The 72,089-nt window shown below is 38.6% G+C and overlaps 1 protein-coding gene across 1 annotated transcript; it reads left to right on the top strand.

Moving 5' to 3' along the window:
- The first annotated feature begins 19,893 nt into the window (after positions 1-19,893).
- DTHD1 (death domain containing 1) lies at positions 19,894-69,745 on the top strand. Its single transcript, XM_090268195.1, has 10 exons — positions 19,894-20,164; positions 22,187-22,802; positions 26,406-26,736; positions 29,184-29,363; positions 30,945-31,189; positions 40,827-40,991; positions 42,698-42,987; positions 48,652-48,896; positions 65,097-65,154; positions 69,426-69,745. Exons 1-10 carry the CDS (start codon positions 19,894-19,896, stop codon positions 69,743-69,745), a joined length of 2,721 nt encoding a protein of 906 aa, XP_090124321.1.
- Positions 69,746-72,089: the final 2,344 nt, after the last annotated feature.

Here is a 72,089-nt window from a genome sequence, read left to right as displayed (position 1 = left end):
GAAGGCTTATGAGAGATCCAAAGGCTTCGAATTTCAATTTTCAGCTGAAAGGGGCTAGAAGTAATGACCCGTTATTGTATACTTCCATTAGTTTGTCATTTTTGTATCCCAGAAAATCATTTGAAAGTACACATAGGGGGGACATGTCATATTGGCAACAAAAATAGAGTAGCAGTAAAAACCCCAGGATACCCTACAGAGGAAACAGGTGTGAGTAAAACTGTTACTTTCAGTGTCTTACATATTGTATGTCAGAAATAAAAAAAAATAAAAAAAAAGACAATGCTTAAATTTTCACTCAGAATCACATCCACAGTGTTCTATGGGCCAACCAAGTTCAATTATATACCAACTTGAGAGATTTGAGGATTGAGCAGAAAAAAAAAATGTCATTATTAAAAATAAATTGGGCCCTGACTGGTGTGGCTCAGTGGGTTGGGCATCATGCAGCAAACCAGAGGGTTGCCTGTTTGATTCCTGGTCAGGGCACCTGCCTGGGTTGCGCCAGGTCCCTAGCTGGGAGCATGCAACAAGCAACCAATCATTGTTTAAAAAAAAGAAAAAGTAAGAAATAAATTGGTATATAATGTATATAACCTAGAGAACTTTTTTTAAACTTCAAGATGGCTGCTTTACATTTCTTCTCCTCGTGGCAACAGGATGTGCTTTGTAAACGAGATGATGAATGAAACAACAGCCTCCATGCTGCATCCCTGGGGATGGTTCCACCATGGAGTTCTGGCTGCTCCACTCATGGTGCATCTGCTGTTCCTCCTACAAACTGAGGACTTTGCAGCAGGTTGGAAGTTGCATTTGAGGATGTCTGAGTTTATTTATATTTAGCACCTACCACTCCACTTGCCTGACTGTGCTATTTGCTATTTCTTCCCTTGTATAATCCATAGCAGTCATCCTTTTAAAACCCTGCTGAATAAATGTCTAATTTGCTCTTTTGATGTAAATTTTTGTTTGTTTGTTTTTTTTGATCATTATCAAATACAATGTTTAGTCAGTCCAACTACATTTTTTAAGATATACAAGGACCAGTACCATTTCTTTTAAGTCACCTACATATTAAGACAAGGCTTAGCACACAATAAACCCACCATATCCATTGCTTGGTGGGCAGATGCCTCACTTCAGGGCCTCTGTCTCTGTAATATGTTGGTGTACAGGTTGGTCGTCCTCGCTTTGTCTAGCAGGGCTTGGTTGGTAAACACCTGTCTTCACTTGGGTGTGTTATTGTAGATGATCTGATCTTGCTGTCAGGCTAGTCATGGCTCACAGGTAATGTTGATTAAAGTTGTCTCTGCTGTGACTGGTGTGGATCAGTGGGTTGGCTGTCATCCTGCAAACCGAAAGGTTGCCAGCTCAATTACTGGTCAGGGCAACCAATCGATGTTTCTCTCACACATCGATATTTCTCTCCCACTCTTTCTCCCTCCCTTCTCCTCTCTCTAAAAATAAATAAATAAAATCTTTAAAAAAAATTAAAATAGATAAAACTGCCCCTAAAGGGGTTGCAATATCTATTACTGGCTCAATTCTCACAGCTGTGCTGCAGGGAGGGTATCACCACTATCATGTTGAAACAGTTAATGGTGCATGGAAGCTGAAGCTGTATCCCCGCAGCAAACTCTCTCAAGAGTTCACTTGCCACCCTGGCTGCTGTGGCTCAGTTGGTTGGAGCATGGTTCCGTGATCAAAAGGTTGCAGGTTTGATCTCCGGTCAGGGCACATACCTAGGTTGCAGGTCCAGTCCCCTGTGGTCTGGGCGTGGTGTTTCTCTCCTATATCATGTTTCTCTTTCCCCCTTCCTCTTTCTCTAAAAACAATGAAAAAATGTCCTCAGGTGAGGATTAAAAAAAAAAATTCATTTGCCTTATTATATTCTATTTCTTTGTTTATTTTGTGTAATACAAAAGGGCATTGCCACAGCTGCCGAATTAAGTAATGGCTCAAAATATCAGTCTTCAAGATCATGCAGATGCACTGCTATTTCCTCCTTTGGACAAGGATAAGGGTTTCAACTGTTAAAATCCTCAAAGCAGTTCTACATACTCATAAATAGCCATCCCACGGATCACGTGATATCTTCTTTTCAAAAGCATACTGAAAATAGTTTCTTGTTTTTTTAATTCCTAGATGTCCTCGGCTATCCGTCCTTGAAGTACTCTACTTTCTGGGTTCTTAAGAACATTGAGATTGTTTCCCCTATTAAGTTTAGAGCCTGTTGTTGAAAGAGAACAAATGAAGGACAAGAAAACATTTGAGAGCCTGGTACTTTAAAAAGGATTAGAATTTCTTAGATTAGTTTGAATATGTGAAAAATTCCTATTTAAAATCTTATAGCTTATCACACAAGGTAAAGTCTGAAGACTCCTTATACCTCTACTTATTAAATGAGTAATTATAAATTATTTTACTACTCTAAGTTATCATGAAAATTTTGAAGATTTAATAAATAAAATTGTGGTTTTTAAAACCGAGGAGTCAGTTCTTCCCGTGGATGGATACATTATTTCTCCTGCACATTTGAAATCAGAGAAGTTCTGTGGTGTTGACCATTCTGATCTGTTTCTCCTAGGACTATGTGTCCTTCTTAGGACATAAATAAGGCCCTGGGGGGTTAACTCCTTCAAAACACAAGTTAGCCACTTCCCATACAGAGGCCCTGACTGACTCTAATGTCCTCTGTAATTAAATGAATCCATAGGGCACCTTTACTGAAATGTAATGAAATCATTAATCCCTAAGCATCTAATTTATATTCCAGGAGCCATCTTAGACTTTATAAAACTATAAGCTGACCTATATCAAGGAAGGATTGTACCCATATATTTGTAGCAAAAATGAGTATGAGAGGAGTGGAGGTGAAGACAACTTGGACTCTATTATTTAAACTAGAATTTTCTTACTCCTACCCCCACCTGGACAAAATGGCTTAGAGCATTCACTAGCTATTAAAACTTCTTCTTGCAAAACAAAACTAGTCTTGTTAAGCAATAACAATATATATAAAAGAAGTGTAGACTTGATTTTAAGACCCCATGTTCAAATAGCTTCCTCAGTTCCTTTGTTGGTGGCAGCCAAGAGTTAAAAACGACCCTCATCTTCAGTTAGATAATACCACAGAGTATTTCTAACTTCAGCTTTAGCTTTTGTCTACTCACTAGACCTACTTAAGTTTTCTAACCAGTTAATGAGCTCCAAAAATAAATGTATATTATACAGAAAACTGAAGCACACTCATTGGTTACAGAGAAATGACACAGAGAGGGCATTTGTTCAGTGTGTGACCTAAATAACCCAAAGCAGATTTAATTCAATATGGGAACCAGGGATTACAGTGAAGCTGTTATCTGGGTCTACCAGTAACTATAACGGCATCTTCAAAAGGTGGCACATTCTTGGATCATCTGTGTCCTAACGAAAATCGAGTCCTTTGTAACAATAGAAATTAATTCATTCTCATTCTCATTGTTAACACAATGTGTTTTAAAAAATATTTTTAATGAGGTTCCCTTAACATTTTTATAGATAATTCTGAGCTAAGATATGGGCCAGTACAAGAAATCAGGCATTTCTGACAGTGCTGAAAATAACAAAAGAAAAAAATGTTCCCAACAATATCAATTCACTGGACAGCTTAATGCATAGGCTTAGAGGTACCTGGAAAGACATCACACAGGAGCTTTAATTCAACTCACAGATCTGCCAAGGCTCTAGTGCCCATGGGTTTATCCAAATAATATTTGGCTGATGACTTAAGGTAGCAGGAGAGAAAGAACAATATGGAAGATATGCTGAAAGGCAGAGCTGCGTGGGAAACAGGGCTAGAAAGAAGAAGCCAGTGATCATTGAATAATAAAAACGCTTGCCCAGGTCCAGCTGCAGCTGGTCCTTCACCCCACTGCTGCTCACTGAGATTCCAGAGTGGCCCTGAACCTGGTGACAAGAACACTGAAGAGGGAAATAAAGCAAAAAAGAAAGACTGATAACACCGGGGAACACAACTGTCATTGAGTTTAGATCTGACACTTGTTTTTGACTAAGTTCGGCATCTGAATCAAAAAATGACCCGGTTTTTCTCTATCACGTCAACTTTTTAAGGTACAGGATACCTTCCCTTTGTCTTAAAAATCATACAAAATGTACATACAAAGGAAAATAAAGAAAAAATTACCTGAATACAATATTCCATCACTTATCCCAAGTATTAAGTTCCAGACCCACCCCACAAAGTAGGAACCTTACATTTATTCTACACTCTTAAACCTGTGTAACTTTAACAACATACATATACAGTACCGCCATATCCCATGATATAACAAAAAAATCCGCAATAAATAATTAAATATAATATTTTTAAAAAATCCTGTGATACAGTGAACCACGATATAGCGAGGGATTACTGTATACTGTTTATTTAGAGTTATTTTATTTATATAAAGGCTATATATTGTTACTGTAAGTCAAATTGTGTACAAGTAGGAATGTTCTGCTACCAAACATACATATTAAGGTATTTCATATTTTCAAATGACAGGTTAGGAAATGCCAAAATGAGATACTTGAAAGAGTCTCCTTCAGTTGTCAAAGCTTAAACAAATTGCTTCCTGAGGCCCAGTTTTATGTGCAGAGGTGGGAATAGAATGTTCTTTCTGTCAACAAGAGGCTCATGGAGAATGTTTGGATCACCAGGTTTGAGGTCAGATCTTGGAGGCCAATTCAACTCCACCCAGTGCTTCTCATGAGCTCTGCTGTCCCACATACACAGAAAACAGGGATACTTGGTATATCCACGTTGCTGACCAAGAAGGAAGCAGACCATTTGAAGGTCAACACAGATGATCCAATTCTGCTTGTGATATTGCAACAGATCAATGACTCTTTTTATGTCTTCATATTCTTCACAAAAACAAACTGAATGGCCAACTGGAACTGCACCAAATAAATTGCCATTTTGGAGGAGGACACACTTCAAGCTCCACTTTGAGCTATCAATGAACAGTCGCCATTCAGTTCCGTTATAGATTGGAATTGCCAATTCCCCCATTAAGTCATGTATGTTTTGGCAATATACAAAACCAATGTCACTTCAAAAGTACTGCAGAAATGCACTTTCTCTTGATCAAAAGTAGGATGCCTTTGCTCCTTTTTCAAGCAAGTTTTTCTCATGCAGTCTTGATGCTAGGAGTTCTAGAGCCTTTTTGGATAGTCCCAAATCTCATGCCAAATCATTCAACTCATGCTTATCAAATCCCTTACTAACTGAGTCATCTTCAATTTCACAATCTACATTGTTGCTGTCACTTAGTTCTTCACCATACTCCTATTTTTCGAGAGGGCAGTTTAATGAAAACTGGTACTGGGATTTCAGCTGAATGAGGTGCTGGGCATATAGCTGATGGTAGATTAGGATACTCTATGTTACATTTATTTTTCTTGTTATATCCTGACATTTTCACTATACAAAAGTAATAGTCACTTGAATGCTCTCTGGGTTCTTGACAAACCATAGGTATACCAAATGACAAATTATCACATGTTCCCTTCGTCCACATCCATAAACTTTCGACTCAATGTTTGTGAGAGGCCCAAGACTTACCTTGATCACCAAGTTTTACTTTAAACTATGTAAAATAGTCTTGCCTGACAAATGCACTGATGTTTGTCCTTTGACTGGGAAAGGTGAAACTGCCACAGATATAACAAAATGAATCAGGATTGTTTAGGCACTTATGATGAGAAATAGCAGAGGCAGACATGATCTGAAGGAAAGGAAATAAGTATGTAAATAAAAAAATAAATTCTGCTATCTTCTTATATATAGACAAGAACTCGGGCTACACTTAGGAATATGATTCAATATATAGAGTGGTACACAACCTCTCACCACACTATCTCATGTGTAACTGAATAGCCTAGACAAGTATGAGCCTGTCGCTGGTCTCCAAGGTCATCCCCCACCTGTCCCCACTCGAGGGAGGTTTGTTCTCAGCCAATAGGAGAGCACTAGGACTTCCCTAGATCCACGCTTGATCCAGCCTAGAGTGGTTGCCTTAAGATAAGCTGTACAGAGAAAACTTGACGTGATAGAAGAAAACTAACTGCAGTTTTGAAATCAGCATGCCTATTTAAGTCTAAAACAGCTGAAAAATTGAACTCAACAGGAATTATGTTAAAAATTGTTCCCCTGTGTAATAATTTTTTTCTGATATTGAACATGATTAATATCTGTGGTGGATGTAAATAACTTGAGACAGTAGTTGATAAGCATTAAAATCAATTATAGCTCCTTGTTTACATGCCTCTGGTTCAATTTTGCTCATATGTTTGTGTTGTTCATTACTTTCCTGTAGTAGGTGATATCATATGGTATTTGTCTTTCATTGCCTGGCTTATTTTGCTAAGCATAATTCTCTCTAGTTCCACCCACATTGTCCCAAATGGAGGCATGTAAACAAGGAGCAGACTGACAGTGACCAGGGGGAAGTGGGGAAGAGGAGAAGGGGGAAAGAAGGGGAAAGGTCTAGTCAAGGAACTAGTATGAATCACCCATGGACGTGGACAATGGGGTGGGGATTGACTGTGGGAGAAGGGGTGGGCAGGGTGGGGAGGAGTAATGGGGGGAAAAGTGGGACAGCTGTAATAGAAAAATAATAAATAAAAATTTTAAAAAGATCAATTATGGCAAGATAATGATTGAAGAGAGGAGAAGACTGATTCTGAAGACTTTAATATTTTACTTATAATGAATTTTATTACTGAGAAACAAAGACACTGAGGATTCAACATGTACAATACTGTTCTCCTTGTAATGGTGGACACCGGGGGGTCCTGAAGGAGTCTCAGCTCATCCAAATTTAGTTGGAAACATTCAATTATTCCTGAAAAGCTTCCAATCCGATATCCCTCAGCATTCTTTTTTCACTTCAGAGAAGTTTCCATGCTGTTGAGGATATAGTTTATGCTAAAGAATTTGCTTCTTGCAGATTCATTTTTGCACTGTGAGGACTAAGACTTCTGATGGCAATTCAACTTTCAAAGATGAGTCCTTGTACAATAAGTCTAAACATACAGTTTCTAAGAGATACGATAGAATGTAGGTAGAAGGCCCTTCTATGGAGGCGAGCTCTGGAGTAGCAGTGCTGCATGGAATTTCCCGTCCAGAGGAAAGGAAGGAACCTAGACGTGAACTTGGAGGAATACGTAATGTCAAAACATATTAGACCCTTTCTTTTTCTCCTTTTTAAAAAACTCTTTTTCCTCTTTCAGTTATTTCTTTTTTATTTGTTGAGAGAACTATGCCTTGAATCTCTCAGCATGACCTGGTGGGAGTGACCAGTGAGGAAGGTGAGGAAACACAGTCTGAACTCTGGGATGTGGCACAGGAGAACATCATGGCAAGGCACCTGGCACACCCGCCACCCAAAATCTGTCTCAGAATGTCTGGCAGAAAAGAAACCTGTCTAGTTTTCATTTCATATGGAAATTTACTTCATTGGTTTCATACTCTAGACCCCTGACTAGACTATGAGTCATAATCTTTACAAATATGATGACTCAACAGAGTCACTGATATTCATTTCAGAGGCCCATTGTTTTTAAAAAGGAGCTTTCTCTAACCAAATAATTGACTAGCCTTCATTACCTTTCAATTGTAATACAGTTCCTGACACCCCGAACAGCCATGTTCTTCACATAGTGACTGCAAACCTGCCAATAAGCACTTTCACTACTAAACTCCAACCAATCAGTACTTACTGTAATTGAATGGTAAAAATTCAAGAGTGTACTTAAAAATGAAGGAATGAAACCGTCCTTGCAAATATGTCTGTTTTAGTTTTTCAAATCGGTGACTTAGTCTAAATCAACTTCTTTACTTCCACTTCTCATCAAACATGAAAATGACAAAAATAAAAAAATGTTTCAAATTTTTAATTAAACTGCTCTATCCCCATTTTTGTTAGCACATTTTTTTAAATGAGTTTTTTAGTTGTTTCAATTTGTATGAAAACCATTAACAAGGAGTTAGTTGCTTGTGTGGACCTTATTTAGAGCCAATATTTAATAACTTCTATTTTAAAAATAGCAAATCATTTGTGACTTTTATCAGACCATAGAAAATTTGAACCCTGACCAAGTATTTGATGATATGAAAAAATTTTTAAATTACTTTTTTTAGCAGAATATTATGATAATTTTTTAAAGAGCATGTGGATTGTTTATTACATTTCATTATTGTCTTAATCATCAAATATTCTGTTATATCCAGAGCTCTGTGCTCCAGATGAATTATTTGATATTGGGCCATTACCAGGTGGTATTATTCCACCTCTGTTTGAAGATCATGCCCAGTCCATTTGACTACTTTTAATTTTTCATTCTTGGACACTTGCCACTGAGTTCCAAACATTTTCAAATGATAAATTACTCTTTATAAAGTTAATAGAGCATGTGTTAGCTGTTCTGAAGTAACCCACATGATGTGAATATGTTATGTCAGTTTTAATATCATCACCAAGGGATCTGTAGTGAATATAACATTTGGCCATAATTCTTTTTTTAATATGTGTGCATTTAGTTTATATCAAAGTAATGCAAGTATAGTGTTTTTAAAGAATCGAATAGTATGACAACTCTAAGAAAAGCAATAGATACTTGCTTCTTGCCCTCCTCCCAAACCAAGTACCCAAGTATCTGTCAGTGCTCCCCAGCCAAAGGCCACCAGGAACAGACCTGTGATTGAACAGAATGGGCCTATTACTCATTTCAGTGAGGGAAAACTTAAACCATGGGAAGACATGGGACATCTCAGTTAAAGGGTGTCAAAATTATTATATAAGTGGGCTTTGGTTGTGTGATTGGGGGAAAGTTTTCTGCTCTGGTTGAATGCTATTTAAAAGTAGGAACAATTCTATGCTTGACTACCTCAATGAATTATAAATATGGGAGGGCAGACCAGAAAGATGCTAAAGCTTCATTTGGTAAGAAGCAGCCATTACTCTCACAGCTAGAATAGGCAGATGCTTGGGGTTCAGTGACTTGGACAATGCTCATATCTTATCTGTGGTTTAGATATGATTATAGGTTGGCCTTCATTTTGCCTTGATCAATCATCACTGGCAGTCTTGTCTGATGCTGATGTTCTGTGAAATTCTTTATGTTCAGCAGGAGAACACCAAGGCTCAGCTGATAGATAATAGTACACTAGCTCCTAGAAATCAAGAGTGGAAATTATATTCAATTTTTTTAGCAGTTTCTCCTGTCACTTACCTCCAGATTCCTAAATATTAGTTTCTCCTTACTTTTAAATATTTGAATTCCTACTATAGAAATAAGCCTTTTGCTCTCATATTCATACTACTATACTCATTCTCCACATATTCACTCCTGTACCCATCCTGATAATGTACTTACATCACCAATTTTAGTTAAAGTAATTCTAGATATTTATGTTATTATCACCCTGTTAACATTATGCATTAGCAAGGCTAGTACACTATGATTACATATCCTTGACTTTAGAATTTAGTTTAACAATGGTCTCATTTTATAACATTTGCTCAATTATCAATAATTCTTGCCAGAAATCTCTACCAGAATTGCAAAAGCTCTCTTAAAATGATTAAACATCAGGTAGTTCTCCAGCCCTCCTGGGCCTCTCAGATGGCTGTTGTCATCTGGGCAGGAGCTCTTGAGTTCCATGACATTGCTGTCACCTGGGGCTTCAATTTAGGCATCTGATTTACATCTGTTTGCTGGATTTTCTATTTCCTGACATTTTTTGCGGGGTTACTCTCTTGCTTTTGTGACAGTACATACCTTAGTGGCTTCTTAAGAAAAGACACCCAGGAAGTCAATTTTTTGGTATTTACATTCCTGAAAATGTTCTTTCTCTCACTGCACCATTGAATGAGACTTTTGGAGAGCCAGAATTCTAAATTAGAAAGAGGTTCCCCCCAAAATATGGAAGTAACAACTCTATTTTTTTCTAGATCTTAGGGTTGTTGTTGAGAAATCCAATGCTTACTGATTTAAATGTGACTCACCCTCCCCCCCATTTGGAGGCTATTAAGAGATTTGTTTTGGGTGTTATGAGTATTCATGATACTATGACCAGTTATACTTTTTATTTTCTTCTTTGCAGGTGTTGTTCTGGATCTTTTCAGTCTGGGATTTCAGGTCCTTCCATTCTGGGAAACTTTCTAAGACTATTTTTCTGATAATTTCTTTTCTTCAGCCTTCTCTCTAGATTAAACTGTTAACATTTTTAATGTCTTTTTGGGGGATTTCCTTAGTGTCAGAACATGGAGGCAGCTAGAATGCACACCTGGACTTTTGGTATATGCTAATCAACCTGGCGCTGGACTTAGTTGTTCCCAAAGGGTATGCTGATGGACTGAAACCATTCCCATGGGAAATGGTAATGAACCTAGCCCAATATGTTAACTAACCTGGTGTGTGGGGGGAGGGCATGGGGGGGAAGCAATGAGATGTAAATGACCTACTGAATATGTTGATAAGCAAACTCACCGTCACCGATATGTGGGTATCTCAGAATTCATATCAGTTGGTTCAGGCACAGATGAAAGCTTCCTAATATCTTCACTATGATGTCCACATGGCAAATGTTGTTGAAAGAAAATACTGGGCTTTACTCTCTGAGAATAAGAATTATGAAAAACTGTCGGTAACGAAGACTTCTGGTCATCTGGTCCAATCACAGTTAAATTCTTAGGCTTCTCTCTATGTGAATGAGAAACAGAGGGAGCTGTTGGTAACTCAGTCTTCTGGTCATCCGGTGAAACTGCAGTTAAGGGAGTAAGAACTGGAAGGTCCTGCTGCTATCTCGGTCTTCCGGTCAGCTGGGCCAGGAAAAGCAAAAACTTTTAAAGCTTCTTCAGTAGTACCTGGCGATTTGTGCTGGTAAAAAATACTGTCCTTCTCTCTATACGAGTGGAAACCAGTCTTCTGGTGAGTTGGACCAGCAACAGCTGAAACTTGCAAAGTTTTTTCAGTAACATCTGGCAACTCCTTCTGGTAACAAGTATTAAAAAAGGTGCCTGCAGAAGTGCAGGTGGGACTTCTATGGGCCCATGGGGTGGACCGGGGGTCCCCATTCCTCGATCCCCATCCCCTTGCTCCCCATTCTCCCCATTCTCCCTTGCTCCTACAGGCCCTTGAGTTGGTCCGGGAGCTGCCTCTCCCCTTCCCCCACTCCCCCCCCCCCATTTCCCTCAGTAAACCCACTGGCTGCTCCCATAGTGGTCTCCGGGTGACTTCTCAGAGCAGGGCTGCCCTGATGTTTTGCTGCTGAACCCAGGAGGGGGTCCGAGAGCGGTCACCAGCAGCTTGCAGGCAGGGGAGCGGTGGGCTGCGGCAGCACGTCCCAGGCTTACCCCCTGACCCACCTGTGGGAACCCTCTCACCCCTCCTCCCGCACCTCGCTCAGAGATCTGCCTGTCTGATGACCTCCGCCTCCGGACCCTTGGCCGTGGCCTGCCCTCCATCCGCACCGAACACCAACTAGTCGAGTTTCCTCTCATTGGGTGAGTCTCACGTCAGGTTGACCGTCTCATTCCTGAGCCTGCTGGGGCTCTGCTCGAAAACCCTAGGCCTAGGTCGGTCTTCCTTGGGGCCTTGCGCCTCGCTGGACTTCCATGGGCGGTTGGGGACGCCTACCCCATTGGCAAGTTCATTTGAGGCCTTTGTGCTCGGTTAACTTCCAGAAGCTGCTGGGGACGCCCTCCCCCTGGACAGTTTGCTCAGGGCCTTTGCGCCTCATAGAATCAGAGGCTTAAGTGGGGACACCCCTTTACCCCCCTGATTCATTTTGTCTCAGGCTCACCCTCTGGGTCGTTACTCTAAGTGCCATGGGAGCACATCAGTCCCTACCTCTGAAGGACTCCCCTTGGGGTTGTCCCTGTAGGAACCTCTGGACCCTTCAAATAGAGTCCCAGGTAAAGCTAAAAAAGTGAATCTCTCTCCCCTGTTGCCTGACCTCGATATCCTCTTGGTAACAAATGCCGTTGGCCGAAACATGGAACATTTGACCCCCAAGTTTTTACTGACCTCCACAATTACCTCAGGAATAACAGCAAATGGCCTGAAGTTCTATACGCAGAGGCTTTTTTTTTTTTTTATTCTTTGCAGCAGACCATCCCTTTGCTCCTCCTGCTCTCCCCTCTAATTTATTCTCCTTCAGCTGACCTCTGCCTACATTTCCTTTGCAACGACAAACTCCCCTGACCCCCACCCCATCCTTGTCTTTTACAGAAGCAGACCCCTCGGACCCTGGACACCCTTAACCTGCCCATATGCTCCCTCCTAGTCAACAGCTCCCTCTGCTCCTCCTTCCCCTCCCACCCTGACACTCCTGCGGAAGACAAACCATTGCCACCCCCAACTCCACCCCCCTAATTTTGCCTCCCTGCACCCCTTTGCATAGTTGTAGTCATTCTCTCTGCCATCCTCAGGCTGGTACCCTCTCTGCAAAGTGGCAGGAGCCAGGGGCATTGTCTGGGTATATATCCCCTTTTCCCTCATGGATTTAACCCAAATTAAGTGCTCTCTAGGGTCTTATACTGCAGGTCCTAACCCTTTTGCAAGGAGTTCCAATATATAACTCAGACATATTTGTTAGCATGTCAAGATGGCTATGTCAAACTAACCTCCTCCACCAGAGGAAAAAGATCACATTCTGTCTGTTACCCTACAGACACCCTACATGTCCAGGATCCCAATAGAAATCCAGCCGGACCTGCTGCAGTTCCAGCTGCAGATGCTCATTGGAACTGTTAGTCAGGTCCCCTGATTTAGTTAAAATGTCTCATTTTCTCACATGCCTCACTGAAGGCATGCATAGGGCTGCCCTTATGACAAAATCTTAGAAATTATGCAGGAGGCCTCTGAGAAGCCGGCCTCATTCATGAACCACCTTACAGAGGCCATTCTCAAGTACACCAACTTGAACCCCAACTCAGAGGAGGGCAAACTCTACCTTAATACCCATTTTATTACACACTCCACTCCTGATATTAGAAGAAAGTTACAGAAGCTGGAGGATGGACTCAAAATGCCCCAAAGGGATCTAATTCGGATTGCCTTCTGAGTCACGCATTCTTTCCTGGTTATGCCTGAATGCCCAGTGTCCCTCTTGGGAAGAGACATCCTGGCCAAACTCAGGGCATCCCTGTCTCTTAATCTAGATGGAGGGGCTAAGGCCGATTCCATTTTCCTTTTGGCTTTAGCGCAAGAAGCTTCCTAGGGGGATACCCCTCGTCAGCTGTGCCATTATAGAGTAAATGTTAACTCCCTTGTTTGGGATACTGAAAACCCTGCAGTAACTAGACACCACCATTCGGTATGGGTCACCCTCAAGCCTGAGGCTTTATTCCCCAGTCGGTCTCAGTATCCTCTCAGCGCACAAGCTATGTGGGGTCTGCAGCAGGTCATTTACCGCCTGCTCAAAGCTGGGCTCCTACAACCGGCAAACTATCCCGCCAATACTCCCATCCTAGTTGTTAAGAAACCCAATGGGTCTTTTGCCTAGTCCACGATAAGACTTCCGGGACCTAAGGCTCTCACTAATCTGTTGGCACCCACCATACATAACACACGACTTCTTAGCACCCTCAGCAAAATCCCTCATCAGTGCTTGGTTTGCCAGAAGGAGGCAGCTCAAGGGTGAGTTAGACCTCCACTGTTCCCTACTCACCAGGCCAGGGGACAAATTTCAGGACAAGATTGGCAAATTGACCACCAACATGCCACTAGTTAAGAAGGTCAAGTACCAACTAGTGTTAGTGGATATCTTTTCTGGTTGGGTGGAAGCTTTTCACACTACCTTGGAAGGAGCAAATGGAATTGTTCATGTTTTACTAACAAAAATTATTCCTAAGTTTGGACTACCTCAATACCTACAATCTAATAATGGCCCGGCCTTTGTTTCTAAAATTACTTCACAGGTCAGCACAACTTTGGGCATTATTTGGAAACTGCGTGTTTCCTATCAACCTCAGTCCTCGGGGAAGGTAAAACACATGAAAGGGCTTCTTAAAAGCCACTTAACTCGGCTTGCGTTACAGGCCCACGAACCCTGGCCCTACCTGCTGCCTGTGGCTCTCCTCCACATCTGCACAGCCCCCGTGAATCCCACTTACTTAGCCAACCAATATCTGAAAAACCTCTCGACTTCTGTTTCTAAGTCCGTATCTATTACAGGACCAGTCTTTACCAGGGTCTCCATCCCCCAAGGCCAGCAAGTACCCATTTGTGTTTCTCGTACTCAACATTCAGGATCTTCTAACGCAGTAGGTCACCTGCCAGCTCTCCTGTGCAGCTTCACCATCAATACAACACGCCAGGAACAACACGAGAATCACCCGGCCTCTCGTTTAAACCTAGTGCTGAAATTTACACACCGTCTCCAGTTCACCACCTCTCCCTTACTAAGGCCCTCTGGGACTTCCAAGCATACCTCCTGTTCTGGGAGCCACCCTCCCCTGCTATTCCACTTTGGCACCTCCAATCCTGGATCCCCTGTGAGTGACAGCTGTCACCAGTGGTCTAATCTTACTCTCAACCCACGAGGTCCTTTTATAGCAAATTCCACAGTACCTGATCCCATCCAGGGAATGACTTGGGCAGAGCCTATTTCGGTCTGGGAAAAAGAAACCCAGACAGCACCTTTAGGAGGGACCTGAAACGTATACAGGGCACTCAATACAGGCACATCTCCAACAGCTCTTAGACTGGCCTACCGTCTTCATCTTCAGGTATGCCTTTGATATTTTGGTGTTTTCTTTCTGTGTGGATCACAAGCCTACCTCTGTCTACCTACCAATTGGACAGGGACCTGCACAATCGCCTTTCTAGCCCCTCCTCTACAGGTGATGCTACCCGACTCGGAGATTCCTATTCCACTTTCTACAACAATAAAAGCAAAGCGAGCTCCAGTACTAATCCCCTCCTGGCAGCCCTTGGCGTTAGTACTGGAGTTGCAATGGGAGTGGCAGTCCTGGGAACTTCCCTCAAATACCATCAGGAGCTATCCCTAGAGCTTGAACAAAGCCTAGAAGATACGGTGCTGGCTATTTCTAAACTTGAAAATCAGGTCAACTCCCTACCCAGAGTTGTTCTTCAGAATAGAAGGGCTTTAGACCTCCTTACTGCCCACAAAGGGGGTACCTGTTCCTTTTTGGGGGAAAACTGCTGTTTTTATGGTAACCAATCTGGAAGAGTACAGGACATGGTTAAAAGGCTAATGAATTGAGCTTCCCAGTTAAAGGATAAGGTGAGCAGCTCATAGGACTTATGGTTTGACTTCACTGTCCCTCTGAAGGCCATCCTTCTACCCCTCCTTGAACCTTTGCTAACACTACTCATTCTAGGACCCTGCCTCCTTTGACTCCTTGTCAGCTTCATCAAAAGAACTGTCAACAAAGCTACGGCACAGACAGCTCACACCATCATGCTCCTGTCTACTCCTTGGTTCCAACCCCTGCCGGCACAAGAAACATTGGAAATACAGTCACGGAGGGTAATGTACACTCTAACTATGCCCATATGTCAGCACGAAGTAGTCAGAATGACTGTGATGCCCTTTTCCCCTAAACCCTCCATCCATGACCCTGGACCTCAGCATCATTCTTTTTATTACAAACAAAAGACTGGAAATGTCAGAACATGGAGGCAGCTAGAATGCACACCTGGACTTTTGGTATATGCTAATCAACCTGGCCCTGGACTTAGCAGTTCCCAAAGAATATGGGACTGAAACGGTTCCCAGGGGAAATGGTAATGGACCTAGCCCGACATGTTAGCTAACCTGGTATGTGTGTGTGTGTATGGGAAGCAATGAGATGTAAATGACCTACTGAATATGTTGATAAGCAAACTCACCCTCACTGAGAAATGTGTGGTTAACAAGTATAAAAAAGGTGCCTGCAGAAGTCTGGGTGGGGCTCCTACGGGCCCACGAGGAGGACCAGGAGTCCCCATTTCCCGTTCCCCATTCCCCTTGCTCCTACGGGCCCTTGAGTTTGTCCAGGAGCTGCCTCTCCTCTCCACCCTCTTCCTCCCTTTCCCTTCAATAAACCCACTGTCTGATCCCATGGTGGTCTCTGGGTGATTTCTCAGTACAAGGCTGCCCTGACACTTAGCCGCTTTTTTCTACCTTTATAGCAGTTTTAAAATTTTGTGTTATCATATTTTACTTTCCGTGAGGTCTTTCTTATTGTCTGAAAGCTCTCTTTTTTAGAAAATCTTTTCTTGTTTTGTGGGCACATTATTTTCTCCTGTCCCTGATGCTAAGAATGTTGAGTATTGATTTATGTGATTTTTTTTTTTTTCTTCCTTGTATTGGTTCTTTTTTGTTATTTCAACTTTTTTATTCACTTTTTTTTACTCTTTAGCATTATTTTAGAATCTTTCTTAAACACTTGACTGTTATTTTACATTTGAAAGTGAGGTATTAGGTTTGGAAGCTTTGCATGCTCAGATTGGGCTTATGACTGGGTGCTTCATTGTTGAAAATATGACACAGGCAGGGCGAGCTTTTGGGGGTGGAGAGAAAGGGGAGGAACACTATAAGTTTGCACTACTGATAGGTTTTTTTTTTTTTTTTTTTTTTTTTTTTTTTTCTGATGTTCAGTCACTCTAGAGAAGAAACCTCTCATCTTCTGCCTGGGAGGTTAAACAAGTAACTATCCTACGTACTTGAATTTTGTCTCTACTCATTCTGCTGCTTTTTAACGTAAAGGAAAAATGGTTATATTTCCAACCACATCATGTATTGTGTGAATTCAAGACTGCATACTAATTGTTTTAATGTCAGTGGAAGAACAGAATTCTTAGTAACACAATACTGTACAAGAAAGTATTAAAGGACATAACTGGTAGCCACAATGAAGGTGCTAAACACATCAAGATAAATTTTTGCAGTTACCTTCTGTGGGTGTTTCAATCTTGCTTTTGAAGGTCTGTTCTTTCCATGGTTAATGACATCAGTCAATTGAAAAACAAGACGCAGGAACACGCGTGCAGATCCTTGTTTTAACAAGTAAATGCAGTGAGGCTTGTGAAAGGTCTCACTTTGCAGATGTCACATGTTCTTGGGAAGCCAGAGAGAGAACAAGTTTAGACTGGAGGACGATGAATGTTGATGAGGGAAAGGGAAAAGATTTTGGTTTTTTTCCCCAGTCCTGAGAAAGAATTTTCCTACATATCATAAGGAAAAAAATGTGTATTGGTCCAGTGATTTAGCATTGTATTACAAGTTCTAGTCAATGCTTAAAATGTGCATATTGTACATTCTTTACTGATCTCTTCCCCTTCCAGGGAATTATTCCCCATCTACTTACTGATGACAGTCAAGTATGCCAATATTATTCTGACTTTTCTTCTAAGTTTCTCACGCAGTCCAAAAACTTTTCCCTGAGTTATTTCAAATTCAACAAATTCAAAACTAATCGAGTTATCTACCTATTAAGACTACAGTTTTTCCTAAATTCCGTAACTCAGTTATTGGTTTCACGATCTGTTCAGTCACCTAAACTAAAAATTTTTTTGTGAGAGTCCACTACCAAGCACAGTTCTTGCACCAGCAGCCAGGAACTATTTCTCAAATAAACGAAGGGATGAATTTTCAGTGCTTTCTGTTCATCTCCCTCTCACTGATGATTTAGCAAGTTCTAGTCACTTGACTTCAAATCCCCTCTCAAAGCACCCCCTTCCCTGGCCTGCACTGCGCTGTCCTAATATAGGGCCTTGGGGCGCTCAGCTTTTACCTGCCTAAGCCATCTGCATCCCTCTAGCAAAGGTCTGGTCATATTTTAACTTGGTTCAAAAATACTTAGGTTTTTTGTTTGTTTGTTTGTCTGCAAAACAAAATTCCAACTTCTCCCGACTCCCTATCATTATTACACTCTTCTGTTGCCACTTCCCTGACCCACGGACTGAACCCTCCTCTAAAGCCATACTTTCCCATATTCGATCGTGCCGTGTCATTTCATGCCTCCATGCCTGTGGTCACATCATCTCCTGTGCTGGAATGTATCTTTCCTCCATTGTCTAACATGCGCAAATCCTGATCATCCGTTTCGATCTGCATTCAAACACTTCCCAGTCCTCTAACCGAAATTCATTTTTGGACCCCCCAAAGCTGTTGTGGTGCTGTTTGTTCATACTTCTGCTCCAGATTTCAACACAGTCTACGCTGTGTTTCAGCGATTTGTTGTTGTGTCTGTCTCTCTCCAAAGTCCTAACAAGCCCTGCTCCCAGCAATTAGATATGGTAAGTGATATAGAAAGTTCTCTGAATTGGCATTGAATGAAAGCCACGTATACATTATTATTGCGAATCACACATATTATAGGAGTTAAAAGAAACAATTGAATTAGAAAGTCTTTTGTATTAAGAAGAGGGTGAATAGTATTTACACAATGCTATTCATGGTGTGATATGAACTCATATCGTCAATCACTCCTATCAGCGAACTGAATGAATCAGGTTACTGGAAAATAAGATTTCTCCTAGAGAATGAACCCCCATGCACTTCCTAGCCACCACTCCTCATGCTGCTCCCACCCTCTTCTCTCAGACTGTCCATACCACAAGCAGCCCGGGAAGTATTTAGACCCGAGGCATCATTCTGTACTCTTTACTCACTAGGTTTGCGTTCCCACGTCTCGACTTCCAGGTGTCCTGAGTGTAGCTCTAAGAACTCCAGTGCTTAAGATGAGATAACACAATGCTTGTGGGAGGGAAGCATTCCAGCTCCCCTCTAGAAAGCTCTCATTTTGTTCCAGTACCTCTGGTGAATGAATACAAGCCTGTCTGGAATGCACAGTCCTCTCCCGCTGGCTCTGTGTTCTCCCTCATTAGAAGAGGGGGATTGGAAAGGAGGAGGAAGCAGGCTGTTCTGGGTTCCTCCACAAATCCCCAGGATTCCCACCTCCATCAAGACTTGTGTTGAAATGACCTCATATATAATGTGCCAAGTAAGGGCCAGCTGTGGTGAGAACTTGCTGTATCTCATTTTTAATTATACATGGTGACGATGCCTCACTAGTTCAGAAAAAGCCACTTCTCAGGTTGGCTTTCTGTTAGTGAAGGGGCATTTTATTCAATTAGTGGGACATTATCAGAAAGTAAAGAAGCCAAGTACCCATCTCAGTGTGATTACGGATGTGCCATATAAGAAAATACTAATTAAACTTACCTAACCTATGGTAGTAGTCTCTTCCTTGTCAAAGAAAAATTTTTTAAAACTCCTTAGTATTAAAAAATTATAAATACATGCTAATTAGAATTGTAAAGACCCCCACATCTAATCATATCCAGGTTCAATAATTATTAACTTACAACCAGTCTTATTTCATTTATACACCACTCCCACACTCCCAGATTACTTTGAAATTCAGACACGGTATTATTTCATCCATAAGTATTTTTAAACATCATATAGGGATCTTATTAGCAGTATTATTTAAACAATTTACTTTTGATAATAAACTTTTCAACCTACCACAGAATCTACATTTTGCTCCCTTGAAACTTAAAAAGTCTATAGGGCTTCCATAGAGCATTGAATCTGTAAAACTTCCATGGAGAATGGGATTGTGTGAGTTAACTACCCCTGAGATTAATCTACTCTGTACACAATGGCACCCAGAGTGCAGGAATGCCCCTCCTTCGGTCACCTAGTAACTTTTCACTGGTCAACAAGAAGCTGAATAAACTATTATGTTGCGGGAAAGTGCTTGGCCAGCAGCCTTGGATCACCTCCTAGATTTTAGGAGAAATAACCGTCGCCAAATCTGAATTCGCTAAACCTTTAGGCTTTGCTGGCAGGAAAGAAGCATTCCACTCTTGGAGCATAAAATGGATACAGAAGATATGGGTTCAGGTAAACTAGGTCAGCTGTTGAAGCAGATTTGGAGACACGACCTGTTGCTGAAGCAGGCCCTCCTGGGCCGTGACCGCTGTGAAGGGGCTGGTGGGGCCACTTGGATAGCCACAGTGGCCTTCCTGGGTCAGGAGCTCAGTGGGGCCCTACATAAGCTCTTGGAGCACACTGCAGGCACGCTGCGCTCCACCGGCCAGCAGCTGTGTGCGCTGCTTGACAAGGAGAATCAGTGTGCCTGGAGACAAGGCAAGTATTTGTTTTATTTATTCTTTCTCTAAGACATTGATTGGATCATCACTCTGAGAGGGGTCAAAGAGCATACAAAGAAGGCTAAGAGAGAGTCTCTGTCCATAAGGGGCTAATAATATAATAGGGGAAATAGAATGAGACAAATACACAGTAATGCAAAGAAAATTGAGGCTAGTTCCATTAGAAACATACAAAGAAAGTGCATTAAGGTTTCAGAAGCAGGAGAGAGTCCATTTTTAGAGTGAGGATTTTGGGAATTTTGTTAAGTAAATGTGATATTTAAACTGAAGCATAAGGAATGAATTGGATGTATGCAGCCAGAAATTGAAAAAGAGCATTTCCGGAAGAGGTTTCATCAACAGGATTCAAGACTGAGAGGTGAGAAAATACAGGCTTACTTTGAGACAAAACATCAGCTTTTCTATATATATGATAGCATATGATACTCTAGTTTTAGACTTATTTGAGTTTGAACTTATTAGTTGCAAAAAACATTGGAAAGACTGGGATGAGCTGGGGTATGGAATTGAACCCTCACCTCCACTCCGCCCCCCCCCCCCCAACCACACACACATGCACACTAGGAGGAGTTCAGGAGCTTGGGAACAGGCCCTGTTATGGATGCCAAGAACAGAACAGCAGGAAAAACATAGTATCATGGTACTTCATGAATATGATCTCAGACAAGAAGTTACTCTACAAAAGAAGACAGATGGTGTCATGAAATCCAATTCTAAATAATATAGTGTCAAAGCAAGTGGGCAGTTCCTATCAATCAGGAATATAGGGCAGATAATCTCAAGAAATTCAGTCTAGAGGGCAGATGGTAGGCATCTGGAAAATATGTCCAAAGACAATAGACCCAGAGACCATGAACTGGAACTCATAGCCAGGATTCAAATCTCTGCAGAGAACTCAGTATGCTCCTAGGCAACATATTAAGTTATTTTCTATGAATAACTATTCATGAAAAATTATAAGGACTCAGCTATCAGGAAGGAAGTTCAAAATAAAGACAGGGTCACAGATATAAGACAAAATACAAGTTGTCTGAACTGGAGCCCAAAGTTAAGTCCAGACTAATGAAAGGATAATTTATTAATGATTCTAAAGACACTGAACTATAGAGCCTTAAATATCATATTCCATAGTTGAGAATTGAATTCTAAAGACCAGAGAGTTGCTAAGACTGCAAGAAAGTGTTAGGTGACCTCAGCAGTGAGAAGAGGAGGAATAAATAAGAGAATGGTAAGAAATGGGGATGAAGTGAGAGATAATTATGTCAGAGCAGATCAACGTGAGAGTTTATACCAGAGTAAAGAGGCTTGACTTCGTTTAGTAGTCCTTCAATAGCTACTGCAGTTTCTAATCAGAGAATCGGTATGATTAGAGCTATTCTTTGAAAGGCTAATTTGAAAATTGCCAACGATCACAGGCTCAGCAGGAAAAATAGTGTGAACCTAATCAAATTTTCATAACAGAAAAACAAATTCTCAATACAGCAACCATGTCGGCAGAAATAATGTTGCTATGGTATGCCTCTACCCAAGCCTCATCTAGAGTATTTCACTAAGTTTTAGGCAAATAATTATACATGGATAATTGATAAACTAAAATACATTCAAAAAAGAAAGGACAAGTTTCAAAATCATACCCAGTGAGGAATGGCTAAGGGAGATGTTGACTTCATTTGAACAGTCTTAGCGGAGGTTGTAACATCTGTCTTCAAATATTCAAAGAATTTTCACAAGCAAAAAGGATTTGATTTACTATTTTTTATTACATTGAAAAGCAATTTGTCCCCAATTCTTAGATGTATTAAAGGAGTGGCAGTTATACAAACGACTTCCTCTTCAGGAGGGAGATGGGCTTTAATGTCCAGTAAGGGCCTTTGCAGGTTTCTAAGGTTACCTTGCCCTACCTTGTTACATGTTAGTCAAGAAACATAATTTAGTTTATTTTTGTATTTCTTCTTTTCATATGTCTCTGTGGTGTGTGTATGTGTGTGTGTGTGTGTAGAAATCGTTGCTCTCATAGACTGCCTCATGAAAATAAATGACTATTTGGGGAGCGCCGCTACACTGCTAAAGAAAGAAGAAACACAGATGTGTAATTTATGCAGCACGCGTGATGAATGCACTCCACAGCAGACAATGTCTGCCATTCAGGATATCAAAGCAACAGCCATTGCTGCAAGACAGGAACAAAATGTCATAGAAACAGCTACTGTTTCTCCCGCAAATGGTGGAGAAAGTCATTACACAAACCAGGATGCATTAAAGGAAAATAAAACACACAGGAGTTTGGAATCAGTGGAAAAAGAAAACAATACATCATTGAATAGCGATGTAACAGGACAAGAAGAGTCACAGAACAAAATGTTCCCAGATAATGCAGAAAATGGAGCTGGTAAACAAATAGCACATGTGACCGTTGAGGACATGAATGGCAACAGGGAAGAGATGCATGATGTCATCCTGACAACAGAAAGAGAAATTCAAGAGAGCTCAGAAAACCAAGGAGAAGAGACCACCACATCCTTAATAACATGTGAGATAGCCAATAAATGTGTGAATAGCCTTCTTCCCAGTGATTCAGAGAGTCCAAAGCAAAAATATAACATAATGGAAAAAGAGTAAGTAATGCAATCAATGTGAGAGATGCTATGTCTGTGTTTCTGTAGTTAGTATTTATAGTATTTGTACATGAATAAAGTTTTATATTTCCACTTTATATCTCCAAAATATAAATCAGTAATTCTGTTTAAATTATTCCTATAAAAGTGTATTTGGCTATTCTGCCTGGTGTGAGGTGGGAAAATTGTAATAGAAAAATAGTAAATAAATTTTTAAAATGTATATAGCTAATATGACTAATATTGTTTGTTTCTTACAGCTTTAGAAAACAAACATATTAAATGTTTCTTTAACCCTTTGAGTATCATGTGTAATTTGAAATTTGTATCAACATGAGAAAAAGTTATATTAATATATAACTTGAGGTACAAAAAAAAGAACAAAACATAAAATATGATTCATTCCATTGTTATTTACATTTATAGCCATCAAAAAAAGAGTAGCCAGGAGCGATGCTGGCTCTTTTGGGAAAACTTGTCTGTGTTGCTCACAGCAATGTTGATACTCAAAGGGTTAAAGGAGAAAGGAATTGATTATATGAGAAGTAGTTAAATTGTACCATTGTCCCAAGTAGGGATACTTTAAAATCACTATTTTTTAAATTATAATAAGTAAAAAAGAGAAATTTTCCAACCTCAGGTTTATTTTATTTACCTTCTTACGTGAATTCTCAGATTTACTTTATTCATAAATAATCATGAATTCTTAACCTGTGTCAGTAAAACTCTAGGGGGATGATGGAAAAGCTTTGGGAGGTTCTTAAAATTGAATGTATATTTCCACACCAATTTAATTTCTTTTGTCCAAGCTTTCATCAGGTACTCAAAACCAAACCAAACCAAACCAAACCAAACAAAAAAACAAAACAAACAAAAAGCCATTACTTCATAAAGTGCGACTGATCTATTTTATAAATTATCTTCCCAATACGAGTGGGTAATTATCCCTATTTGTTCAAATAAAACATTCACAAGCCACATTTCCCCAGCAAAAGTAACACCCTTAGAAGGCAATGGAGGATAGTAGGACAAAAAAAATCATTGGTTTGGGAGTCAGACAGACTTACATTTTACCTCCTGTTTTATTACAAACTAGTTCTGTGCCCCTGGGCGACCTGTTTCACTACTGAGCCCTGCTTTCTCCTTTGTAGAAATTGTATATATACTTTCTGTGGTTACTTGGTAAGGTCCAATGAGAACAGGCCCAGCCTCATGCTGCCTTGCAGATGGTCATGATCAGCTAAACGTCGGTGTGTTTTTACTGAACCCCAACAACTCTCACTTTCTCCCCCACACTACCAACTTTCACTTATCCCCTCGCTGCCACTGTGTGTGACGCTCTTTCAGACGTACACTAGCATTTCAGGACAGCGCCACAAATGAGCCTATGATGGCAGGCACGTCATTTTGCTCACTTTGACTTTGGTCATCTCATTTAAAAAATGAAAAGGTTGAGTTAGTTAGCTGTGAGGACCCTACAGGTCTGAAAACCTAGCGGTAATTAATTCTATATGTGTGCCACAAGTACATTCAATGCATGAAAGACCCTCGTGGTTCGAAAGAACTACTGCTCCTGCAAACCAGTTATTGAAGGAGTCAAAAGTGGCTGCCCATTTCACTTGAGAAAAAGATTCACACTTCAGACCCTCACATTCAGAAATGACTCAAAGCATCAACTAATGAGTCATCGCTGAATCACTCCCCTCACACCTCCTTTAGGCGTTCCCTAGTTACTGATTTCCTCTTTGTGACCTCTAAATGAGTTCTGCGTGGTTTGCATATTGAAAAAGAAGACTACTCATTGCAATCTCTCAGGCTAGGAGGCCATCATGCCACATAAGGGATGAGTGTCACAAACAAAACCTAGCGCAGAATATCTTAGGATTCCTCCCTGAACAGCTTTTTGAGAAAAGGCTATCTCTTCTAGTATAGTTATCCTAGTGTGTATAGACTCAAAGGGAAACAAAATTAGAATAAATCCATGTGATTATTTTAGCAGCTAGACCTGATCTATTTAATTAGGACTAGGGTAACCAGAAGCATTACAGGTCTCCTTCCCTACTTCGTCTGTCTTTTGTAAGAGTCTATTGAGATGGTGTGCAAGGCACCGAAGAGAGTCATTCTTGAAAGCTGGGTCACTATATCCTCTGCTAGAAAATGTTTCTCATTTTCTGAAGTACTATCATCACCATTATCAGAGAATGCTTATATATACCAATGGGCTGGATACTTTTCTATTCCTTCTAACTTTATGGGTTCAGAATTATAAATATAAGTAAATAACCCTCTCTGCAATTTCAACATATTTTTTAGATTTCAATGTTAAAGTGCACTATAAAATTCAAGTTACTACTAATTGAAAAATAGTTAAGACCTGATAATTCTAAAACTGATTATTAATGCTCTATTTTATATAGATCCTCTAATTTCTCTTCGATGTTGTCTGTATTTCAATCACTTCAAAGTATAAAATGAGAGGTAGAGAGAAGAGGAGAAACTCAAGCTGGTAGTTTTAATGTGGAGTTCTAACATTCATTGAGCACTCATTCTAACTTATTTTATAAGAAGTTTAAATATTTTATCTCATTTAATCTTCACACTATTGTGGATCAAGTATTTGCTTCAGTATATAATGCATAATGTAATGACTTGAGGAAATATGCTATTATATTAGAAAGTTTGAACTTTTGTGTTAAAGATGGATGAATTCAATTATTGATTCTACAACTTGCCACCTGTGTCATCTCAGCAAGCTGAAAATTTTAAACACGGTATCCTTATCTGTAAAATGGCGATGATATACTGGCCTGACCCCATAGTGTAAGGAATAAATGAAATAATGTATACCCTAAAATCTGGCCCATAGAAAGAGCTAAAATATTAGCTATTTTCATAATAATTATTGCTGTTTAATGTCAAACAAATAGCAAGTGACTGATCTCAAATTTGAATTCAATTCTATACGACTGTAAAATCTTTGGTAACAGTGATGGCATAAAAATCAAGAGTGATACAAATAGAATAAGCTTTTGGTCAAAATATGCTTTTGGATTGATTATTTGAGGATTGTATATATTCTGTTTCTAATTACCTTGATTAATCATAAGATACTTTTATGCCTTTCTCAGTTTTTCTAAAAAATAGAATAAACATCACCATTTGATCTAATTTGTTCAGACAATTCCAATACCAGCTACATATTTACTTCCTTCATAATTTAAGAAACTAGTCAGGTACTTGGCTCCTTAAGAGGCTTCAGCAATCCTCAGATTCATATTGTGACATGAACAAAACTGACAAATGAATGAACCACTTAAATAACAGTAATAATAATAGTAACAATAGAAATAATAGCTAATATATATAATTACTTAACATATAATAGATCATTTAATTTTTACAGCCTTCCTATGAAATTGGTTATTATTTTATTACCATGTTATAGTTGAGAAAACTGAGGCACAGAGTGGTTGAGTAGATTATACAAGGTCACAGAGTAAGTGGAAGAACTGGGATTTACATGAGCTTCTGCTGTTAAATATTTACCCATAAAATACATAAGTCAAATATTTGCAAAAATTATGTCCTCTTTTTCCCCTCCAGGTATCTTGATGTGCTCAGTGATGATACAGACCCCCAAGTGGCTTGTTACATCACAGCACCATCATACCTTCTACAGCATCTAGAATGCCGAATAATTAATAGCATGAGTTCTTTAATAGTGAGTGATAACGAAGAGTTGGTCAGCAATGTCATCACTGTTGAGTGTTCCGGTATGGAAAAGAGAATTCCATTTCCAATATGCATTGCAATTCCATTTACTGCACATTACAAAGGAAGTTACAAAGACATTCTGGTGAAAGTGTCTGACATAAACCTCCAGTCAAGTTACCTAACCCCAAGTTCACTGGAAGGAATGAGAGGAAGTTACAAGGTTGGTAAATCATTGGCTACATCTACACTTGCTGTTTGACTCCTTTTCTAAATATTGTTTAGACTACCAGCTTGTAGCATAGATATAATTAGTCATTGGTAACAAATGAAAGGGTTGATAGATTTATGCTAGTGCATCCATGACTTTTTGTCATCCACAAAGGTCAAATGACAGAAATTATTGGACAAATTTAAGAATAGAGTACTTGGGTTTAGGACACATATATTTTCACCTGGGAACCAAAACCAACACCATGGCTTAATTAACTTAGTGCCGTAGTTAGACTAGCTGTAGACCAACACTTTTATTGTGGCAGACCTCTACAGAATTTAAGAATCTTAGAATCCTTTGATAATAGTAGCTTTAGTTTTATCATTTATAGGTTGCGGCAATATAGTTAAATGAATAATTGTGTGTCTGTGTGTATGTCTTCAGATAGTCATTCAGTCTGTAAATTGTGTTTAGTAGACAGTATGTGTGGTTGTTAGGATGTCAATTGTGAAGGATTCAAATATGGTTTCTATACTTTCTTGCTACGTGAATTTTGGTAAATTATGTAACCTTGCTACGACACTTATTTTTCATCTGAAAAATGAACAAATAATAGTATCTAGCTGACAGGATCATAAGGATAAAATGAGAAAATACTGTACACTTAAGAAGATAAAAGGAAGCCTAAAAACACATGGTAGGAGGTTAGAATTATTTTTCCATGGTCCACATTACCATATAACTAAGTATCTCTATGGTCACAAATCCATGTTTTGAAGAAAGAATATAACAATTATTAAACTTGGCATTGATTTGATGGGAACAAAGATTTAAGGTTCCTCTGTGGGCTACTGAACTTACTTTGAAACAATTTAAATATTTGTCTTTTCAGCTTTATGTAAATTGTCATTATTTGAAGAGGAGAGCAGGGGATAAATGCAGAAAAAATCCATGCATACAAGAAAGTCTTTATAGTACAACTCTTCCCTTTCTGATTTGTTTTTTTCTGAGTTACAAATAAGGTTATAGAGTTAACTATGAAAGCTAAGCCTGTTCTAATTATTTACTCCAATTCATTTAACTAATACATTTTATATTTAATCTAGGAAGCCTGTAAGCATAACAGCTCTTGATTGGGGCTTTATAATCTTGGCCATTCTGTCTGGCTGTCATAAAAGCAAAAACTGCTCAGGTACATGTGCTTTTTACAAAATGGGTATACAGGATGTTTAGCAAATGAATAATCAAAGCAAGTAAACAAGAAAAAAAGAGAACCATGTCTACTGGAAAAAAATAAGAGACTTTTCTCTTTACAATATTCTAATGATAGTCATCCCTATTTTTAGCTCAAGAAAATTTAAATTCTGGATTCTTTCCAAATTTTTATGTGGTTCATATGACATTTAAGAATTGCAATTCCAGAGTCAGATAAACCACCATCAGCACTCTGTTCATGACATGCCCCTGGCTGAGAACAGCCAGCATCTGCCAAACGTGCTTGAAATGCAGGACAACAACCCCCAGTTCCCAGGACACCTTCCCTTTGTACCTCTCACCATTTCCTGCCTGCCAGTTAAGAACATTCATCATGCCCTGAATTTTCCCAGAGACAGATTCTTGCAGGGATATTGTGAAATCTTTCCTTAGTCAGTTTTCAAATGATAGATTTGTTTGCATTGTCATTGTCCCTGAAATGTTTGTGTGTGTGTCGGTGAGATTATCCACTCATGGCAGGGCGGAGCCCGGCTGGTGCTCTGGAAAGCATGAATAGATCCAATTACTTCTGTCTTCCTTCTCATTTTAAGCTTTGGTGATTACATGAGTAGATAATTCTGTTTTCATTTCTATACAGTTCCTTTTTATGTGATAAAAATAAGCTTGAATATGTGCCTGCATTTATGCATTACAGATTTAAATGTCACTATATAAAAAAGAAACACAAATGTTTCTCTTTGTAGTCAACTGCTCCCACTGCAGGGAGGAACGAAATAGAGAATAGACTTTACTAAGAGGCTGTGCGTTGTCAGAAGGAAGAATTTGCTGACCATACATGTGCTATACTGTGTATGTAAATTACCCAATGAAATCTCAGACCTTGGATTTCCTAAAGCAATGTTGAATTTTCTGGATCAAGGCCAACATTTAAAGTTCATTCTGGCTAACTAAAGGAGAATAGGATTCCAGGAGTAATTAATATTTGTTAAAAATACTGAATGTGATTACCCATTATACATATATATTTTCTTTTTGGAATTTATTTTAAATCTAATAATACATTTATTTTTCTCTTTTCTATTATGTAGTTTAAAATGGAGAAACTCCTAATTATGCTCAGTTGTGGGCGATGATAGGAACAGCATATAGGTTTTCTTCATAACCACAGAGTATGTACAATACGTGCTCCCAGAACAGTGCTGTGTTAATGTCCATATTTTAATGCCTTTCAACCCATACAGGAGACCTGTGCTGAAGTGAAAGTTTACAAGTTGGGTATCTTTTCTGTTGTGTGTTGTTTAAAGAAAGAGTCCTTCACGGTAACAAAGAAAGGCCTTACTCTCAAGCCAGGCATGGATTCTCGAATATCCTTGCATTACCCTCCAGGAGTCTTCGGCTCACCAGTGCTTGTACAGTTAAAGGTAAATATTAATAACAGGCAATTTCCTTCTTATAGACTTTATGGGTCATCAAATGTGGTCCTAAAAGATGAAGCACATACAAACACTTAATAAAACAGGAAATGAATTCTTCTCTGATACTTTAAAAAACTTAACATACAGTGATATTAGTAATAAAGTGATGATTTGGAGCATATTGAATCTCATTTCAAAATGAATCTCTGTTTTATTTGAAAGTTTTTTTTTAGCTGATATTTCTATTGTTTTGTTTGTAATATTTACTAACAAAAACATGTTAAGTATGGTAGAATTGATGTCAGATATTGGACATTCATATGATTCAAGATTTCCACCTGAGAGGCAAAAAAGAGGCTATTCAATTAAAATATAATGTTGAAAATCTGGTTGTATGTATTTATAAAACAATCCTTTTGGGGAAGGAATTTTTAAAGAATTCAATATATACAACATTTTTTGCAAGGTGAATAATGATGTATCACTGTACATTAAGAAGATCTATTTCCTTAACATTTTCTGTTCTTCCAGCCTCAGTTCTCCCCCATAGGCTTCTCTTTTTCCCAGTTGTTACCATAAGAGGTGAGCAAAGAAGAAAAGTTGGGAAGAAAACATATTATGAATAATTAACTTTTATAAGTATTTTCCATAAACTTTAAAAGTTTGCAATTATGTTAGCTATTTTGATTATTATCCATTCTATTGTAGGAAGAAACACTTAACTAAATCAGTCTTGTTTTTTAGTTTCTAAGGATCACCTGCTCTGACAATAGCAATTAGAAATTATGTAAAATGTCTATTCTGTTTTCTAGGTCATGTTGTTGCCTACAATTAAGAGTGTTTCTCAGTTATTTATAACAAAGGACAGGGAACCTAGATTTCAGAAAGACTTTGTAAAAAGAGACCAAATGCTGTGCTCTTTTATAAGTTAATACAGTGTTGGTTCAGCCAACAAGTTATAGAGAAATGTATTAAAACTATGTTACTTCAGATTTTCAGAAAATTGGCTTAGAACTATGCTGATACTTTGACTCTTTTGCTATTACTATATATATATATATATATATATATCGTCGTCGGCAGCCGTCCGTCTCGAGAGATGATGGTGTAGCTTCTCAAGAGTCTATCTGCACCGCCGAGAATGGCTGTGCAGTCCGACTCGGGAGTGACATCGTATCTGTCTCCTCCCATGTTGAATCGACATCTTGCGATGACGCTGAAGCTACAGAGCCTGGGCAGGGTGATATGGAGGGTCTGCTGTTGCCCATGCAGCAGACCCCCCCTCTCTTCGCAGCTGAAGGGTCCAAGGGAAAGACGGAGTCAATACAGCTTGGCTTCAGGTGCGCCGCAGGAGTTGCCGGTGTTGACTACAACGTCAAACCGCCTTAGGGACTCCGGCTCCGGATTTTCTGTCGGGGTTTACTCCCTTAGCCTTTCCCCTGAAGAGGTATGCCGCAAGGCAGCGGAGGTTTTTTGGAGTCAGAGTTTTCCTTCTCTGATATATATATATATATATATATATGTATATATATGCACACACACATACATACATACATACATACATATATATGTTTTTTCTTTGTTTAGGTCCAACCTGTTGACCCATCTCTGGTGGCATATTTAAAAACACAGCAAGATACTTTCTACTCGGTACTGTCCACCAGTCCTTTGGTTCATATTCAGCACCCATCAACACATCCTTTCCAGAAGCCGGTCACAATATTCCTACCTTGTTCTCCACACCTTGATAAAAAGAATTTGGGGTCTGAGATAGATCATAGAAGAACAGATAGTACCGCAACAAAGAGGATTGTACCTTTATACCTCAACTGGTGAGTTAGACTGCAATATCTCTAACTGACTTGATGGTAAACAAAGAAACAAATGATTGAAGAAATGTAATCAGATGTCTTGTATTTAAATATCAGTATTAAAATACCATGAAATATTTTACATACAGAAATAAAATGTGGATCCTTAAAGGGTAATGATTTTAGTTGTAATGGGCCCAAAAGTATGCTATATGATACAAAACAGGCAAAATTAATCCTGGCTTTCAAAGAATTCATGATATAGTTAATTACAAAGATGTGGTATGGTGATTTTATTTTCCGTATGTAAGAGTGTTCTGTTAATGTAGGAAAAAGATTAACCTGACCTTTTCCAACAAATTAAATTTGCATCTGTGTTTGCCATATAGATGAATTCCTTCTTTTCCTAATGTCTATAATAAAACAAAATCCCCACCAATAAGATAAATATATGTGTATTGCATTACCAGCCAGAAATAAAATCAGCAATAAAATGCTAACAACAAATAGGGAACAATGAAAATAGTAATCCTGATTTTAATTTCTGTTTTTTCATTTAATACTCATTTTCTTTTCCTAATGAAAAAGGTAGAAGGGAATCTTTCTATTCTCTAGTTCTAAAGATAATATTTTTCTTTGAAAAACAGAAGAGAGAGAAACAACATCAGACATTTAACTAAAATGATTATTAATTGAGTAACTACTATGTGCCAGGTTCCACATGTATATTATCTCATTCAATCTCCTCACCACCTCATCTTAATTTTATTTACATATTAAATAAATATAAATGGGTTAAAATAATTTCTTAATCTTTAATATTTTATATGCTATATTTAAGGTAATTTCCTTAAGTTTAGCATCTATTTTACCAATTTTTCCATCAGTTGTTTAAACTGTTCATTTCTATCATTATAATTTTCATTTCTGAAAAGCTATTGCTAAATTTTAAAAATCTTCATTTTCGAAGCTCCTGTTTTTTATTTTTTGTTTTTTCCTTTTGCTTCCTCTGTCTTCCTTTAATCCCTTAGCCATTATAAATGTACTTATTTTATGGTATCATTCAGATTATTCTATCATCTCTTAGCATAATGATTAATATCATATCTTTTAGCATGGTGCAATCTGCTACATTATCTATCATACTAATTCTGTTCTAGCTTACCCTTAGAAATTCATTTCCAAGTATTGGTTATAATATTTGATCAGATCAGCTTTTCTTTTCCCCTTCCCTCTTATCCAGAGCAGCTTTTATGTGCTCCTTGTTTGCTTTCTTGCACCAATGTTCAAAAAAATTTTAGTTGTTTTTGTTGTTTCTCATTTCATGGACAACGCTGCCCTTTTGAGATACCAGTTTTATGTCTTGGCTCCAGCTAACAGTTGGAGGCTGTATCTAATGTGCTTGAATATATGTTAAATGCCACCCCCCCACACACACACTGGTGTGGATGCATGGTTGGTGGGATTGGGGACGCTGACCAGGGTGGGAGTATCCATAGAATCAGTTCCTCATGTTCCCTAAGGAAAGAAGAGCATTCCAGCTTTTTGAGATTCTTTTTTGCTTATTTCCAGATCTAGGGGAATTCCCTCCCCATATTTTCAGTTCCTCCAATGTGTGTGTTACATTTTGTCTAGCATTCCCATGAAGTGAGAAGATGGCCATTTGTCATCAGTTCAACTGGACAATAACTGCTGATTTTTTTCTTCTTCTCCATTTCTTTGCCATAGTACATGATTTCTGTCTTAGAAAAATATTTTTCTACCATATTTAGATGGAGAGCTCTTGTTCATTTTGTAAGTGACAGCTCAACTCTTTCCTTATCTGTCAAGACATCTAAGATCTCCCAGAGGGATCAATTACTCTTCTGTGGCATCCCATTCTTTGTGCACATCTTACATCACACTGTAGTATTATTAACTTCTTTTTGTTTATATATCTTAACTCAGCACAAGTATAACATAGTGTGTACTCCAAATGTTAAGTGAATTAAAGAAATTAATGAATAAATTTCTGGAAATGTAAACCATATTATTAATTACTCTATACTTTTAACAATGCTAAATTGACGTAATATGCTCTGTTATTATTAGTGCTAAATATGGTGGACACATTTTCTCCATCCACTGGAGCATAAAACAATCAAGTGAGAATCTGTATCACTGGATTTACTTAGCATCCTCTCCTCAAAGGGTGAAAGCCAGTTGAACATTTTCTTTGGAAACAGAAACACAGTGAAGCAATCCATGCCTCATAACATAATAAAGATAAAAACTAATTGAAGCCAAAACATAGTCTGACTATGAAAATTAAAGGTCTTCAATGCATTACATTCCTGCATGTCTGAATGATTTCTGGGGAAAACATGAAAGTCATTTAATTGTGAGCCAGAAAAGATTTCTTGACAGTAACAAAGAGGAAATTTATTAAATAGAAACCTTTCACATCATACAAGAAAATTTTTAGAAAGTTAGATTGAAAGAATTGCTCATGAAAAAATGGTCATTTCTACATAATGCTCTTGATTTTAAGATTATCTTATTTAAATGTAACATGTGAGCCATACACAAGAATATCTGTAAAATATTCTAAATTCTGTATTTCCTTTCTTTTATATTTCCATCTTCCTGTCTCTGTGTACTATATTTGAGTAATTTCTTCACATTCCCGTTCAAATGTCACAAATGTTGTATACTTTTAAAATCTACTTTTGATCTACCATTGAGTTATTATTTCCAGTGATTATATATTTTATGTATTAAGGTTCTAGTTAGCTCTTATCCAAATCTCCTCACTCATTCTTGATAGTCTCTTGCTGCCTGCTTCTTCTTATGATATTGTTTTTATCTTAAGTTTTTCATATATAGTTGTTTTCATTCTGTAGCAATTAATTCTGAAACTGGTAGTCTTGGAGGGTGTTGCCTGTTGCTTCTGCTGTCATTCATGGTATTTACGTCCTTGTATGTTTGGAGACTTTTTTTCTGAATGTGCATGGAAAATTCTGCAGGCATGAATGGAGCTATTCTTTTTTTTTTTTTTTTTTCTTTTCCAGATGACACTTGTTTCTGTCTCTGCTGAGATCCAGGTACTACTTACTTGGGACTACATTAGCTTCCTTAAGAATCTTGGTTAAAATCTCAAGTTTACTTTTTATAGATGAAATTCCAAGGATCACAGATCCTTATTCTGATCACTTGATTATTACTCACAGTTTTTTTCTCCTGTATCTTCATTGTTGTAAGGAAATTTGTCCTTCTTGTAATCCTATTATGTCTGTCCATTTGTGCCCTCATCTTCAACTCTGTCTTCACAGATTTGTTTTTGGAGGGGAATTTGGGACATTCCTTTAAAATGCCTTATGCTTATTCAAGCCACAAATATATTAAAAAGCAGGTTTATCAGGATCTAGTTCTTTAGCATTAGAGAGGGAGAAGCCATAGATTACTTATTCTTGATTTGTTATTTATAATTCTGGGCTTTGTGTATTAAATTTCTAATGTATTACAGATTCAACCTAAACAGAAAGGATTATTTTATTTATTTATTTTAGCTTTATTGAGGTATAACTGACAAATAAAATTGTGAGATATTTAAAGTATACATCTTGGTGTTTTTAAGTGTGTATACATTGTAAAAGGGTGCTTTCCATCTAATTAGTTAACACATACATCACCTCACATATTTATCTCTTTTATTTTTACTTTTTGGTACGAATGTTTGAATTCTACTTCCTTAGCAAATTTTGATTATGTAATACCATGTTGTCAACTACAGTCATCAGATTTTACATTAAGAAATGGTAATTTTGGGAGGGATATGATTGCGGGAGAGGGGGTGGGCTGGGTGGGGGAGAGAAATGGGGGAAAATGGGACAACTGTAATTGAAAAACCAAAAAAAAAGAAAAAAGAAATGGTAATTTTATAAATAGTAAAACCACACATGCCATATTTTCCTTTGTACTCAACAGCCAGTACTATATTGTCTTATTTAGTAAAGTGAACTGGTTTCAGTAAAATTTTGAAGCAAATGCTTACTGAGCAAATATAATTTTTCACATTTATTAAACTTGGAGGTAGTGTATTAGAAATGTTTTTATTTAATTATATACCATTTTACTTAAAAGCATATAATAATATTTGTGGTTTGGAAAACCATGTGAGGACGAATTTAATTAAATTATCACTCAGAATAGCCAACACAATATGAAGGAAAAGAACAAAGCTGGAGGACCAACACTGCCTGACTACAAGACTTTACTATAAAGCTACACTAATCAAGACAGTGGTCGTCGTCGGCAGCCGTCCGTCTCGAGAGACGATGGTGTAGCTTCTTAAGAGTCTATCTGCACCGCCGAGAATGGCTGTGCAGTCCAACTCGGAAGTGACACGGTATCTGTCTCCTCCCATGTTGAATCGACATCTTGTGATGACGCTGGAGTGTCCTCTCCAGTGAAGCTGAAGCTACAGAGCCTGGGCAGGGTGATATGGAGGGTCTGCTGTTGCCCATGCAGCAGACACCCCCTCTCTTCGCAGCTGAAGGGTCCAAGGGAAAGACGGAGTCCATACAGCTTGGCTTCAGGTGCGCCGCAGGAGTTGCCGGTGTTGACTACAGCGTCAAACCGCCTTAGGGACTCCGGCTCCGGATTTTCTGTCGGGGTTTACTCCCTTAGCCTTTCCCCTGAAGAGGTATGCCGCAAGGCAGCGGAGGTTTTTTGGAGTCAGAGTTTTCCTTCTCTGATGTGCCCTGACTGGAAGATCGAACCAGCGACACTTAGCTCGCAGGCCGACGCTCAATCCACTGAGCCAAACCAGCTCAAGACAGTGGTATTGCCTAAAGATTAGACAAATAGATCAATGAAACAATAGAAAGCCTAGCAATAGAGCCATATAAATAGAACCAACTGATCTTTAACAAAGGTAAAAAGACAATACTATGTAGCAAAGATAGTCTTTTCAACAAATGATGCCAGAACAAGTGGACATGCATGTGCAAAAATAAATAAATCTAGACACAGAACTTACATCTTGCCCAAACATTAACTCAAAATGAATTATAAACACAAATGTAAAGTGCAAAACTATAAAGCTCCTAGACTATAACAGGTAAAAATCTAGATGATCTTTGGTTTGGTGATGACTTTTTAGATACAACACCAGAGGCACAATCCATGAAAGAAATAATTGATAAGCTGGACTTCATAAAATTAAAAACTTCTGCTCTAAGAAGGACAATGGCAACAGATGGAGGAGATAAGCCACAGACTGGGAGAAAGTATTTGCAAAAAGATTGTTACCCAAAACATACAAAGAACTCGTAGAATTCATCAATAAGAAAACAAAAGACTCGATTAAAATATGGGCCAAAGACCTTAATGGGTAGGTCACCAAAGATGATAACAGTTGACAGATAAGCATATGGAAAGATACTTGACATTGTATGTCATCAGTGAGAAGCGAATTGAAACAACAGTGAGGCCCCACTACACACACCTATTAGAACCGTCAAAACCGGGAACACTGACAACCTCCAAGGCTGGTGAAGCTGCGGAGCGGCAGGAGTTCTCGCTTGTTATTTGTGAGAAGGCGAGTGGTACAGCCACTTTGGAAGACGGTTAGTTTGCTTCTTACAAAACTACACATACACTTACCACAAAATCTAGCAATAGCATCGGAATCTATCCAAAAAAGTCGAAAACTGTCCACATAAAAGCCTGCATATAGATCTTATAGAAGCTTTTTCATAATTGCCCATACTTGGAAGCAACTAAGATGTCATTCAGTGGGTGAATGGATAAATAATATCTGTACAATAAAATATTATTCAGTGCCAGAAACAAATGAGCTATCAAGCCACAGAAAGACCGTGGAGGAATTTTAAATGCACATTGCTAAGTGAAAAAAAGCCAATCTGAAAATGCTTGATACTTTATGATACATAGGATGTGACATTTTGAAAAAGGCAAAACTGTGGAGACAGTAAAAAGATCAGTGGTTGCCAGAGGTTGGGGTGGTGGAGGGATGAATAGGCAGAGCATGAAGAATTTCTAGGGTGGTGAAAATACTCTGTATGATACCATAACAATGGGTACATGTCATCATACATTTGTCCAAAGCACAGAATGTACTACACCAGGAGTGAACCCTAAGGCAAACTATGCTCTTTGGGTGATTATGAGGTGTCAGTGTAGGTTAACCAATTAATACAAATAATGGAGAAGGCTCTGCGTGTGCAGAGACAAAAGATATTTGGGGAATCTCTGCACCTTCCTCTCAATTTTGTCGTGAACCTAAAACTGTTCTAAAAAAAGTAAAGTGTAAAAAATATGAAAAGAAACTGTCTTTGAAAAGTTCCCAGTAATGTCTATTTCTACTTGTGGGAACAAAATATTGAGGTATTTTGGAGCAGATCTTTTTTGTTTTGGGTAAAATCTGAGTATTCTTTAATTGTATGGCATTAAGGAATTTTTTCTGGGACAAAAATGCAGCCTGGAATAGATATCTACTGCTTTTATCTACTCAGCCACTTTATTTGGGGGGAATTATATCACAAATTCTAGAAACTTTCCTTTTTATCTATGTGGATTTAATGGAATCTTTCATATTCTTCAATGAACCTGTTCATTATAATTGAGCTCTAGATGCAAAATGGGCCAATCATAATTCCCTGAATGCCTGGAATTTAGGACATGGGAAAAGTCTTGAATTCAAGAAACAGCAAGGTCAATTTTTCTTGAAAAACAAATAGATTTAGTAAAGGTTGATTATGTTCTATTGAATTCTTAGCACAACACAATATTATCTTTTATGGAGTAAAATCAAGTGCTATTCCCTTCTAGGCAATATTAGTTGCAACATTTGGTAACAGCATACAGGGTAGGGCAAGGATAGGCTTGTAGTTGTTCATATGGAAAACAATATAATAATTAATAAATAAAATACAAGAATAAACTGCATTTCACATACTCACAACTGTAATCCTACTTTTGCCCCATCTATATATAAGAGGAAGTATTTATGTGCAGAGTTAAGAACATCTGAGATAAGTAAGGACACCACCAAATCACTTAACTTCAATAAGAATTGTGTCCACAATAGCAAAGTTTAAATTTGTGAAGTCTAAATAGTGAAGTCTAAACTTTATTGTGGTTGTCATTTCATAATACACTCATCAAAGCATCACATTGTATACCTTAAAATTAAACAGTGTTGTATGTCAATTATATCTTAAGAAAGTTGGAAAAATGAAGTCTAAATTTGATTTTTATATCATTAAGGAGTATTGATTTTAAGTGACAGAAAAATATTTAAAAATTTTTAAATGGAAATTTTTGGTGTATATCACTAGAAAACCTGGGGATATATTTATCTTTACATATTTCTTGAACCAGAATGAACACAGTCTCTCACTTCTCCTTCTGTCTTCCTCTGTGCCAATTCGATTCCCTGTCATGCCTGTTCCTCATGCTACAATATGGCTACATCTTCATAATTCCAAGATCACCCAGAAATGTACATGAAGACCCAGAATGTTATTCTAACTCTAAAGTGGTCACAAACCCATCACTGAACAGACCACTGGGACCACAAGAAAGATGGGTTATGAAGTGATAACGAAAACCTAGTATCCCAAGGGCTTATAACAATAGTCTTTATGTCTCGCATAAACTCTGTGGTCATCAAAGGGAAGCTGCTTCTTGGTTGTCCTCACTCTAGGACTTACATAAGTAGGCAACTGCTGTCTATTGCTGTCATAGTTGCAGAAGAGGAGTTTGGATTGACTTACAGTAGCAATTAAATGCTTCACCTCATAGTGATGTATATTTCCTTTATTCACTATCCATTAACCAGAACTAGTCCTAAGCCCCACTCAACTCCCTGGGATAAGGAAGTGCAACCCTATCATGTACTCAGAATGGGGGGAGAATGGATTTTTTGGCAAACAGCATTAAAAAATGCCAAATGTACTATTTGGCTCAGGTTATATACCTGCCTAGACCTGGCAGTAGAGTCAGCCTCAAACAATTGAGAACCTATAAGTTCCATAGAAAATTTAGTCTATTGGTAGGAAAAAGTAAGAGTTACTAACAGAAAAAAAAAAATCAATATTACATTTAATTCAGTCGGTTTCTAGCAAATGACCAAAATTTTGGGTTCAGTAGGAGTATATCTTCCTGTGTTAGTAAATTATTAACTTCAAGAGTTATAAACCAAAAGCCAAAAACTAATGTCATTTTTCCCCATCCTCCTGATTTTAATCTGGTTGATTCCTTCAGGGAATCAACACAGTCTAAACTTTTTAGAATAGACATTTTAAATCTAATTCAGTTGCTAACTCATGGGTCATAGACAGCTCAACCTGTGACATTAAGGTGTTTTTAAACATAATTCTATTTAAAAATAAAGGAGTGTGAATCACACTTGGGTTTTCATTTTTAGTATCTAGCTAAAGTGGTTCTATTCTCTTGTGGACTGATGCATCATTAGATTTTGGGAAGGGGGGGAAGTTTAGGTTTTATTTTCCTGCAAGATATCCAGTATCAAGGATTTTTTTTCCTTTAGTTGTGAGGAACAGATATCCATTTAAGTGACTTCAAGAAATGAGGAATCTATTGTAAGGCTACAAGAGGTAATCTCTGCTTTCTCCATTTCAAGGACTCTGCTGATTTTTTCATCTTTATTTTTCTCCTTTTCTTAGCATATGCCCAATTTTTTTTTCTTTTTTAATGATCTCTCTGCTTATTCACTTTCATAGCCCTGGGCCACTGTAACCAAAGGACAAGGCCAACCTCTGGGACTCTTACTCACTCAAATTCCGAAGAAAAAGAATCAAATTCATTAGGTATTGGAAATCGGTCTACTGTTAGTCAAATCAGCTCTGGTTGGGAAAAAGTATCACATGTATCATACTACTGCTTCTTTCAGGGCATTTGGGTGGAGCCAGTTAAGCAAGAAGAATTATACAAAAAGCTAACTGGCTATATATTCACTGTGGGAATTAAGGTGCAAGCATTAATACCAATTATGTTTACTACAATTACAAGTGCTTTAAATATTCAGTCATTTAATCTTATAGTGTAGATACTCTGATTGGTCTCATATTATAGATTAGAAAACTGAGATACAAAAAGATTTTAAAAACTCACTGATGGTCATTCAGTTAGTAAGAGGAAGAGCCCCCCCAGGATTTGAAAGTAGGCAGGCTTTGTTCCACAGTTGGCGGTCTTACCTCATATGCTATACTACCACTCTTGACTATCCTAAAGCATCCAACTTTACATCAAAGACTTTATTAATGTTTGGGGGGTATTCCCTTAACTATTTTGCTAGTAGTAAAATGCTTCTCATTCTCCAGAGCTCATCCTAAATGTCAGTATTTTCATTTTGTGAGCTTCCCCAAGCAAACAATATGTACATTCCCTTAATTATCACACAGATTACCTTGTCCTGTCATTGAATAATATTTTAATAATGTGAGATTCTGAAGAGCTAGGATGATAGAGTTCTTACCTTTGTAGTCCTGGTACATAGCATAATTAGAGGTATATAGTATATGTTTGATGAATTGTTATTAAATTACTCACTGAATGAAAAAAATAAATGCATTAAATATAATTTATGCTATACAAACTTTACCAATTTCTCTTCTGCTATCATTAATAGGACAAAAAGTGCTTCCATAAGAAAGCCTGGGAACAATGCCTGTGAATCTTTGAAATTACTGGGATTCAGAAGCCGAGACAGTGGTTGGTTTGGACTTGATGATGTTGTGGTGAGAACCATTCAGAGTGGCTTGATATCATTTGAATTGTGTGAACACTTAGAAAGGTAATACAATAATCAACAATAAAAGTTGATGATATTCTATCCTGATGATTTATCACTGGTGTTTACAGAAATGGGACCACAGGATTAAATTTTTATTCTTCAGATAGGCATATGAATAGTTCCTTAGGGTGTGCTTAAAATGCAAACCAGAACTGACATGAATATGCTATCTGTAATTTCATTTATGATAGCTTGATGACTGCTTTTGGAAGCCATTCATAACTTAAATGCATTTTTATGGGTTTCTCCTAACTCCAAAATAGTTTTAAATTAGCACCTTCATTTCTGAAATTCCATGACGATAGTAATTAACTGTTCATATTATGCTCATCTCATAACTATGTATATATAAACTGAATTTGTTATTTCTGTGTCCTCATTTTGCTTCCTCATTTCCATGTTTTCTAGACAGCTCATCATGAGAAGAGTTTTAGACAGTTTTAAGGTTTGTGAGAAGTAGACATTCATAAAGAAAGGGCAATCATATGTCCAAAGGGAACCTTTATTTCATAATGGAGCATCTTGCATCTACCATTGTCTTGGGTCAGGTTCCCTAGAAAAAGTATAAGATGTAAAGGCAAGTGATTTATTGAAAGAGAGCCCTCAGGTGAATCCCGAAAGGGAGCGACAAAAGTGGGTAGGGCAAGAGAAGAAGGGGGAACACCTTTGGCTTCCACTGATGTTTAACTTCAGCCGGATATCTCTGCAGGGCTGTGCAGTGTGAATTCCAAGGTGCCTGGCTTTATACCCTGGCATCAGTCATCCTTGTCTATAGATTTGAGGCTGCTTTGGATTGAGGGCTCCTGAGGGGCAGTTATCTGGGGAAGAATTGGGTGTGGGTGTTCCAACCAAGGGGAAGAGTCTGTATTAATTTGCTAGGCTGCCAGAAAAAAATATATTAAAAACTGGGAGACTTAAAAAACAGAAATGTATTGATTCTGTTCTGGATATTAGAAGTTCAAAGTCAAGGTGTTGTTAGCAAAGTTCATTCCTTCTGAGGTCTGTGAAGGAAAGATCTCTCCCAAGGCTTTCTCTTTGGCTTGTAGATTGCTGCTGTTATGTTCACCTGGCATTCTCTCTGCATGCATTAAACTGTGCACAAATTCCCCCCTTTTATGGGATCAGTCATATCAGATGGGGGCCCGCACTAATAGTCTCACATTAACTTCACTTCTGTGAAGACCCTATTTCCAAACGATGTCACATTCTGAGGTACTGGGGGTTAAGACTTCAACATATGGATTGGGTGGAGGGGACACAATTCAGCCTATAACAGGGTCCATCCTGACAATCCTTGCCACACACGACAGAGAAGAATACTGCAATCCCTAGTTAATTATATACATGTTCGGTGTCTTATAGCTAGTAAATGGATTATTTTGATTGTCGTTCTCCTCTATATTTTGAAGTAATAGTTTTTAGTAATGTTAATTAAAATATAATTTGAAATATGCTGCCATATTTAGAGCTCAGCTGAGACTAGAAAATTTCTTTAAGAACATCTGTTTTAGAATGTGGCTTGACTTGAGCTGGTTTCCTGACTGCCAAGAGTTCCCTGAAAGTCATTCACGAATCTAACCAGGTAGCCATCAGAATGCTTGATTTTAACTGTAGTTTGGATGATAACAGCTCCTTTCTTGGGTCTTATTAGTTATCAATATTTTTGAGACTGTATGTTTCCCTGAGGTCCTGCCTCTCTCTTCCAGGTTTATTGTGCTCCACCTGTCCTCCACTGTGGACAGTAGCCACTTGGTTTCTTTTGTGAAATCTTTGGAGGAAGCCATGCTCAGTACCAGTGCCTGCATTGTACTGTATCGCCGGAAAGACGACCCGCATAGAGTAGTTATTCTGGTGGTGCCTTCTAAAGATTTAAACCAGGTGCTTAGGACTTTGCGTTTGGAAGCCTGCAGTGGTCCTCCAGAGCCGTCTTGCCATTTCCAAGTGAAAGAAGGAGAACAACTTCTTCTAAGGTTTACTGGGAACATATTTGCTTCAAGTAAGTGTAAAGACATCTTTCTGTATATGCTATGGGCTATCAGCCACAGACTTCAGAAGGAGTTCGCTAAACTTGTACTATGAAGAAAAACTTCTGAGGACTGAGGGGCTCTTGAAGAGCAAGAAGAGAAAGAGACTTATTTAGTTCTTTCCAGCCTCTTGCTGTGCTTTTTAGGGGAAACATATTCCTTTAGGGGCAGATTCTGAGTGATATTCTTTCAGAAATTGTCATCTCCATGATTACTCTCTGAGTCCAAGATGGGAACCACCTCTTTCCCACATCAGAACAGTTGCCTCCTAAATATTCCTCTGCTTCCACTATTAGTCACATGAACTCTATTTCCGTATAGTAACAATGGTGATATCTTATAATGGTAAATAATACTTTATTACTCCCCTGATTAAAATCTTATAATTACAACTCCTGTTCTCTTTAAATTAATACCCAAACTCTTGCTGTCTTACAAACAATCTAACCTGGGATCAGTGAACTCCTAAGAGATGTGTGGATAGCACTATATTCCAGTACAATTGTCTTATTTATAATCCCATTTATTTTATTTTATATATTTAAAAGACTGCTCTGAGAAGAATCCATAGGTTTCACCAAATTCCAAAAGGGTCCATGGCAAAAATGTGGTTCAGAACCTCTGATCTAGAAGACACACCCCCACCTCCCTCTCATCCTCATATTGAGGATGCATTATAAATCTTACCCTGATTTGGAATTATGTTACATATTGATTTGTTTATTTGTGTTTCATTCATATGCTTATGCTGTGTTCTTCATTGACATGTAAATTTCTTGAGGGCAAAGACTGGTGTCTCACTGTTGACCCCTGAGTCTAGAATAGTGCCTGGCGCATCAAAAGCTTTCAATAAACATGATGATGCTGAGAAAAACCAACAGGGTGAGTGAATCTGAGAGGGGGCAGGAGAGGTGGGAGAAGTGAGGGAATAAGTGAAAAAGAGAAAGAAGGACGTGAAGAGAAAGAGAAAAGGAAGAACAAAGGAGAATACAGAGAGAAAACTGCTGTGTGATAGAAGAGAGAGGAAGTTTGGGGGGAGCTACCATCAAAGCAACTTCTTTTTTATTAATTCAATGCCTTCCCTTCTCTATCTTCTTCCTTTGAGGCAGAATAGAATCTAACAGGTGTGCACATACAGATGAGGTGTGAGGGAGAGCTCAGGCAGGGGTTTATACGGATTTCCGGGCCAGGAGTCTTGCAATAGACTTGACTTGAGGTAATATTCTCTGGCCGCTTTTAAATGAATCTAGATCCCCTTGATTTTTAATGATGCTAATTTTCTCTCTGATTCTGGAAACTACTGCGAGCCCGTGGGCTCTTTGTTGCTTCAAACGTGATGCAGCATGAAGCTGAGGCTGCTCTTTTTCTGGGATCTCTGAAGTAAGTGAAATCTAAAGTACCCCAGTCTTCCCCTTTCACATGCAGAGTCTCTGTCCGCCACCTGCGTCAGCTGACAGCTCTTACTTTGTGAGTGTCAAGGATGTCAGAAAAAGGGGGAGGAGGGAGAGGAAGGAAGGGAGTAAGAAAACACCTCCCCCACTTCCTGCTTGGCTTCCGGAGCAGAAACCTCGGTGTCCACCCTGAGACAATCTTTTTAAGGAGAGATAGTCAAAAACTGGAAGTGTCCCACCCAAACAAATAATACAAATCATTTTCCTGTCATACTCCAGACAGCAGCTGTGTTTACCTACTGCCATAAACAAGAGTGAGCTGCTGTACTTTTCCTCCAGACAGTGGTACTGAGTGTACTATTGCCTGTAATAGGAGGGAGCATAGGCTAAAAGAAGAGTTCCTGAAGATAGCCAGGGTGTGTACAATTCCTCCAAATAAGGAACAGAGGGGAACTCATCTTCACGGAAGGAAAATGAGTCAGGCAGGGTGCCAGAATAATTTCTGCTTTGCTTTTCCTAGAAACCTCTGCTCAGTTCTAGAGCCTCCCTGGTTTTCTTCCATTTAAGAGGACAAGGAGTAAAGAATTGATGCTCATCCTGGCATGAGGGCCTGGGTCCTTTCTGTGACTCTCAGACGGGAAGTCAGAGGCTCTCTGCCTGGTCGGTTCTCCTTCCCACCATTGCCCACTTCAGCCTGCAATTATCTCCTACTCTTATGTTTATATCTTGCTTGAGGATCATGTTCAGAGAAGCCTTCCCTATCTCTCCTGATTAAGTCAGTCCTAATTTTACTTCTTCAGTCTATGGGGTTCTCTTTTGTGGACGTTGCCGAAGATGTGATCTTCTACTTATTCATTTAATTGTTTGATCAATAACAGTTTCTCCGACTACAATCTCATGAAGGAAGGTATGTCTTGTTGGCAAGCACCATTCAATCCCAGGCACCAGGGTGGTGCTTAAAAGCTGGACGGAATTTATTGAGTATTTGCTGAAAGAACAAAGACAAAAACTTGAGGAAGGATTTAACAAAATAGTATTCTGTGATTGTTTAAAACTTTAATAAATTTAGATAACTTCTCTCTGAATAATGTCAAAAATCTCTATATTTACTATATAGAATAGATTCTTTTGAGTGAGAACCATGGGTCATGGACTTTATTTCTACTTCTAAGAGGAGAAATAGATAGATAGGTACCTCTCTTGGTTTTTCTATTAACCTTTGGCATTCTTTTGGATACAGCTAGAGTATGTTTTCATTCTCTAGGTCAGAGCTGTTAATTCAGCATTTAAACTTTTTATTGAAATGGGCACATAAAAATTTATACAATGATAACTTAGCATCACCCCAACATCTAGCAGTGCCTCAGAGAGGTCTGTGTGTGTCAAAGTTGCCCTCAGTGCCCTTTGGCCCAGGGAAGTGATCTTCCCAGATACATATGTAGGACGTTAGAATGACTGTCCTTGTATTCATTCAACAAAAATTCCCCATCCTATGTGTATCGTATTCTAATGGAGAGCGACAGAGCAGGAGCAAATAAGTAAACAAAATGCATAGTTGAATGGGGTGAAAAGTACTGTATAGAAGAATAAAGCAGGGAAAAGATATGGAGAGTCTCAGAGGGAATGTCAGAGTTGAAATTTTAAATAGACTCATCAGGAAAGAGCTTTTAAGAAAGAGACATTTAAACAGAGATGAGAGAGCAAGCCACAATCCCACCTCAGGAGCATTTGCCCTGCACAGAGGGAGGCGATTGTAAGTGAACTGAGGCAGAAGTATGCCTAGTGTTTCTGAGGAACAGCAAGGAGGCTGGGGTGGCTGAATGAGAGGGAGTGAGCGAAAGGCTGGAGGAGATGAGGCTAGTACTGATTGTGCCTTGAAGTCCATGGCAAGGACCTTGCCTTTATTCTCTGTGAAACAGGGAGCCATGGGAGGTGTTGACGGAGAAGACGCATGATCTGGGTTAGATTACAAGTGTGTTGAAAAAAGATTGTGTAAGGCAAGAGAAAAAGCAGGGAGACCAGTTAATGTCGTTGCAATGAACTGAGCAAGCGATGATGGAGGCTTAGAGGCAGAGGTGGTGAGGTGTGCGAGAACACAGAATACTTGGAGCCAGTGGCTTTCATCGGAATTTTCTGGCTCTCCATGTTGCTAGCCTTCACCACGTCTGCCTCTAATATAATCAGAAGCATACATTTCTATGTTTGTACTTTCAATGTCATCAATGAAAGATATTGCAATACCTACTAGTAACAGAAAAATACATTGCTATAAGGAATATCTAATAACCTATAAAGTATAAGTAAATTTTATATTTCTTTATGTGACAAGTATTTTTAAATAGCTACTATCACAAGGCCCTACTAGAAGCCATTGTATTTACATCACATGTTGAGGAGACGGATGTTCTCAAAAGGTCGAATGATGGTTGATTTCATAATATTGGTATACAGAAAATGGCTTTTTCTTTTATTTGTCCTTTAAAAATGCCAGCGTGGGAGAAAAAGAATAGAATAGTGCAATTTCTTTGTGCTATACTTGTCCTTTTTGGTGGCAAGGGGTCTATTATTATTTTTTTGTGGCAAAAGTTTTTCAAAATATGGTGTTATATCTTGACAACAATGAAATCTAACTTAAAAACATCTATATAATGCTTTCTATTTATAACAATAAGATCATGCTATTTATTACTAGTAAATTCTCAGTAACTTAATTCCTATTTTATATTTAATGTGACTCAGAGATTTGCATTCCAAACATTTATTTTTAAAAATTAACTGGCAAAAACAAAGAGGTAGATACATTTTAGATCTAAATTGAATCAAGGTAGATCTGAATCTGTTTTGTTCAAGTAGACTTGTTTTCTCTAAAATACAGACTTACAAGGGGACATACTCCTTAGGTACCTGTCATAACCTGGAGCTTCTCTACTTCTAGATTCTCTTGTCCTTCAGAAATTCATCAAAATGGCCTTTGAGCAGTCACAATGGGAAGAGGGGTACTGGTGTTATTTCCATCTCTCACCAAACCCCTACTTCACTGGGCAAAATGGGTCATCACCTTTCAGGCGTCAAGGGGCAGAAGGAAGTTGCAACTTAAATAGAAAAATCTTATATTGACACACCTTTAAAAATTTAAGTGAACCATTTCTGTCATACAAATTTAAAACACTAGGACGATTCTTCTTCTTATCACTTGCTATCATTGCTGTTGTTTATTGAGCACATATTATATGCAAGGCCCTGTGCCAAATATTTTATCCATGTTATCTCGCTTCATTTCCAGAACAAACCTAGGAGGTAAGTTTTATTTCTCCTGTTTTAAAGATAAGAATGTTAAGTAAGGCTCTAAGAAGTTCATAGATGTGAAAGAACTGGATATATATCTTTATGTCAGAAACATATTATAAATGCTCCTTTATACCTTACTTCTAAATTTCACTAAAGGTAATGCATACATGCCCAAGGAAAGATGGTACTGTCTGTTTTACTATTGCTGTGACAAAGTAAAATATCCCATGGGTGAAAGATTATGTTTACTAAATCATCATTATTTTTAATATGCAGTTGGGAAATCTATTGCATATCATTGTTTGGGGCAAATTCAGCAGGTTTTAATAGAAATTCTGGTAACATGAATCTAGTAACCATTTCATTTAGAAGTTTTAGAACAACACTGTCTATTTCTGCAGTGGTAGAAATATTTTATATCTGCACTACCCAATAACATAGCTACTAGACAAAACTGACTAATGGTTAGAGTGATTAACAAATTTAATTTTAATTTTAACTTTAATTTTAAAAATCACATGTTGCTAGTGGCACCTATATAGAAGAATGCAGATCTAGAATGTCATTATGAGGTCATGAGGGTGTACAAGATGATATACTTAGGGGACAAGAAAATCAATAATTCTTGAAAGATGAAAATAAATTTTAAATACAGAAAAGGCTGGATATTTCCAATAGTTTCTTGTTATAACAAAATGGAATAGAAAAAGAAATTTAAAGATTGTCAGATATAGAAGCAGACAGATACCTTTTGGTGCAATTACAGATGAGTAATCTTCTGAATGATCTATAGAGTCTCAGGGCCTGTTGCTGCTGCTTTGTTAGGATATATTTTGACAAAAGACAATGACACCAAAAAGCTTTCATTGCATTAAATATATACAATTATTTAGATTTAAAAAATTAAGACAAAGTGGTGTGCCTTAATAGTAACAAATGCATTTTGCGTCTATGTAGACAATGGGAAGGATTATGGAAAAGACTACAAGCTTATTTTTCATTTACAAAGAAAATCCAGGCTGGAACTCCAGATCAAAGAGGTGGATGAATTTGGCAACTACAGCTGCTCTCACTACAAGGGCACGATTGCAGTTTACAAAGTCCCTAAAGAAAAGGTAGTCCGGAACTTGGATCAACCTCTCATACTTAATGAAAACCATTATCAGTTGCCAATTTGCACATTACCGTTGAGATTGCCAAAGGTGAGTTATTTCCCTACTTACCATAGTTTGTTAATTTTTCCTAATGCTTTACCACAATAAAAACTTCTGACATATGCATACCTGAAATTAAAAGGAAAAGTAGTAATAAAGTTGATAGGGAAGGAGTGGGTAACTACAATTTTAGATTGTTGAATACATACCAGGTTTTGCACTTCCACTTCAACTTTTTAACAAGAACAATTCATGTTGATCTGTTCCCTGTTGTTAACGACTATGGAAATAATGTCATTCATTTCTGTAACTGCCTCTGAGTGACTGGGAGATCATTTATGGAAATCTTGAGTATATTTTAGAGCACAACCCTTTGAGGAAAAATCATGCATTGAGCAGGAAAATGACATCAAAATATTTTCACCAAGTTTCACCACACCATGCACATTTGTTTGAAGAGTTACTCTTATTTAAAATTCTTACTTTTATCAGGAAAGTGTTATTGAATTGTTTCCCTGAACATATCAAACAACAAATAATTTTATTACCATACATACTATTTCTTTTACTGATCCATGACTTAGCACTTCTAAACTATATTCTTAATGAAAAAGTAACTGAAAAATTCATTTTATCACTCCAGAGAAGAATAAAGTTATTCTATAAAGATGTCAAAATTATTTTTCCATGTGTTTGTCTTTTTGTGCTATGAATAGCAGGAATATATAGGGCTGGCCAAAAAGTCCACATTGTTCTTTTTCTGCAAAATAAATGACGCATTTAAAATTTTCACCAATAACTTTATTGATTTGGATATTTTAAGTATGTCAGTTATCTCCAGCATGGAATAACATTGATTGTTCTCAATTAATGTCTCTATTTGATCGCTATCAACTTCAACTGGTCTACCCAGCAGCGGAGCATCATCCAGCAAAAAACCACCAAAATGAAACCTCGCAAACCACTTTTGACACGTTCTATCAGTCACAGGACTTTCTCCATAAGCTGTACAAATCTTTTTTTATTGTTTGGTATTTCAGTTGCGTTTTACCTTTCTTGAAATAGCAAAGCATAATACGCCAAAAATGTTTTATATTTTCTTCCATCTTCAATATTAAAGTGACTACACAAAAATTTACCAAATTGATATGACAGATGTCATAATACAATCTAACAAAATTGTTTTGACTGAAGTAAAAGACAACTAAGCACTACTAAAAGCTATTTTATGGAAAAAAGCAAATGGACTTTTTTGGCCAATCTAATATTTTCCATGGGACCAGATTTTATACTAATTTTGAATAAATTAGTAAAGTAAGTAATTTGACAAATATTAATTGAACTTTATAAATAGAGGATGTGGCATGCTAGACAGTATAATAAATTCAAGGCTATAGAGGGTAATCCATGCCCTGAAGCTGCCTTGTCTGAATGGTACCCAATAGCCACATGTGTTAATGGAGCACCTGAAATAGGGCTAGTTCGAATTGAGATGTGCTGTATGTGTTAAATACATACTGGAGTTCAAAGACTCAGTACAGAAAAATATAAAATACCTCATCAATAACTTGTGTATATTAATTGCACAGTATGCTATAATGCTTTGGCTATTAAATAAAAATGTTATTAAAATTAATCTCACTTATTTTTAAAAATATATATTTGACTAAAATAAAATACACAAAATGACTTAAGTGTCTCAAACTGTATTTCTATGGGACATCATTGCTCTAAGTGATTTTCAATCAATAGCATATGCAAAACAAGTCCACAAAATCATCTTTTAAGATAGTAAGTGATCAAACTAATGGTATAAAGAGGAGAGGGAACTGCCTTTCTGGAAGATGAAATCAACAGAAGTTTGGTGGAGGTTGTGGCATTTTATCTAAACCTTTTAAGTTAGTAAAAGTTTGGCCATTGCAAATAAGGAAAAATTATGTTAAGATAAGGAAACGGAATGAATTTGAGTGGGGATGATAGGTATAGCTTAGCAGGAATTTATAATCCCTACAGTAACCATTATAATAATTTCTAAAGTGCCAAAAGTCTTCCAAGAACTTTACATGCAACATGATTAAGTCCTGACAAAAATCCTATGAGCCATTACCACTGTTCTTCTTTTACAGGAGACTGAGGCATAAGAAGTTTAAGTAACTTGTCCATGGTCCAATAGCTAAGCTAGTGTCAGAGCTAGGATTTGAACCCAGGAAATCTGCTTCCCACACATCCAACCACTGTGTACCACTGCCTCTTCAACAGATAAAGCTGCGATTCTTAGGGATAGATTTTAGGATAGCCTGGTTCCCTCTTGAACTTGTATGGCAATAGGTACACTACGCTTGAGGGTAGAGGTTATACTAAAATTATTTATCAAATGACGTGACATGGATTCTGGTCATTCAAACTGAAAGGAGCTATTTGAGCAGAAGTACAGGGTCGTTAGAGACATGAACGCTTACTTATTGGTTTTGGGGAGATCCTGGGTTTCCTGAACAGCACATGTAGGTGGCAGAGGCTACTAAGCCACTGATACTGAAAATTATATATTTAAGAGCAGTATAGCAATATAGGTGCATTTTCACTCTCAGTTTTCCCTCTGTTCACTTTCATTTCCATCTGAAGGACTTTTTATTTGCTGCTTCCTATGTCCAGGGCTCTCTTCTCTCAGTCACAAGGCTGGTAATCATTCAGGTCTCGGCTCAGATATCACTCCCTTATTTTGATGTCCTCACCTCCTTATCTAAAGTCGCTCTTTAATCCATTTCCCTTTTAAGACTTATTTCATAACGCTTACCATTAATTAAAATTATTAGGTTTATGTGTGTTCATTTATGTCCTATTTGCCTTTGCCCCTTGAGAACGCAAGTTGGATGAGGGAAAGACCTTGTCTGCCCTGTTCCGTTTCCATCATCACTAAGGAGAGCAGTGGTGAGAGCACATCGTAGGTACCCTAAATATTGCAACCAGATGAAGGAGGGGAGCTCTATAGCATGCATTAGACTCTAACAGTTTCAGGACTTGACCCAAAAGAAAACTTCAACCGTCTTAGATCAGTGGTTTAGAGTCTGTATAAAAGGGTACTTGGCAGGCTATTTGGATCAACATGAAGACTTGAAAGCAGAGGAATGATATTTGGAGGGGGGTGGGCTGTCTCCCCATTGCTTGACTTAGCACATGACTTCCTAAGACCACTATGCTGTTCTGCTATGAGGTTACCAGAGGAGGACAAGTCAGGGGGCTGCTGGAATTCTCTAACAGGGGGTAGTGAGGACTTCGCTGTGATAATGGCAGACAATGGGGGTGGGGGGTGAAGGGCCATGACATAAGACAAGACAGGCTTGAGGTCCAAAACATGACAAAGATAGAGCTTTATGCTTGCAATGTTTTCTCTGTGGCCTGACTTCATGAATTAATTAGCCAAATTAGCCAAGCTGGATAGTTGAAAGGTTTATATAGATTTATTTCAATAGAAGTCCATGTTAGTGATTGTCCAGGTCTTCTGCCTAAGCTCTTCTTCTACCTTGATTCTAGCATAGCATTCCTTACACACTTGCTTGAGTAATTCCTGGTGGCCGTCCCTTGCAGCCCTGCTGGGGTGTCACTTGTTTCTGGAAGACTTGCCTGACCGCCTCCCCCACACCTAGTCAGGTGTTCCTAGGGGGTGTTTCCATAACATGCTGTGTTTTCCCTCTCACTGTAATTACCACATTTTATCATAATCACCACTTCCCAGTAGGCAGATGTTTTTCCATCTTTTTTTGTTTGTTTTTGCCTTTGTAGGGAGTCTTTTTAAACTCCTTTTTCCTTAACCACTCTTGCCCATTAAGTATTAATATCACAGACATTCTGTATGTCTGTTTATGTAGTGCATGTATATACATTAGGTATACCATACATAAATATATTTAATATATACATATTTTATAAAATACATATATTTTACATATTAAAAGTGTAAGTTTTTTTGTTTTTTTTGTCTTGCTCAAGAGAAAATTTTCTCTCCTTGAGGGTGACATTACCCCGACTGAGAATGAGTGCAATCGACTGTGTGGTCACACCCATTGTCCTGTCACTTGGTGTCATCAGTGCCACACATACATGCATGTGTTTGATAAATATTTGCAAATGACTAGATGAATGAAACGATTTCTTCAAACCTTAAAATTGTCCAGCCTTGATATTGATAATCTTGAAACTACAGGAGCATGTTTAAAAATAGCACATTTTATATGCTATTTCATATGTGAATCTACTGCCAATGTACTACCTGTCCTAGCTTCTTCTCCCAGCTGGGTTTGTATAGGGCTGTCCAGAGTCATTCTGTTGGCCCTTTCTCAGGTCTAAGTAAAGTCTTTACAATAAGTTTCTTGGGATTAAGGAAGAACCTGTGGCTGGAGAAATGTTTTCTCTCTGTTCAAACTAACACACTTAAATGGGAATCGAAAGTAGGACCTTTATTTTTGGGAGAACACATTTCTTCCATAACATTCAGAATTAAAACAAAAAATCAACCTCAGCTAGGCATTATTAGAATGGGCTGTTTTTGAGGACATGAATGTAGCCTTTTTGTATAGAGCTTGACATTAGTGAATACTGCATTATGCATACATCTATACATGTAGTATAAATCAGGTGAAGTCGTTTGTCAAAATGAAAAGTGCTTTCTAAACAGAAGACAAGTAGTAAATGTTTATATGTGCATATTTAGAACTAAACACAAATACATTCATACCCACATAAACATAAGATGTAACATTAATATAGTATGTCAGATTCCCAGAGATGTGAAAACATACTACTCATTACTTTATGCTCGTGAGGACCTCTGTGTACCTTATCCTTCATCCTCTATAGTGTGTTCATTCATACATTAATTCATTTGACAAGCATACTTCTTGTGTCCCGTGGGCAAGACACACATGATGTTCCTGTATGTATGGTCTCATTCTTCTTTTGCCTCTCTAGGACCGTTCTCAACTCAGAGGGAGGGCAGAGTCAGCTTCCAAACCATCAGTCAGACCATTTTCTGCCTTCACTCCAAACCCTGCAATGGCTCCTGGTTTTGCTCACAGTGAAAGGCTCTATATGAACTTGGCCCCCCACTGCCTCTAGGACCTTCTTTTCTATACTCTCCTCTTCACTAGCCACAGTGACACTTTTATTGTTCTTGGAACTTGCTTGCCACACACGCATCTGCTTTAGGTCTTTGTGTAAGTAGTTCCCTCTGCCTAGAATGTTCTTCCGCCTTTCAGATACCTGCATGGCTAACACGATCACCTCCTTCAACTCTTTGCTCAGATTTCACATTTTTTTGAGGCCGTCTCTGACTCTACATCTTACTGCAATGTACTCCTACCCCCTGGTCCTGGCTGGTTTGGCTCAGTGGATTGAGCGTCGGCCTGCGAGCTAAGTGTCGCTGGTTCGATCTTCCAGTCAGGGCACATCAGAGAAGGAAAACTCTGACTCCAAAAAACCTCCGCTGCCTTGCGGCATACCCCTTCAGGGGAAAGGCTAAGGGAGTAAACCCCGACAGAAAATCCGGAGCCGGAGTCCCTAAGGCGGTTTGACGTTGTAGTCAACACCGGCAACTCCTGCGGCGCACCTGAACCCAAGCTGTATTGACTCCGTCTTTCCCTTGGACCCTTCAGCTGCGAAGAGAGGGGGGGTCTGCTGCATGGGCAACAGCAGACCCTCCATATCACCCTGCCCAGGCTCTGTAGCTTCAGCTTCACTGGAGAGGACACTCCAGCGTCATCGCAAGATGTCGATTCAACACGGGAGGAGACAGATACCGTGTCACTCCCGAGTCGGACTGCACAGCCATTCTCGGCGGTGCAGATAGACTCTTAAGAAGCTACACCATCGTCTCTCGAGACGGACGGCTGCCGACGACGACTCCTACCCACACAAGCCGACACTCCTGATCTTCCTTAACTCTAATGTTTTCTCTTTCCTTGAAAGCACTGGTACCTTCTAACCTGTATTTCCTCATTTATTATGTTGATTTAGAAAATCCTTCACTGCATAGCAAGGATATGAGTTCCTTGAGGGAAGGGACCTTTACTTGTTTTGTTCATTGCTGGATCCCAGGGACCTGGAATAGTGCCTGCCATATGTTAGGTGCTCAATAAATGTTTGTAAAGTGAGAGAATTTATAGAGAGAGCTTGCATTTCAAATACCAGAAGGGTGGAGAAGAAAGTGAGAAGTGTGAAGAAGGAAATTAAATTAGCATCAGAGGGTTGACAGAACTGGCAGTGTATGCTTATAGATGAGATGACCAGCAAAGATTATTGTGGAGGTGCAGAAGGGACAAGAAGCCCATTGGGCTGTGTGGCCAGGAAAGTACAGCCGTGAGGAAAACAGCCAGAGCCAAGACTGCGACGAGGTTGGAAGGAAAAAGAGGATCTTGGTGAGAGTTCACATTTCAATGTGGTCTTCTGCAAATGGTCACATAATCAATATATGTGAAAATGTATAGCTGAAAAGAACAGTGATTTGTATCTCTATCTTTCCTAATCTGTGTTTCAAACTTCCTCCTTTTACCAAATATTTGAGTAAACGCAGTTCACACTATGTCTATGTGGGCTTCAGCAGAAGCGAGGCAAGTTTCAAAACTCTCAAAGACATTTTTAGATGGAAGGAAGCAGTGTGTATGCTTCGGAAATAATGTCACATAGGGGACCGGCTGGGCCATTTGTGCCTGAGCTGTGACTGTCTTTTGCCTTCCCTGTCTGCTGGGAGGCTTTGCTTTGAAGGAGCAACGGGCCCCAGGGCTGGCAGCTCGTTCTGCAGGAACCTGTTGGAGGCTGCAGTTTCCAGTCAGACTCACCTACATATTGACATAATCCTTTTGCCAACCCAAGTTTTGCTTGGCCTGAACTTCCTTTATTTAAAAAAAAACAAAAAAAGAAAACTGAACTCATGACATGTGATTTCTAGTAAATAATGATACTGCTTCAGCACGTACTTTCTCACCACATTAAATAAGTTGCTATCAAAGGGAGGAAGCAAGCAGAGAGGCTGGTGCCACTTTCGTTTCATCAGAATCACCACGGTCTCACCACTTGGGATGTTCGTTTCCATCTCCCTTTCCTGCTAGGGGTGATTTTTTTCTTCTATGTGATACACACACACACTTACACACACACACACACACACACACACACACACACACACATATATACTTTGTAACCATATGAAATACCAAAGAATAATTGCAACTAAATAAATAAGCAGATACCAAGCTAATGAAATTTTTACATTCACAGGCACTTCAATTCTCCTTTGGGTTTTTAGTTGTAATAATTTACAAAATTATCTTAAGTTTCAAGAATGAAATGGGCCTTATTACCCTTTCATTAGCTACTAAGAAAGCAGATTAGAAAGGGCATATACCTTTTAAGAAAGCCTTCTAGAAGAAATGCTGTGTTTGTGCATATGTGTATGTGTCTTTGTATGTGTAGAGAAGGAACAGGGGACTTAATGGTGATTTTAAAATGTTCTGTAACTTAGTTTCGTGCTTTCTATACTAGACTTAATTCCAGTAATATGTATATTGCTTCATGCCCCACCTCCTACCAAAAATAGAAGAAAGTCACAAGAATCTGTATAAGTAGAAAAAGCATATCAATTTTTATTTTTTGACCTGTGAAAGTTTTAAATACACCTTATCACCCTCTCCAGCATTTCAGTTCTGGCTCCCCTTGGCTCTTACATGATGTACTCCAGACCTGCAGTCTAATCTTCTTCTAAGTAATCACAATGACCTTCAAAGACCCAGTTTTGGCCACATCACTGAAAAATTTACTTTATATTGTACATGACATGTAAAAGGGCAAAAATGAGCAAAACTGGTTTAGTCAGAAATAGGATCCTCACTTTCCTGGAAAGTGATTTACCCACCAATTTGATCAGAAAATCATCTTTCCCTTCTCTCCACACCGCCTTCCTTTTAGTCTTCTCCCTCCCTTTCCTTTTCCCTCTCCCCTCTTCTCTTCTCCCCTCATCAATCCCCCTACTGTTTCCTTTTCGTTCCCTTCACCCCTCTTCCTTCTCTGTCCCTCATCACCTCCCCCTTTCTTCTTCCTCCTTCACTCTCTGTTCATAAAGGGGAAGGTTTTCTCTGCTCAGTGGGCAGTATACCTAAACCAGAAATGGTGCACTATATTGTTATATGGCTTTCAATAATTCTTTTACAAAAGAAGCACATATATTCTTGCCTGTCTGAGAAAATAAAATTAAAAAGGAAATTGATATTTGTGTTTATTCTCTTAAAATTATAACATTTAAAAGTAAACAATGATGTTCATTAATTCAAACAATTTTCTAGTTTATGATCTCCAACTGTCTTCTTTTTCTGTATATTTATCAGTCAACATGTGAATTAACAAATACTAATTAAGTATCTATTATATATGAGATATTATGTAAAGCCTAAAAAAAATAGTGATACAGGTCAAAAGTCCTAGCTTTCAAGGAAATTACAATCCAGTTGAGAAAATATAGCATAAACACTTTAAAAGTTAAAAAGCAGTGCAAGAGATAATGCAACAATACAGTAATATGGCAAGACAGGAACTGATGATTAATTGCAAATGAATGACCAAGAAGGTAAGTGCTATGGCATTTCAGAGAAGGAAGTGATTCCTGTGGACTGAGGTGGCCTGCGGACATGTCACAGAACAAGACAGATGTGGAGAATACTTAGATTCTGGAGGGGAAGAGAGAAAGAGGCAGTGATTTCCACACAAAGGGACAGTATGAACTGAAACCTTGCAGTAGCAAAGCACAGGTGTTTTAAGAAATGACAATGAACAGACCTGCATGGCTTGAGTGGAAGATTTGGAAAACTCAGACTGAAAATAAGTTGGGGAAAGATTACGGAGGGCTTTGTCTGCTTTGTTGAGGTATACCACATGTCCCTGTGAAATGGTTATAGGTGAGGCTTTCTGTCAACATTTGCCAAAAGAATGTGGCATTTCATGATATAGATACAGTGTATAAGGTAAACATTCAAATCAGAAATCCTTAGCAGATGAGTCAACAGAAAAATCTCTCAGCTGTTGGTATTCTTAGAATGAGTATGGCCATAACTAAGCGTAGAGAAGTAGGTCTTTGGTTAATTTATAGGTAAGCTTTTCTTTTATCCTATAAGTAATGGCAAGCCATTGGTAAATTTTACCAGGCAGGTTGTGTGATCGAATTTTATTAAAATCATCACTGTGACAGCCTGTAAGGATAAATTAGAAAGAGGTGAGTTTAATCGTAAAATAAGGGCTGATGAAGGAGTCACGGAAGAGATGGTGATGAACTGATATAAGACGATGGCAGCAAGGGTGGCAAGTAGAGAACAGAGCTGGGCAGAGATTTAGGATTTGGGACCAACTGAAGTTGGCGATAAGGTAAATGTGGGGGAGGGGTCGAAGCGTAGGAAGATATTAGGAGACAGAGGAAGCTATGAGATGGGGCTTTCCCAGACCACTGGTTTGAGCCATTGTCTTATGATACAATAGAGCGTTTTATTAAATTGACTGTGGAATTGTATTTAAACTTGCATTTCATTTTTATTCTCCCAAATGTTGCCCTACCCAGTAGATGATTGACACTTTCTCTCCGATGGCTGATTACCACCCTTTCTGCTCTAGGTCACACAACTGACGGGGGGTACAGTGTGGGAGTGATTTATCTCAAAAACAAATATCATTTTATCACACTTCTGAAGCTTCTCCATTGGCACTTTAATCTATTGACCAAAGTCCAAGCCATTTACCCTGTTATAAGGCCCTTCATAACCCCCCTTATCTTACCTCCATGACCCCTTCACATGACATTTACCCAACTAACTTTTGCTTCAGTTTACTTGAGATCTCACTTCTTTTACACATTATGGTCTTAACTGCCCCAGCTGCCCTTGTGACAGGGACTCCACGCTTAGCTCTATTATCATCTTTTTAGAAGAAGCATTTAAACTTCACTGCACTGTAACTCCAACCAAATCACTTTGAAGATATAATAACATATGCTCTGTTCTAATTTTTATTGATACAATAATGGTAATGATAATAATAACTGATATTTATTGTTATTCCCTGATAGTAACTCATTTGCTGAAAAGGGAGGTGGCTGAGGAAACTGAGGCACGGAGAGGTTTGTTCAAGGGGAAATAGATAGAGAATGGGAAAGCCCCCATGTGAGCCCAGTTTGTCTGAGGCCCGTGGCCACCCTCCAGTAGCCTGCCGGCTGTGCTCGGGACTGAGTCCCTCAGTGCTGGGAGCATAGCTCTTTCAATTTTGTAATCACATTCCTACTATGCATTCAACAGTGTTTTGTTAATTTCATTAATAAATGACTGCATGCTGGGGAACTGATAAAGCAGTTGAAGGTGGAGTCAACATGCTTCACCTGACTCCTTCCCCTGCTAGCAGCTCCACCAAGCAGAAACTTTTCATGCCTTCGAAGAAAGAGACTTAGGTGGGGATTGCACACACTGGCGAAACCTGGGAAGACACGGCTATCCAGGCCTTTCCCGGCAACACTCATGTCGCCCTTTCTGTCCGAAAGGCTATTTCTGTCTATAATGCAGAAGAATGAAAGCAAAACAAGACAGAAATTTAGGAAATGTTTTAAGTGTTAGAATATTCTAGGAAGAACTATGTTCCAAATTGAACAGGTTCCTTGATTTTCTTGACAAGTCTTCAGGACTGATAAAAACTTGGGATTGCAATTTAAAAGCAGAACAATAAAGAGAGGAGGTGGAATTGTATGCAAGTTCTAACAGCATCGTGTGTTTTTGATTTGTTGAGCTGCTTTTAGAATCAATAGTATCACCCACATAGTTGCAATTATGGATCAAAGGCATGTGCCTTTGCCAGAATTTCTTGGAACAATGAGCAAAACTTTTAAGCATATTAACAGCAGTCAGCACTTGTGCAGTGCTTGCTAAATTCTAAGCACATTTGAAGTGCTTGATCTATTCTAGACTTCTTTTGACAACTTCTCTGTACTGATTCCAGATGTAGTCTATATAGAGTTTTTGCATTATCCAGGCCCTTGTTTATTAATATTTGCAGCCATTCCCTTCTTCTATCTGGCCTACCTCCTCAGCTCAGCTGGGATTTCTTGAATCGTTCTATCTGATTACCAGGAGCCTAAAGCTTTCTCCCTTTCTGACTAACTTCTTCAAAGGCTGAGAGATAGTCAATGCTTTCCTCTTGACAAAACCATACTCAGAGTGAAGCCCTGAAAAAAGATCATTTTCAAAGAAGCAATTGAAAAAATAATGAAGAAACAAAACGTAAGTTTGGCAGCATGGGTTTAAAACCAAGAAAGATCTAAATTAAACCAAGATACGGACAGGCATTATTTCAGGAATTGGTAGCAGCCCGACTTCATGTCCACAAAATTTAACTTTTAAATTTATCTCTGAGTGAGAGTACTCTGAGTCAGCACTTCTTGCTCTCAACTTCGTTCCTATTTTTCCCCCCACGGTTCTCTGTGAGTTTATGCTGGTCTTCAGATCTCTCTAGGAAAAGCACTTCCTTTTCTTGTGTGGCTCAGACATTTCTGTCCAGGCCTTCAGGAGGTTTCTACACCATGTGTGCAATTAGAACAAATCCATGATAAAAAAAACAACAATAGATTATTGATTGACTGATGCTGCTGTCTTTTAATTTATTTATTTTAAAGTTTCACTTTTGATTTCTCTTGTTTCAGTGCATGTGTTTGTGTGGAAATTTTCAAAGCACACAAAATAGGGAAAATATACAGTGAACCTCCACGGACGCATCCCCTATCATTTTCTGCCATTCTTTTATCTTATACCTCGGGGCTTGTTTGTTTGAATATGTATTTTAAAGCAAATCGAAGCTACTATATTACTTTACTTGGAAATAATTCTGTGTGCTTTTTAAGAGGTAAGAACTTTAAAAAAAATCACAAAACCATAACTACAAGCAATAAAATTGCCTATTATTATTTAATAGCATCTACTATTCAAGCATTTTCTATATTCACTGAGTTTTTTTTCTTTTCATGGTTAATTTGTTAAAACAAACGAACAAAAAACAAACAAACAAAAAAAAAAGGGCCCTGATAATGCCCGCACATTGCATTTGGCTAATGCATCTGCCACCATTTGTTGGAGTCTTAGTGTAGGTTACATCCTTTAAAGACATTATCTCAATCTACCCTCATAGCATACTTCAGAGGTAGGAGCTGTCCTCTCTGTTTCCCCAGGGAGGGAACTTAGCAAGAATGGTTAGATGGCTTGTCTCAACTTGTAGGACTTCACAGGGCAAAGGCTGTCTGTGCTAGGACTCGGACTTCAAAGTCATTCTTCTCTTGTGTTGTTCTCGCTCCTCTTCTTCCTTGAGCAAGTCAGATCTTTGCTTACTTTACATGTCTGACACTTTTATCTCTGCGTCATTTTGTTTCTCACACCTTTTGCCTCTTCGGGGTGTTTCACAAATCTAGACCTCGAAGTTGGGTATGTCCCTTCCCCCAGGTTAGTTAGATGCTGACAAATCCCCCATAGGTCAAGTTTTGGTTAAATCATTTCTCCTGAGAACAGATCTTGTTAAGAAGGATAGAACACTGTGGTGTGTTTTAAAATGGTTCCTTTTGTCCAACCCCTGCAGGCCACACATGGGGATGTTTTTCAGCTATTTATTGTGAGAACCTGGTAGAGGTCTTGGAGGTGAAGTTCACAAAAGGGTGCAGGCAGCTTTGACTGGGTGCCCTGAAGTTTTTAACTTTCAGTCTGGTGTGGACACTGAGCCTCCAGCAGTTGGTCAATTACAGTTTGGTGTTTTCTTACCCCGGCCCAAGTTCCTGCTGATCAGAGCTTGTGGGTTTCTACTCTGGAAAGTTCTCTGTATTAGCCTATCACTCTTTTCCAGTTTAGGACAGAGGTTTGACATGTGACCTTCCTTCTCTTACAGATTAAAGAGAATGGTTGATTTTTTTCAGTTTATTCAGCTTTTTCCTTGTTGTCAAGACAGAATGACAACTTCCGGCTTCTTATGTGGCTTACTGGAAACCAGAAGTTTAGCCCAGTTTATACCAGTTTGTCCTCACTCAACACTGATAGAAGCTTTTATTTGATTTTGATTTGTAGTTATTTTGGATGCATGAATGCAACACAAAGTTCTTATGCTAACATTAATCTTTTGACCAGATGACTTCTTTTATCAATATTCTAACTTATTTACAATGGGATTCTATAGGATTTGTACATTTTAAAGATTAAGAATATAAATGTTTACAATTATGATGCAATAGATGAACTCAAGTTAAGCAAATGGAAACTATTACTTAGTTGAAGAGGCTGAAATGCAAAATAAATATAGAACACAGTAAGCAGTGAAAACCAGTACTTACTCGTGGTATCTAAAAGGCTTATTGTAAAATCCATGCTAAAGATACAGAAAAATATACTATGTATACTTCCTTGATCTATTATTATTTATATTGCTTTCACTTGTATATCTTCTAACTACTAAATACATGACCTATTTACCAGAAGAATCTATAATAAGTGCATGGGGTGGGAAGAATGTGGGGTTAAGGCTGCATGGAGGAGTTGTTGCCACATGATGTTATAATAATTACTTGTGCAATTCTCTTCATGCATTGCACTGATGTTTAGCTGCAATGCAATGTGACATTCATGTTAGGCCGAGCTTCAAGAGTCATATAGTCCTTAGAATAATGCTACAAAAACCCTGGTTCTGCAGGGGACACCCAAGAACTCATAGGCAAGGAGAAAGTCAAGTGGGAAACTCTGCCATTTATTATTTCTATATCTGCTAAATGGCAATAGTATTATGGTAGGTACCCTTGGAATTAGTGAGCTCCCAGGTTAAAATTAAAAATAGAGTATTGTTATAGGATTCAAACATGTAATCTTATATCATTAATTCCACTTAGCACTTTAAAATATGTGTGAAATTGTGTGAAGCATCAACATAACAGGTCACCTCTGAGAAATAACAAACTTTCTTTAGCAAATAGTAGGACCTGAGAAGATAGAGCAGAATAGCACTTCTTGAATGGGAAAGGAAAGTAGGGGATAATTAGAGACAATCCCACTAAGGGAGTCATCCAGGGACCACACAGAGACTGTGTAGGAAAAGCAAAGGCTTCCTAGTTTGGCTTGGAGCTGACCCCGTGCACCAGTGAGATTTATTTACAAAGTAGTGTGCAAGGCAAAAAATAGTGCACAGATAAAAATACAGAAATACAGGAAAAAGGAAGGGGAAGGGTCATCGAACATCCCCGATGAAGAGGTAGTGTGTGAGACTAGTCTTGTGCCTGGATGTTTAAGGGAGCCAGGGACTTTCCATGCTGCCTGGCCACCAGCCACTGCTTCTGTGGTTGTGTGCCAGATAAAGGACTCAGCTTGAGTTTTCATGCATGTGAAAAAATGCATATATTTAAATTCTAGAATCACTCTGAATGCATCGAGATGCTATGAGACATCTCTGAAGAAAAATAAAATGACGGAGAGGGAATTACCTATTCAAAGAAAATAAAAAATGCAATGTATATCTCTTGCCCCAGACTCAATTCAGTCCATATGCCCATTGATGAGAATGATAGAATTTGATGTACTATTGAAATTGGTATATTTCTAATTTTTTGAGAGTGTTAAGCACATAGTCGATGTCTTGGTAATTCTATGCAAGATTTTTGCAGTACTACAATATTAGTATATTTGAACTTGGGTTGTTCTTTTGTTCTTTCTTAATTGCCTCCCATTAAAACTTCTTAATGGAAATTTTATATACATGTTTATGTAACATCTATGACAAGAATATCCAAAAAATAATATTCAGATTTAATCAACTTGTATTGAGTGCTCTTTATAATTTAGACAGTGTCCTACTTATTAGCATAGAAAGTTTATATCCTTCTCACATCATCACTGTAAACTAGGCTTTAAAAGATTATTTTGAAACAAATACAGATTAACCATAAATTTCAAAAATACAGAGAGGTTCCATGTAATCATCACTTAGTTTTCCTCAAGGTTATGTCTTATGTAACTATAGTATGATATCAGAACCAGAAAGTTGTCATTGATGTAATGTATGGTATACTTCTATGTCATTTTTATCACATGTGATATCTGTGTGACCACTGCACTCAAGATACAGAACATGTCTATCATCACAAAGATCTGCCTTGCACTACCCCTTATGGTCATCCCCCACCATTCCTAATGCTTGGCAATCATTACTCTGTCCTATATCTTTATAATTCTGTAATTTCAAGATCGTGATGAAAATGGGATCAGGAAACAGGTGACCTTTTGAAACTGGAATTTTTCAGTCAGCATAATTCCCTGAGGCTCGTGTAAGCTGTTGCATGTATCAGTGATTCGTACTTTTGATTACTGAAAAGTAACCCATAGTGTGGATGTACCATACTTCATTCACCTATTGAGGAAAGTATTAGTTGTCTTCCGTTCTTTTGCCTATTACAAGTAAAACTGCAATGAACATTTGTGTACAGATTTTTGTGATCTGTGTTTTTAAAAATATATACTAATCACATTTCAGAGCTGAGATGAAGGAGAGAAATTGTCCAAAGCACAGAACAGGTTTCCAAATCCAGATGTTTTTAAGTTATTTCCTGTACTGTTTCCAATGATCCCAGATTAAATGAGAACAAACTGTTCTTTCTATATAGTGTAGAAAAGTCATGATTCTATATTTGGTTACTTCTTGATAAAATATTGGTTGTAGAATAATATCGGCTCAAAGACTTCATTGTTTTCAACATCATGTATGCACATTGATTCATGCATGGATTCACTAAAACTCTTGTTTTAGTGTCCTTTAGGTGCCAGGCTCTGTGCTGTGTGTCAAAGCAGGTGCCTGTCCCATAAAGGCTTTTCCAAAATCCTATGTTTGTAGCATAGAGGTAGCTTGCTCTATGTTTCCTAGTTTCAGTAGTTTTAAATTATAGTTGGAAAAATGCTTACTCACAGAGAATGTGACTGCAATAATAATATTTAAGTGTATATTCGTAATTTACATTTTCTGAAAGATTTGGGTTAATGTATTTTGCCTTATCTTAGGAAAGCAATTGCTGAGTCTGCATGCACAAATACACAATCTAATTTTGCAAGGTATGCCATTCATTACTTCTTTCAAATAGGGGTGAGGTTCAGATGGATTTGTATTTGTAGCTTGTTCACAAATCAGTGATTTCTTCTACTTATGATGTGTCCCTTCCCCCAATAGCGTGAAAAATTAATCAACCGGCCACAGAGTACCAAGAGAATTTCTACAGATCCTCTAGGTAAGAGTGCCCTTATTACAGAGGTGTTTTTTTTCTCTTATATTTTATACTTTATATGTATCCTTTTAGAAAAAAAAAAAAGAATAGAGAACTTTGCAATTAAACAACCATTAGGTTTATCAGGTTATAATGTTTTCCTTTGGAAATCATGCATGTTTAAATCAAAAATACTCCAATGCAGACACAATTAAAATTTTATTAAAATCTACAAGAAATATGAACCCCACTAAGTATTATTTTACTAAGATAACTAGTAATTGCTTAGTTTGGGAAACAGACCACAGCAGTTTCTTCTGAACTGTTGAATATTAATTGTGAGTCTTGAAGTCCAGTCACTGCAAGTCTACATTTGAGGGCAATAGACTTTAAATGGAGGTATATTGGATGAAACCAAAAAGGAAGCCTGTGATATTTGATTGTGGTTATGCATAAGTCAATTACATAATAATGATGCAGATTTCAGGGTAGAATTTGACATTTTAATTCTATTTTAGCCTTTGAGACTGTTCATCTTGTGATGTTAATAATTACTACTGCGATAATTTATTGGTCTGCACAAGACATAAATGAGTGTGTTTTGCCGTGTCAGACCCACTACTGATGGCAAAGCATTCCATTCAGGGGCTACCTTTATGCATTTGTACAGAAAATGTGCAGACTTCACTGAAATTACATCAGAAGAAAATAAGATGAGAATAAACCTTCATGTGATAGATCCTCTCAGAGGCAATACAACTGTTTTCAGAGAAAGAGCAGATTATACAGCAAAAATAAAACAAATACCACCAAAGCCAATCCTGCCCCCAAATAAGAAACCAAACCAAACCAAAACAACAGCAGTAGATTAAAGCCCAGCAAGTTTGTTAACTTTTGAAGAATGGTTCAAATAAAAGTATCATTCTCACTACCGTCGTCCCGATCACTAGAGAGCACAGGATACTATTCTGATCTTTCCTGCACGCACCAGGAAGTCCTGGGCCATTACACTACGTGGCCTTAAACAACCAGTGCCATCTGAGCTGCTGCGGGAAGGATGATGGAGCAGAGTTTAGAATGGGATTAAACTATAAAAGGTTTTAAATGCTACATTAAAAGTGTAAACAATCATTTATAAGAGATTGAGTAACAAGGAAAAAATAAAATCAGATTAGGCTGAAAACTTGTCTTTATTAATGCACAGAAGATGAAAATTAGTCAAAACTGGTAAAAGAAATATGAATTAGAGCACTGGTTCCTGGAATTCTCCAGAATAGAGAGGTAGGTCATGATTGAGATTGAGTCAGTTAGTCTGGCAAGTGGGGGAAACATCTGAGACATGTTTAGAGTTAGGACCAACAGGACTTAGGTGCAAGGGTTAAGAAATAGGCTTTGAGAAATTTGAATAATATTACATGTTTTAGCTTACTCAACTGAGTGGTCACATTTGCTATAAAAGTCGATAGAGTGAAGAATCAGGTGAATAGAGGGAAAGGATGAGCTGGATTTTAATTGAGAAACAGGACATTTGAATTTGCTGTGGTATATGCTGGTAAAGATAATTAGAAGATGAACATGGTAAATGCTATACCAGGATTTAGGAAAACAAAGCCACAGAGGAAGATATAGTACATCTGGGCTATTTCACAAAGAGGAGTTGATTAAGGCAGTAAGAGCTTATGAATTCAGAGAGGAGATGATAGAAACAGAAGAGGCCTGAGATAGAAAGCAGTAATTCAACAATATCATGAGAAAGACACTCAGCAAAGCAGAAAGAGGTGTATGCAGGAGAGGGGAGAGGAGAAGCTGGGTTGGCCACAGAACTCAAGGGAAGGAGTAAAATGCCTTGTGAAATCAGAGAAGATTCAATCTGAGCATCAGCTATTGTCAGTATTAATTAGGAGGATTATGGAAAGACTGCAAAGGGTTCGATAATGTTAAAAGAGGGTACAAAATCCCTAAAGTAGGGGTTTAAGAAGTGAGTCAGTAGTGATAAACTTGAAGCGTCAAGTTTACATCAGGCATTAAAAGATTTTATTGGTAAAAGGCAAAAAAATTATACAATGTGTAAAGAAAGCACAGTATAGGGAATAGAGTCAATAATATTGCGATGACTGTGTATGTTACCAAACGTGTTCTGGAAATATCAGGGGAACACTTTGCAAAGTATATGATTGTCTAACCACTATGCTGTACACCTGAAAGCAATACAAAATAGTATTGAAAGCTTAAAAAATGCTAATAAAATATAGATCCTTGTCTGTTAGCTCTGAAAAAATAAAAGATTTTATAGTAAAGGAAGAAGAGATAGCTTAGTAGCTTGAAAGAGTAGCAGAAACAGAGAAAGAAGAGGCTTGAGAGTGTAAAAAGTGTGGCAAGAACCTGTGGTAAGGAGGAAATTAAGGAACAGGTGTGAAGTGAAATTACTTGATAAGAAACACTGCGGAGATGGAATCTGGCAAACATGAGGAGTGAAATTTTGTAAGAAAATGATTTTGAAATGAAAACAAGGTTATAAGAACTCAAGTCAAATGGCTTTGGGTCAAGTAGGAGAACCGGCTGAGTGAAACAGAATGAGTGTGAGTTTGGGACTGAAGGATAGTAGAAGAGATTTGGGTCATTGCTCTGGAAAAATTTAAATTCAGTTCAGGAAAAAGATATTTTAATGGATTTGTAAGCTGTTAAGGGCTCAAATGGCACAAAAAGCACAGAGTTTGTTGATCACATTCAGCATAGATTCATAACCCTGGGCAGCCCAGTAGATAAATGCAGTGTGAGCCAAGCACACTTGGGGATTGACAAATTGACAACAATGAAAGCTAAAGTGGACAATAGAGTTTAAAGAAGATGCCTGAGCCTCCTTGATGGGCACAGTTGGTCATTAGGAGCAGCATGTGAAACCTTGTAGGGGTGGTTGAATGGCCGGGAGCATCCAAGGAATGACTATATTAGTAGTGATGGGGGCAAGAAGAATATGAAGCGGGAGCAATGGAACAAAGGCTGTGGGAGTTTAGGAGGTTCTGGTAGGAAGTAATATTGAGAGGCTGAGGCCATGGAGGTGGAATAATTCTGGCTGATGATGGAACATGAGAATTGGCCGTGAGTGTCAGTTTCTACTATAGAGTTATGCACAGTTCACTGATTGACAGGATTAAGGAACTCTGTGGTCAGTGGTGTTACTGATGATCAACACAGTTGCTGATGATTCGGCCAGCTGGTGACAACAGATACATGATGTGGACAGGGAGGGGAAGGCCTATCCATGGAGCATGGCCATTGAAATTAATATAGTGCATGATGGGAGCAGAATGTTGCTTTGAAAGGAGCATGGAGAGCAAGGATGTGTCGACTCCATTTCCTGAGTAGCCTCCATGGAAAGGTGGAATGACTCGTAGTGTAAAATCAAGGGCGATTTGTGTGAGTAGGTTGATGGAAGGAATGCCTGCGGCAACAGTGGCAGACACTCTTCATTGACACCAGACCAGGGAAAGCGGCGCAGTGGTGAGCCTGAGAGCAGGAGGCAGTGACTGTGAGGCAGGCTCATGCTGCTCCGTGGGAGGAGAGACAGAGTAGGGTGGGGGTTTTACTGAGCGTGATGAGTCTGAGTTGCACAATGAAGGAAATAACAACAGAAAAATGAATCACGAGCCGAGGTGGGAGACCAGGGTCAGAGGGTGAGGGAAGAGGTGTGTTGAACATACAGAACACAGACGAAGGAGATGGTGATGGTTGTGAACGCTAGTCCTGAGGCCAGGGGAAATGCTGGTGTGAAGACCGTCCCACAGAACTGCTGTTCTGGTAGTGGCCCACAGTGAGTTTGTGCGTGTCTGTGGTTGAGGGTGTGTGAGAGTTGTCCAGCTGCCCATATAAGTTAGGCATCAGATTAGTACTAATTAAGTGATGTATTTTTTTGAACCTAAAAATACCCTTTACCAGAGTGCTACCTAAAGTAGGGTTGGGAGCTTGTTAAAAATGTCAAGTTCTGCCCGCATCCTAGTCCTAATTAAGTAGACTAATTGGGGCAGGGCCTACAAATCACTGAACAAGCCTTCTGGCTCATAGGGAAGTTAAGAATTTGAGAAGCATTTCCAACCCTCTGCAATAGGTATTCCCTCAGGAGAAGACCCCAGAAATTCAAAAGCTCTCCACTGTCCACCTGGGTGATCTCAAATCCTTCTGCTGTTCTGCGGACAAACCAGAGAGCACTTAGATTTCCTGTGAACAGGTACAGAGGGTTCAATAAGCACATCCCCCAAGAAAGAGCCCTAATACACTGTCTCCCATGTGCCTGGCAGAAGCCCTGTGGGATAACTTGCTCTACTGGCTGGCAGAGGAGCTCTCGGAAGAAAACGCCACGCGTCTCTCTTCGTCCCTTCCCCTTCGCCGCAGCACCGTTCAGCTCATCCAGCTGAAGAACCCAGACGACCTCACAGAGCAGATCCACGAACTTCTTTGCTTCTGGAAGAAATCACTCCCAAATTCCACTGATAAACTTCGCCTTCTGGCCCGTCATCTCCGCAAGATTGGCAGGAATGATCTTTCCGAAGAGCTCAAGTTCAAGTGGGAAAATAAAGTGTTCACCAATCCACAGCCGTGGTTTGATACGGCAGAGTAAAGCCGGCTGTTCTTTCTTTGGGTTATAATTGTAAGACAGTTTCCGTCAACATTTTACTGGCCAAGTAAGGTTGTTTGAAGTGAATCTGTTTGATAGATGTACTGTTGGGACAAGTGGCAAGCAAAGCACCGATCAGACAATGAAAAGCATCCCTGGGTTTGAGCGCTCCTTCGTGGTTCAGTGATACATGTTCTGCAAACATGACTATCCTGGGTCCAACCAAACTTAACAGCATTTGCAATAGTTTGCTCTGTTCACATTTTAATCGCTGAGGTTGCTTTCTAAGTGTAAAGGAAAAATATGATACATGGAATCCCTTTTTAACTGTTATCTATCTACATGAAAGTAAAACACTTACCCAGGATTCCAAACAACTAATCCTCATTAGGTGCATACAGTGGAGCCCACATGTAACAACGCCGAATAAACTGGGCTGCAGAGACCTGCTATGGAGGATAGCAGATCACGTTCAGAAAACAAATTCCCAAGAAGTTAAAATTAGAATAGCATTTCAGCCATTTACTGCCACAAACTTTCCTTTTACTAAAAGGTAGTCTGGAATAGGGAAGACCTCGCGTTTTATTATTAGTGGGATGAGGCAAGTGCAGAGGAAATGCAGCATCAGTCAAAGAATTCAGGGTCCTTTCACCTACATAGGAGAAAAAACTCTGTTTTTAAATCAATTTGAGAGAAACCTCACATAAGCCCTATAAAAGTAGTAAAAATCCCCACAAAACTAAAAGAAAAAATAGTAATTATGAAAGCCCCTCTGTCATTGATTATCCCTGTTAATGTCTAATGCATAAGCTCTGAGATTTTGGAAAACCTAAAATCTCTCCCTGAAGCAATGTGAAATGAATGGAACATTACATTGGTTTTACCAGTTCATTAATGCCAAATCATCAGGGCCTTGGCTCTCAAGCAACAATATTCAATTATTGAATACCTAGAAACTAATGAAATTACATGAAAAATTAAACATTTATATGATTCTGAAATTTAAAGTCAAAATTTCCTTCTATGAATTAACCAGGGACTTACTTATATATCTATTTGGTTATATATTGAAAAAGGGGATTCCAATTTTCAAACACCTCCCTATTAAGAAATTTTTATTAGTCAAGATTTTTATTACTTCTACAGAAAGGTACAATATTTTTCATGCGTTCTTATAATGCATAAAACAGAATGAAATGTTAATTGTTTTTCTGACTTCATAATAAATAGGTAAAAAAAAATCCTCCTCTTTTCCAACACTAGAGATTACTATTATAAGCATTTTTGGTTAATTTTCTGTCAGTGTTTCTTTTTCCCTGGAGGGACATGTTTCTAGTTCTCTGTATATAGTTGTATATAAATGCACTCACCTATGTGCTGACGTTCACACACACTAATACACATGAATTTCTTTACACAATTTACCTCACCCACCCACTCACTCACATCTCACGTGTTCTCTCCATGTCCTCACATCCCATAAGTACCCTCACGAATACACACACATCCCCTGCCACACACTTCTAACAAGAACATTCTTAAACACATATATCCCCTTTACACACAAACACAGATTTGCACCCACCTGTACATACCCACAGGCATGCATATTCTATTACAGATACATATCCTTCCACCTACTCCACTCTCACCTCTCACACACAAATACACTTATTCACATACACCTTTTACACACACAGTCTCGTATCCACTTGTACACTCTCACATGTCTTCACAAGCTCTCTCACACATACTCCGTGGCTGCATCTCATATGCACATATACTCATTAACATGCATATTCCACAGACAAACATATTCACACACACAAACACAACATCTCACTTTACCTGTACACCTTTACACACACAGACACACACACACACACACTCCCTCTCCCACACCCTGCTCTCTCACCTCTTCTCTCCCCTCTCTCACACACACACTTATTTACATACCCTCACAAGCACACATCTCTTCATACACACACTCTGACAAGCATTTTTTCCCCAGAATTAAAAAAAAAAACTTCATATATTTTTGCAATACTGAAAAAACATAAAGTACTTAAAAAAAAGAGAGAGAGAATCATCTCTTCAGCACCCCCTCCTCCTTAGGGACTCAAAGCAATCAGTCCCATATGTTCCCAGCATGCCCTGGCCAGGCCCCACCTTCAGGCACCCTGCTCTCTGTCTGCTGGGAGACCTGTGGGGAACACATCAACCCTCTGCCTTCATGCTGGGCTTGGGTAATGGAGACTGGGATGCGGGGAGGGAGGGAATTAGACTATTCCTCTTTCTTCCTCCTTCAAATTCAACAGGGCCAGGCTGTGTCTCCCACCCAAAGGCC

Source organism: Furipterus horrens, unplaced genomic scaffold (genome assembly GCF_987537825.1).
Source record: "Furipterus horrens unplaced genomic scaffold, mFurHor1.1.pri manual_scaffold_2, whole genome shotgun sequence".
Lineage (NCBI taxonomy): Eukaryota > Metazoa > Chordata > Mammalia > Chiroptera > Furipteridae > Furipterus > Furipterus horrens.
The sequence above is the reverse complement of the archived record's forward strand: the minus strand, read 5'-3'. Positions and strand labels throughout refer to the sequence as shown.

Excerpts from the sequence above, each read along its gene's own strand:
- DTHD1 (XM_090268195.1), top strand. The coding sequence starts at position 19,894 with ATGGATACAGAAGATATGGGTTCAGGTAAACTAGGTCAGCTGTTGAAG. Across the intron at positions 26,737-29,183 it reads GAATGAGAGGAAGTTACAAG|GAGACCTGTGCTGAAGTGAA; the intron begins GTTGGTAAATCA and ends CAACCCATACAG. Across the intron at positions 65,155-69,425 it reads AATTTCTACAGATCCTCTAG|AAGCCCTGTGGGATAACTTG; the intron begins GTAAGAGTGCCC and ends TGTGCCTGGCAG.